The sequence below is a fragment of the Elaeis guineensis genome, chromosome 15, assembly GCF_000442705.2.
Source record: "Elaeis guineensis isolate ETL-2024a chromosome 15, EG11, whole genome shotgun sequence".
NCBI classification, from domain to species: domain Eukaryota; kingdom Viridiplantae; phylum Streptophyta; class Magnoliopsida; order Arecales; family Arecaceae; genus Elaeis; species Elaeis guineensis.
The window spans coordinates 54,155,762-54,227,850 of NC_026007.2; the positions used below are offsets into that span (position 1 = coordinate 54,155,762).

The following is a 72,089-nucleotide window of genomic DNA, read 5'->3' on the forward strand; positions in this document are numbered from 1 at the left end:
GCCAAAGGTTGAAATTCAAAGAAATAAGTATAGAGCTAAGCTTGAAGTAGTCAAAGAGAGCTGTCACAACTTATGGAGCCAGAAGAAATTTCTTCAAATGCTTGAACAAAGAACCTAGTAGAAGGGGTGAGAGATAAATAGGATGATTTTCAGCCAATGCTACTACAAGCCTAAAATGCGCTTTTACTATTTTAATAGACTTGCAACAAAATAAAAATTTACAAATCCAGACAAGATTAGAAAGCCACCGACTCTTAATGTGTAAGAGGACCACTTCGGCTACTATGGAACTCAATATAAGATGACTAGCTGACCATTTTATTTACATATAAGCCAAAGTTGTCAACCAAAATAAAGACATCATATGTGGCTGAGAAATTTTCACCTATTGAACGAAGATCTAATAGGAACCCTAGATCAAGGAGGGTCAGAGTTGACATCCCATGATTGAAATGAAAAATATTAGTAGAAGAGGGCTGGAAGCATGGTACAGCCAGTAATAAAGATTGATTTTCTATCATTTGGAAAGTAAAAAATTTTATAAGGTTCGCAAATCCATGTCGTTCCCAATAGGCACCTTTATAAGAAGAGACATCAGGGGCTTAGCAATCCCAAGATGAGGAGAAAGTAGGCCAGGATCTATGAGAATTAGTACCTTATCAAATAATGGTATTGAAGTTGGACTGCTGATAGAGAAAAGCTTCTTTATGATGGATTGGAAAGATGGAAGAAAAAGATGAAGGGGCAGTAGAGTCGAAGATGGGACTCAAGATGGTGAAGCAAGAGGATTCAGTTATAAGTATCTTGGGATTAAAAGAAGTAAGAATATTGAAGGTCTCAAGTTCTCTTTTACACTTTCATAGTGCTTGGCCAAAAGAAGGGATGAAGACACCATGAGAGAAGCTTGAAACAAGGGCACGAGGGTTAAAGTGAAGATGAACAAAGAGGAGACTTATTGAAATATGGCAATCCTTGGAAACATCCATTCAACAGAAACAACCAAAGAAAAATTGACGCATATAAAGAGCGTTTAATATTTTGAAAATGAAGAATTTACATTTATGACTAAGATTTGAAAGGTTGTTTACTAATTAAATGAGGCCGAGAGAGATGGAGACCAGTGGATGAAATCCAGCACAAGAAAAGATATATGGAGGACATGGAAGAAAGATAGATAGTGCTAGAAACTGTTCTTAAAAGAGATACGGTTACTAAAAAATAGATAAGTGGGGTGTAACTGTATCTTAAACTTATTTAAGATGGATATAACTGTATTAGAGGGCATCAGAAGATTAATGAAAGACTTCAATTTATCTATGTGGTTTCAGCTAATCTTTATCTTATATTTTGAATTGTATTTTCATATTTTGTAGAGGTAGAAGGTAATTCTGTAATCCAGAAGTCCTTGAATTTTTCAGGCAAATCCGAATCTAGTCTTTTTTTGAATCCCTAGCCTTGCGCCATCGGCATACCGTGCATTTCTCTCTGCATTATCAATTTATTGTTCTTCCTAGGTTTCAGCTATGAAACATAGAAAATAGTTATACGGCACGAGAAAATAAAATTCATGGGTTGTAGCATGAAGCACCAATCTCCTAATGACACAAGATAGTGGAACATTTTTTAAGCCTTAGGGTCGGATCCTATAATTTTTTTTTCTTTTTCTTTTAATTGATCCCCAAAGCTCGACTTGCTTTGACACAAGAAAACTGATAATAAATCTACAAAAATACAATATGAAATCAATCCAAGCTGATCTGATTGAAGGCAGCCGATCCGACTGGGAATCAATGTTTGGGAGCCTTGAACATAAAGTCTCATAAATCCGGCCTTGGGCTGATGATGGCTAGGCCTTATCTACCCCGGCCCGTTTGCAATCCGTATCCTAGCTGATGCACTTCTAACCGGGCCGCGCTCTTGTTCTTGCCCATCTTCCCTGCGGCATTCCCTCCATTCCGGCCATAGCTCCTCTCCGCCGCTGCCCGGGCCTTGTGGCTCTCTCCTCGTGCCGCCGTGGCTCCCACGGAGAAACCCTAACCACCGTGGCCGGCAGCCGGAAACCTATCTCCTCCACCCGAATACAATGGAGACGGACCCATCTGCGCCACCGCTCCCGGCGGACGGCGAACCCAGCGCCAGTCTCGTGAAGACAGTCTCCTCCATCCTCCTCTCCTCGCAGGTGCCCTCCGCCCCTCCCCTGGACCAATCCCTCGCCTCCTTCCTCCCCCGCCTCTCCCCACCCTTTATCGCTCCCATCATATCCGCCGCCGCTGCCGCCCCCTCCTTCTCCAGCCCTGCCCTTCTCCTCTCCTTCTACAACCTCTGCCGCCGCCGCTTCCCGGCCCTCTCAAGCAACCCCGCAGCCGCCCTTCCCTCCCTCCTCGCCCTCCTTCGTCCCCTCCTCAGCTTCCGTAAGTTCGCCGACGCCCAGTCCCTCCTCCTCTCCTTCATCCCCCTCGACCGCCCTCGTCTCCTCCACCACCACCTCCTCCGCCCCAACCACCCCCCGTCGAAGGCCCTCCTCGACACTGCAGTTTCCTCCTACGCCCGCCTCCGCCAGCCCCACCTCGCCGAGCAGCTCTTCCAGTCCATGAAGCGCCGCCGCCTCCGCCCCTCCCTCGGCACCGCGAATATCCTTCTTGACGCCCTCATCCGCTCCCCCTCACCCGCCTCCGTCCCCCTCGCCGTCTTCCACGACCTTGTCGACCTCGGCGTCGCCCCCAACACCACCACCTTCAACATCCTCGTCCACGGCTTCTGCTCCCGAGCCCAGTTCGTCGACGCCCTCGCCCTCCTCTCCACCATGGAAGGCTTCGGCTGTTCCCCCGACACCATCACCTACAACACCATCCTCGACGGCTACTGCAAGAAGGGCATGCTCAAGGAGGCCCGTGACCTGCTTGCTGAAATGAAGGCGAGGGGACTGTCCCCCGACCGCTCCACCTACAACACCCTCATCGCAGCCTACTGCCGCCTCGGCTGGCTGAAGGAGGCAACCAAGGCGATCGAGATCATGACGGCGTCCAACTTCCTTCCCGACCTCTGGACCTACAACATGCTTGTTGCTGGGCTCTGCCGGGAGGGCCGGATGGACGAGGCATTCCGGTTGAAGGACGAGATGGAGAAACTCCGAGTGCTGCCCGATATCGTCACCTATAACACGCTTATCAATGGGTGCTTTGAGTGGCGGACTGGCTCGGAGGCGTCCCAGGTATTGGAAGAGATGCGGGACAAGGGCGTCAAGCCGAGCTTGGTCACACACAATACTATGGTCAAAGGGTTGTGCAAGGAAGGGAAGATGGATGAGGCTGTTGATTCTCTGAGGAAGATGGAGGAGGAGGGCTTGTCGCCAGACCTCATAACCTACAATACTTTGATCAGTGCATACTGTAGAGCAGGGAATGTGGCCAAAGCCTTCGACTTGATGGATGAGATGGTGGGAAGAGGTTTCAAGATGGACAATTTTACTCTCAACACTGTCATTCATAACCTCTGTAAGGAGAAGAGGTTTGATGAAGCATGCAAACTGCTCTGTAGCCCCCCAAAGCGTGGTATTGTGCCTGATGAGGTCAGCTATGGCACAGTCATTGCTGCATACTTCAAGGATGAGAACCCGAATGACGCAATGAAGCTTTGGGATGAGATGAATGAGAGAAAGATAATGCCAAATGTAGCAACCTACAATTCGGTGATTGGTGGTCTCTGCAGGTTGGGCAAGATTGAGGAGGCAATTAAGAAATTGAACGAGCTTTTGGAGAGAGGGCTGGTGCCAGATGAGACTACCTACAATACTATTATTCATGGGTACTGTAGAGAAGGGGAATTGGAGAAGGCATTCCAGTTTCATAATAAGATGGTGGAGAATTCATTCAAACCAAATGTTATTACCTGTAATATTCTTATGAATGGGCTCTGTAATGCTGGTAAGGTAGAAAAGGCTCTAAAACTCTTCGAATCATGGGTGTCGAAAGGGAAGAAGGTCGACATTATCACGTACAACACTCTGATAAAGGGGCTGTGCAAAGAAGGGAAGATTGATGCTGCATTAGAGCTTTTTGCTGACATGGAAGAGAAGGGTTTGCGTCCTGATGCTCATAGCTACAATGTTGTTCTATGTGCACTTACCGAAGTGGGAAGATCAGAAGAAGCACAAGGGCTGCTGTCTAAGATGGTTGAAACTGGGAAATTGCCAGAACAATTCACATTCCCTTTGTCTGAAGAAGCCTTTTCTGAAGCTGGAATAGATAGGAAACCAGAGAGGATGCATGATGGAAAGACAGCTGAAGATATGAAAGACAGTTCAGCAACTTATTCGGAATGCATTAGTGATCTGTGCAACCGTGGCCAATTCAAAGAGGCTAAGCTTGTTTTGGAAGAAATGATGCAGAGAGGTATAACTGTTAAGAGTTCTACATATGTTACTTTGATGGATGGATTTATCAAGAGGCAAAAGAGAATGACAAAAGGAGCAGGATAAAATACCTGCGTCAAGGCTCCATGCTTGTGTAATGCCAGTCAGTGCAATGAACAGCATCTGAAGAATAAGAACATTAACTCGGTAAAACTGTTGCCAGAAGCTCAAAGTGGTTGGACGAATTTGATTTGGCCAACATGTTGAGGTTAGAGATTCGAATGCGGTAGCTGTTTGAGTCAATCTTTCTTTGTTCTTCTGCAAATTTTCTGATAATTTTCCATTCTTCTCCAGGTGAGATCATGTGACACAGTTACACTTTTTTTTTTTTTTTGGTAATAATTTCTTGGTACTAATATTGCAAAAGAGAGTTCTAATAAACCTTAATGAACGCATATTGACATGTGTCAATCAAAAACAAATTGCTTAATTGAGGTCTATATTTTATGAAGACAAACTGTTTCTGTAATGTCACTTATGTTGGTGAGAGGTCCTTTCCTTCTAGCGTATAGGTTCGGACAATTGAACGTTATAAACATGCCAAGCATGTTAAATTACTATTAGGTGCATACATGAAACTGAACCCATTTAAATTTTATTGACTAGAAGATGGCAAAATCCATGGAACCACTGAGAAGTACTTGAACATTTCTGTATGACCTCTATATTATTTGCAATAGGTTTCTAATTTATAGTCCAAAAACTTTATTTTCTCTTTGAATCTAGGAAAGCTTTTTGATGTCTGTATGTTGCATTGCTCTTGCGGTAGTATCCCAATGTTTGCTTATCCAACCTAGTCTGTAAATTTATTCTATGATCGAAGGTATTAATCAGATACATCTATATATCAGTGAAAATTTTTCTACTTGGTATGTCCTAGATCGCAATGCACACATATAACTTTTTCGGCAATTCCATTTGGTATGTCCTAGATCGCAATGCACACATATAACTTTTTCGGCAATTCCATTTAATATGCATAGGATGCTATGACTTTGAATATAACCTAATTATTGGGAAGGAGAATGGTTTCAGTTTGTTTCCTCAAATTGAGGAAATCTTAAGAGGAGTTAATAGTAAATGGCAAAACTAAGAAGCTCCTGGGGAAGTTGTTGTCCCTCTCCATATAAGCAAAACTTTTATATGGATGTAAGGAGAACAAGGGACGGTGAGACTGAGAGTTTAGGGAGGGCAGAGAGATTGTAGTATGCAGTGCTTTCTTTTTCCTCCTCCTTTTATTTTTTGGTTCTCTCTCTCTCTCTCTCTCTCTCTCTCTCTCTCTTTTGGGGGGGGGTGGTGGGTGGAGGTCAAATTCTTGGGATGCACAGTCATGAGGCATGAGGAGGCGATTCTTTTGTGTTTTAGCCACAAAAGATACATTGAATGGAAGCAGTTGGTACTTGCCATGTCTACAAAATTTCATGGGTGTATCTAACATTGTACTTGACTTCTCAATACCTAAAAAATCTGAGCCTTTATTGATATGGCCCATGAGATCTATTCCAATTCACCATGCATGTTTGATTAATGGACTTAATCTCTCATGGGATTACAAGCAAAAGCATTTCATGATAGGTATGGTGGGCAGTCATGCAAGTGGTTTAATTTGGTTCTGTCAACATGACTTGATGTTTTTGGAAATTATTTTATGTTTATGAATTTGTCAGGTGCCATACCAATTTTTAAACAGGTTTATTTTATGTTGGCTCCAATTAAACGTCTTAAACTATTCATGGTTATCCATGTTGATTGGATCTTACAAGATAGAAATGGAAACTAATGGATTATTGTAATCAGTTCTTGCTGGGACTGAAAACCAACGTGATTTCATGGTTGCTAAAAAGAATTGGGTTTAATTTGTCCTACTTGCTGCAGATCCACTAGCACCTTTATGAGGGAAACAAGGAGCAAGAGAGTTTTAAGAAATAATCCTTATTATAATTTAAGTTGACGTTAGGGCTTGGTGATTTGATGAGGGTTGCTCTGCATATATCTTTTCAATCCATTGGCTAGTGCCGTTTGACGATTGGATTAGTTGTTATACAGATAACACAACATTCAACAATCTACTCATGTGCTTTTGACTTTAGCTTAATTAAGTATTACTCTGACAATATATTCTTTTTCTCAGACTAGATGAAGGTTCAAATTGGTTGACAACTTGACATAGAGCTGGATGATATGATGAGGTTTGTTCCTTGTATGCCTTTTTGATCTATCCGGTCGCCAGTACTATTTGACCATTGGGTTGTTATGTGGGTAACACAACATTCGACAATTCATTCCTATGTTTTTGTCTTTTTATCCTTAATAAACCATTATTTAGGCATTATACTTTTTTTGTCAAACTAGATCAAGGTTCAAATAAGGAATGGATTATCAATCAATACAATAAAATAAAATCTACATAATAAAGTTAATTGTTGATTTGAACTATGCGGTACTTTATATAGTTAGAAAAAAAATCATCATTTTCACTTCAGATTGTGACATCGATAGAAGCATCATATCTAATTTTGTAAGATGATTGAAAAGAAACACCTGCAGTGAAATTTTGGCACTGTCTTCAACCTTTTGGAACATTCCCCATTCTCACTATACATACTTGCCCTCCTTAAATAAAGACCCTACTTCTATCTTTGATAATTATACTGATTATTTTGTTCTGAGTTACTCATGTCAAATAACAGAGTTGTTGGTAGACGTCAAAGATTCAATGATAATTGTTTTGGTTTCTTAAATGATAAATGGAAAAAGTCATGTTGCATAATGAGATCATTCAATAAATGTGGGAGTACTGATATATGTGGATGATTATTGAAGTCCTCAATTTTCCTGAGCTCTTGCTTCTGCCACCACAGCTACACCCCAGCTAAACCTTGAGAATTGCTTATACAACCCCTTGGATGTCATGTTGTTACTCAAAACAACACTACGTTAACTAGTGTATGTGCTGGACTCTCTTAGGTTACAAATAAAAACGAAAATTTTTACGTAGTTAGGGCTTCACAACCGACAGTTTGCTATCTCTATACTGGTACCATGCACCTATTCACTAGTCACTATTAGTGACAAATTACTCTCATAGAGTTGAATTCAATAATTCTCAAGGTACTTTTATAAATTTATTTTAGTTTCTGTGTTGATTTCTATTCTAGAATGTTTCAGTACTATATGTTTTCGCTGATAGCTCTTGCTTCATTTCCAGGTCGGATAAATCTCAGAAGTCTTATGCTATTATGAGATGCATATTCGATGTATAGTTCAACATTCCAGCCATCAATGATGTTGTTGTACCACAAGACTGAAGAGTCAGGATTGAGATCCTTGTGTAATCATATTTATTTGAGGCATTGATTGAATAGCCAAAAGTTTTGCTTATCCAATCATTATAGCTTAGAAGATTATTTCTGGATGCACCAGTAGCTTGGTGGAAGGCTTTGACAAGATGCATCAAAGGTCTTGGATGATAAGAAATGGTAACAGTCCTCTCCAGTCTTGCACACCATCTAGAATAATTGAAGATCAGCAACATGGTTTATCATATGGCAACTTGCTCAACCTCTTGGCAACAAATTCTTAAATCTTAAAAAAGTGTATACGTTAGCATCCTTGATTTGAAACTTGTAACCAACTTTTAGATTTTTCTTCTTCTTCTTTTTTTTTGACATATCTCTGTTCTTGTAGTTCTTTTCTGCTTGTTTCCATATTATTGCTATTGCTTGTTACAATCCGCCTAGATGAGATGGCAACATTAGCTTGGGAAAATTTAAAAGCTTATGACTGATATCTAAAACAGGCTTTATGTTGTATCGAGAAAATATGACTTGGCAAATCCAATTTGTCCATACAAAGTTGTTTTTCTCAATCAGTTGATAATTTTGCCTTAGGCAGATTGTTACTTTTCTTGATTCTGTTCATTGTAAGATAATTTTGACCTGTACGTTGTGTGTCATGTGAAATCGAAAGCTGAAGGATCAAATAACATGGTGGTACCTAACATGGCCAACCTAAACTATCACACTGTTTGCATTTGCAATGGTGGAACCTTGATTGCAAGGTTTATGAGATCTTTATGACAATATCTCTAACGAATTGATAAAATAATTTCTGCACGTAAAAAAAAAAACAAAGTGGTCAAAGGTTCAATTTTTGAGATGCATTTGATGGTGCTGCTTGTATGCCGGAATCCACCTTGCCGCAGCTCAAATAGTTTGATAAAACTGTGCTTTAAGAAAGAGGGCTGAATGCATCTGAACCAGCAAAAACTTCATTATGGGAGAATTTTATGAAATAAATCTTGGAAAAACTCCATTATGGGAGAATTTTATGAAATAAATCTTGGATAAAAGCTTTAGGTTGTGTTGGGTGCACCGTGTCAGGTAATCTTAGAAGGTAATGTGGATTGCTTTAAGATAAATTATTATTATTAAATTATCAGTAATGTTGATTATTATGTTTGGTACATACAGGTAATATTACAGTAAAATTATTGAAGATCTTGATTGATCTGTTTGGTATGACAATCAGATTATTGGTAATGTGAAATCAAATTTTTAAAATATTTTTGAATTAAATTATCATATGTTTGATACAAATAAAGATCGCAATGGTCTCGCTCAATCCAACAGTAAATATACATGAAAGTAAACCTCACATCTTGAACACGATCAAAGCTCTGGCTTGGTGCTCCCATTTGGAGATCAGCTCCATAATCGGCCATTACCCTCCAGCCAAATTCGACCGCAGGCAGCTTTGCATTCGCCATAGGTAATAAGGAGCACCTCCATGGCTCAGCCCATGGGGCCTTCGGACGAGATCTTAGATGCAGGCAGAGATGGAGGGAGAAAGATGTTATAGGGATCTCAAACTCGGATGGAGGGGCCAAGGAGGCATAGGGTGCCAGCGACAGAGAGTTGGAGGGAAGCGGAGAGGCAGCGGCACGTGAGAGGATCTCAGGCTCTTGCTTGAGGATCTTCTTCTTAGAGGCCTTGGAGTTCACGAGGAGTCTGTGCTGCTCTTCATCGTCATCGCTGTCCTCATTATCTCCACAGCCGTAGGAGAATGGAAGGAGCCCATTGGGATGGGGGGGGCATCTCAGACCTGGGCAGAGGGGCCCAGGAGGCAGGGTGCCGATGATGGAGCGCTAGAGGTAGACCAAAGAGGCAGCGATGTGGCCTAGGAGGACCTTGGGCTTATGCTCAAGGACATTCTCCTTGGAGGTCTTGGAGTTCGCGAGGAGCCCATGCTCCTCTTCATTATTGTCGCTGTCGTCACCATCTCCGCGGTCGTGGAAGGAATGGGAGGAGCTGATTAGGATAGAGGGAGTGTTCCAAACCTAGACGGAGGGGCTAAGGACGTGTGGGGTGCCGGCGATGGAAAGTCAGAGGAGAGCGGAGAAACAGCGGCACGGCATGGGAGGACTTCGGGCTCTTGCTCGAGTACCATCTCGTTGGAGGTTTTGGAGTTCGTAGCCCGTGCTCCTCTTTGTCATCATCGTCGTTGTCACCATCTCCGCAGTCGTGGGATGAATAAGAAGAGCCCATTGGGATGGGAGGAGGATCCCAAACTTGAATGGAGAGGTCAAAGAGATGCGGGGTACAAATGATGGAGAGCTAGGAAAAGAGCGAAGAGGCAGTGATGCGGCATGGAGGATCTCAGACTCTTGCTCGAGGATCCTCTTCTTAGAGATCTTGGAGTTCGTAAGGAGCTCGCGCTCCTTTTCATCGTCATTGTCGCCATCTCTACGTCGTGGGAGGAATAGGAGGAGCCTATGGGGAAGGGGGGAGGGGGAGGCGAAGGTGGAGCTAGCCTCCATCGATGGTGCTATCGCAGTAGGAGAGGTGGGTTTTGTTAGATTTTTTTTTAAGGATAATTTTATCTAAAATTTTTTTTACGATATTACCAAAGAAGTGATAATTTGAATAGCCATCTCTCTCCAAGGCTATCTAGATTGTCTCTTGGGAGGCAATGTGGATTGCCATTTAAAAAACATACTAAGTATAGTAATCTGGTGGGCCTACTTTAAATTACTGACAACTACCAAATGCAACCTCATATATATATATTGCCAAAGAAGTGATAATCTGAATAGCCATCTCTCTCCAAGACTATCTAGATTGTCTCTTGGGAGGCAATGTGGATTACCATTTAAAAAACATACTAAATATAGTAATCTGGTGGGCCTACTTTAAATTACTGACAACTACAAAATGCAACCTCATATATATATATATATATATATATATATATATATATATATATATATATATATATATATATATATATATAGTTGCATCTTTTTGGAATTGGACACCGGAGTTTCCACATTGATAATTAAGTCGTGGGATGTGATATATTATCTTTAAATTATAAAAATATAAAAAATTATATAATTTAGAGATTTCTAATCTATACTTCAAGTAGTCAAAAATTAGACTATTTAAACAATATGAAACAATAGATATTTTTTGACCACTTGATGTGTAGGCTAGGATCTTCAAATCATATGATTTTTGGTATGTGATTAGTTTAAAGATAATAGATTATATATAATGACTTGAATTATCAAACGTGTGGCTCTCATTGTCCAATTCAAAAAAGACACGACTCTTAGGGAGGTAACATGTCTAATCTGGATAAGCTTGCTATATCCATGCTTGAATCTGAACTACATTCATTAGGACCCCAATCCAGTTCCCAGTTCTATTTTGAAAATTAGATCCTGCTGATTGGTATAAGGTATGATCTCAAGGTTAACAAATATCCTATTGCCCATTTTTGGACCTATTCCTATTACATCTTCTCCAAGGTTATAGTCCAACTGAATTTGTGTTTTCAAAATACTTTAACGTGCTTCATAGTCTATAATCATGAATACATCTATTGGATCCACTTCAGTTCAATAATAAGTATAAGCTTGGGTTTTTGACTATTCAACATAGCCACTGAATTTATCAGATTATGTGTTGGCCCATATGTGAACATGCCACTAGACCAACACAAGCGTGTAAGTTCCCCTTCAAAATAACCACATGAGAGGGTTCTCATGAGAATAGATGGGTTTCTAGACAAAAAATATATTAAACCAAAACAAATTAAACCTATGAATAATATTGCAAATCTGATAGTCATCAACAAGGTTAGCTATACTGGTACCGTGAACCAAACTGATTAGGTACCAGGTTGGTATGATATGGTCTTGTACCATACAGGCACAATACATAGCACTGATATTGATAAGGTATCGATATTACCGGAGAAAGAAATCTGGAGGCTTCCAAGGGGCAATTTCGAGGGTTTTTGAGAATCTTGTTGAGAAATCATTGAGTTAGGGCTGGTTCTCATCTTTGATCTGATTGGATTAGAATTTAGGAGGCGATAGCGGTGCAATTCAATAATATTCATCTTTAGAGATCATTACTGCATCTTTAAAACTTGATTTTATCATTGAAGATGAATCTAGAACTTTGGAAGGTGAATGTCTTGCTAGCTTTATAAGAATAGGGGATCTGGGTTTATCTATGTTTTAGAGGAATTTGACGGAGTGTCAGTATGCAGCTTCTCATAGTAATTAATTTAAAAAGAGGGAAGTTGACAAAAAGGGTTGATTCTTTAGAAGAAAGTTGCTTCTCTAATATCACTACTTTGAAATCTTACGCGAGTCTTCAACATTGAGTTTGTCTCCTCGATGAGGTTCTTTAATTCTGAATCCATTATTGTGTGAGATCCTCCTACTTTGATAACAAATAACATGGCAGGGGGGACCGCAGGGGCCCTAGATTCTTCAGGAGAAGAAACAAAGATATGGCAGAACGATGGAGAACAGAAGAGGGATTTAAGAGAAGAGGAGCAATTACAATTCCAGCATAATGAAATCAATAACCCATAATTTTTAAAATGCCAAAGTCATGTTTACGACATTTTTTTTAAAGTAAAAAAGTCATGTTTACAATTTTTAAAAGCTATGTAAATAGAATTTCAATAATAATCACCATAGATAATCTTAATTTGGACCCTGTATCTAATTAAGGGACTCCATTATGACTAAAATTTTATATATTAGATGACAATTGTCGGTAACTGGATCTTTCAATTAATTGTTGACTTAGAATACACTAGAATTTGGCCAATTCCATCAAAATCAATTCTAGATCTTGAAGAGACATTTATAGCAAGTTTAGGATCGCTAAATTTCGATATTTATGTAAAAAGTTAATGCCTGTAAACATATTTGATCCATGCTTAGTGACAAGCTTTTTGACTACTCAAACTGATAAATAAACAAATCTGTATTACATGAACTTAGCTCGCAACATGTCCCTTAATCCCCTTCTCTCTCCCAAATATTATAGGACCACCTCCATGTATGGTCCAAATGAGCCTCTCTCTCCGCATTGTTTTTGTGAAATCCCCTGCTGCTTTCTTAGCAATACTGTATTATTATAGCATATTCTCTTACTCAAAACCGTTACGGCTACAAACAAAAACCATGGACTACTGCTGCAATGTTATCAAGGAAATTAAATTGGTTATATTTTTAAATAAGCTTTCTTCTTCTTATTATTATATTGCGACATTATATCACCCATAACCAGGTTTTACAGCAGATACATGCTTGCAGAAGCAAAATAGTAGCATTATGAATTCTATATTGTAGTAATATTTCTCTGTATTTAAAAATAATACCTTGGATATATCTTGAGAACACTAATATTGGAGAATAATATTTTCTGATAATATCCTCATAAGCAGTGATAGTGTTCTCACCCCTAAAGGCATAATGGTTCTGTTCAAAACAGCCATCTCGAGTCATGACCACAAGTATACGGCCATTAAGGTCAAAGCATATATAAATGGGCCGCCTTCTGCAGACTCGTTTATCCCTTGCACTCATTGTAGCAAAATGTTATTGTAAAAAGAAAAAAGAAATCATGATGACAAAGAACAATTATCTAACCTGATCTACACCAGATTAGACTAAATCAAGCCAGCACATCATGATGGTCATGATGTTTCTGTTTTTTTGCGTTATCAATCATCACACGCAAGATACTCATGACACTTCACCAACAACGTAAGGATCATGGGGACAAGAAGCAAAAATCATTGCCTCTTCATTCCAACACAAACATCCAATGCTTCCACACCCTTGCATGCTAGCACACATGATAGTACATACCAATTCCGATACAGCATATTCTGAAGAAATTGAACTGGGGAAACTCTATACACTAAGACACAGGGCAGGGCCTACAAACACAAAATCTATGAAGTTTGCGAGCTGCAAACTAATCTGGCGAGCTAATGGGGAATGCAATTACATCTGAACAAATGCACATACTGGTACAAGGCAACAGCAGGCCCACAGTAGCTGTTTCTTGTGCCTTATTGAAGTGTGGAATTCCAATGCCAAAGAATACACTTATGCAGTTGTTTCCATGGTCATAACTGCAGAAGCCAAAAACAGCTTTGAATGGGTCCACGAGTTGTGGACACAAAACAATCACACTTATTCCTGCAGGAAGCCATTGTCGTTGAGGTATGATATTATTTGCTCAGCCATGGCTGCTGGAGGAGGACACTCCCCAACTTTTGGTTCTATTACGATCTGAAAAAGAAGATACTATAATTTCAATGCTACCTACATCAGTGGACATGCTATGATGGTGCAACAAAGGCAAATATAAACATTCTACTGAATAAGAATGTGCTGGGACCCCCCACATGCTTGTACATTAAATCCTATTATATCATATGATTGTGTATTTATCCTATAATATGTAATTTGATAAACAGACCCAACTTTAGCTGGTTCAATTCTCTCATTTGTGTTCCTTTACCAGCAAGAAATGAACTCAGAGGGGTGCATTAGGTGTATCTATCGAGGTGTGGACAGAGGAGATGAGTCAGTTGTCAATGCCAAGAAAATTGGATTATGGTAGTAGAGGAAAACCAAAAGGAAAACTGATTGTTCTGGATATGCAGTGAAAAAAGAGGGATATGAAGATGGACAAATATTTTCAGAAGATGAAAGAGAAGAATGATGGGGCCAGTGTAGAGAACAAAAAGAAAAGGCAAACACATACAAATGATATAGAAATTGAATGAAATATATATAATGACTACAGAAAATTCTCCTGTAGGTCATAAAAATTCATCATGACTCACCTCAGAATCCAAGGGTGGCTCATATGGATCATCTATCCCAGTAAAACCTGCAGTTTCACAAAATAAACTTTAAACATCACCATATACAGGGCAAATAGGCTGTATTTTTGGGGCCATGTTTGCCATGTCTCTATGAGAAAATGAAAGAGAATATACACGTTGTCAGGCATCACCTACAAGACCTCATATCAATAAACTAATCAATTTATGGTGCATACCTTTGATCTTTCCTGCACGTGCAAGTTTGTACAGGCCTTTTGGATCCCTTGCTTCACAAACTTCTAGAGGAATATTCATGAATACCTGAATAACTTATTCTTGTCCATAAACCATTCATGATGGCAGGAATCAAATATTGGGGAGGTCAAAAAAATATTTCAATAGGAGTATTTACCTCAATAAATGTAGAATCTGGCAGTAGAGCACGGCAAGCATCACGATCTCTTCTGTAAGGAGATATCAAACTAGCTATGCATATAATACCAGCATCTGCAAAGAGCTTTGCTACTTCCCCTATAAAAAGATTGCGAGGGAACTTAGAAATGATTGGTACAAAATAATATTTCTGTATCAACCTCTCAAAATTTAACCGTGCACTGCTCACATAGAAAGCATGCTGAATATTTGAGAAACACAATTATAAAAAAAAATCCTAGAAGTAGATCATATACACTGGTTAGTAACCGGACGAAAACTTAAATTTGCGATACACTTATTGACTTTGACTAAAAACTGTGTTTGTTAAGAGCAAGAAATAACATAAAAAATTTCCAAAAACACTTACCAATTCTGCGTATATTTTCTTCACGGTCTACTTCTGTGAAACTAAGATCTCGGTTTAGCCCGTGTCTAACATTGTCACCATCAAGGACATATGCCAGGTGTCCTCTGCTGTACAACTCTCGACTCAGCGCACATGCCAGCGTGCTTTTGCCTGAAGTACAAATGCATGACTAAATACAAGAGAAATTGGAAAAAAAAAAATTATTTTGCTGCTAAGACAATTTAATTACATACATATATTTACTACCGCAAAAGACAAGCAGAACAGGCCTAAGATAACTGACGATTGTGCAGACTGGCTACAATGACACCCATTCATGTACACCCAATCAAGAAAAATTGAAACAACAAGGAATCACCATTCCATGTCCTTCGGGACACAATCCAGTAAGTAACATCTAACGTACAAGCTGATTATTATTTTTCAAGAAAATAATAATGGGTTCCTAAAAAACTAATAATAATTGATTTAGAACTTTTGTATACAACTACATCCAAGTGCAAAATATCACAGACATTTGAAAAATGGTTTGTGGTGCTCTGAAACTCCTGTCGTTACAGAATCAATGGCCTCTTCAATGCCACCTATGGTTCCCTTTTTGCCTCCTCTTGCAGCTGAATCAAAAGTCTTAAGATATATTTCCTACACATGTACAGAATCATGTGGATAGGATATCAAGGAATTTAAGCACCTCTGATATAGTGTATATCTGACCAGAAGTAGAGCCACATGAAGAAAGACACAAAGGTCAAGAAGCAATCATGTTTCATAAATTAACAAAAATATACTAGTCTACACTACTTGTGTCATAATCAGTGGTGGAAAAGCACATTTCTCTGATTTCCATATCTCTTATTGTATAGGTCCTTCAAATTTCTAATCTCAGTTGAATGAGAATTCATAAAATGGATCCCAGTTACTTGGAGAAGGCTTGATGGTTAAAATGGTTATCTTTTAGCCAGGTACAACCAATTGAATTTCGAAACATTTGATACAAAAAAGATCAGCATGGTAGTAATTGAAGTTTCCTAGGGTACAGTGATGTTGCCAGTGTAAGTAAAAGCATGCAGATAATATTTTTCTAGATCAAGGGTTGTGCAAGATCTTCATTTTCAATGCTATGTGCTTGAAGGGCATGTTATGCATGAACTTTGTTGGGAAGCAAGGTCCAAAATTTAGTCACAGCTAAATTAGGGATAATATGGATCCTACTAGTGAATGCAAAATGTGAAATGCTCAAAGCAGTTTTCTGGTAATGTCGTGCCCTAGTAGATAAGGTTTCACAATCTCCCCCTTTAGAAATGAGCAACGGCAATTCTATTTTGTTACAGTTTTCCATTTTCATCCTGATTTGCTTTCTTTGATGCTCACACTCATTGATAATATATTGAAGGTTTAAGATATGTACTCATAATACCATGTTAGATAATAAAGGTCCATTTTTGCCAAGTACAAAATGTCTGAACAAAAATGGGTATGAAACAGAACTTCTAAATGTTTAATATTAAGGTTTCCCTGCTACGTAAAATGTGTCTGAAATAGGAATGAACATATTATATACATTTATTTATACATGCTTTTGAACAAATAAGAATCAACTTTACACAGCATGTCAGAACCCCGTTAAGAGAAAGAATAGAATTAGTTGTCCTTTTGTTCAATAAATAAACAAATCTAAACAATCTTTTCTCATAAAAACACATAATAACTGTTGACCATCTTTTCTAAGGATAATTATGTCTACAACTGGTTATCTCATTTAGGGAAATGCTACTTGAAGTTAGTAGAAAAAGGACTTCCTTTGAAAAAAGAAAGAGAAAAATTTAGTAGTAGAAGGCTTTACTCCAGACCATGAATCAGCCTTTGGAGAGGGTTTGTTGGAAGTATTTTCTGATTGCCACACTTCAGAACAAGTTTAGAAAAAACCTTTATCTTCAAGGTCAACTATGAACAAATATTAACATAATGTTAGCCATTTTTACTTGTATATTAGCACATGTTGATTAGAATGATAAAATTCACTAAATGCATGGCAGATACATGTAAGAGTGACTGGTGCTTGTTAGATCAAACTTTCTAACATTACCAAGATTTCCTCTACTTAATAGTGCCATTTTTTGTGGTGAAGATGTTAACATGGTCTGAAAATATCTATATTGATGTTCACTAAAAACTGGATTATTTATGGGGGTTCATGGAGTGTGAAACTAAAATATTCTTTAGTTTTTAAGATATGGCTTATCTTGACAGTTTTTACCAAGTCTAAAATTAGAATAAGCATTCTAAATTCTTTTTTTTTTTTTTGATGGAATTCAAGTGTTTGAATTCACAAAAATTATGTGTCTTTTTGTGCTTTGAATGTGCTGCTACTCAACATAACACAGAGCAACATTATTTTGTCTCATGCATGAAAAGCGCGTGCACGATATGAAGTACTCCAAACTTTATTCTTAATTTTTAAAAAAATGGCCTTGAAGTAAATCAAGTCAAAACATCATCAGCATCACTATCCTCATGTTTGATGCAGTTAGCTGTTCTTTCTGATGGGTTTGTACTGCTAGGCACAAATCACAGGTAACTAGGATATAGTTCAATTTAAAATTACCTGCCATCATGAAAGTAGCAAGTATGGCAACTTTCCACTTTATGTATGATGACTTTTTTTTTTTAATACTAAGTTTCTAGTTTATCTGTGATGACATTTTTTTTAACTTCTAAAGGTGAATAATGTCGTCAATTGTTATATTAACTCAGCATCAGGTCAAAATGACAAAAACAGATATGAACCCGTTAGAAGAGAAGAGATTATCTTTGCATAAACATGAAAATAGATGGTAAAAATGTAGTAAATAGTTTGCACGTTTGAAGGCAATAAGATCTGCACAAACTGAAACTCAATAAAACTAAGCGAACAACTTATAAGAAATCAACATGCCTGAAAAGCTAACAGCTAATAGTAATTTAAAAACACTATGACAAATATATAGTGTTAGAGAGAGAGCCATCAATCTAAGCCATCAACTTCACAAGAACAAGAATTGGATCTAAGTTCAATTTTCAAACAAGCACACCAAACTCAGGTATAGCCTTAGTCAAATAAAGCTAGGTAGCCAAATCAGATCTCAAAAAGAGTAAGCGTCCAAACAACTGATCTAAAACATTTGAATAATTACATGTAATTTAATGAAAATAAAAACTATTAATTAAGAAAAAAGAAAAAAAAAACTACATGTAAAACATCAAGATCTAAGGTGCATCATATCCAGAGACAGTATGCATAGAAACAAGAAGACTGCAATAGTGAAATTTTAACTAGAGCTCATTAAAGAAGCAAGAGGTAACTAAGAAAGTTTCATTAACAAACCTGAACCACTGAGACCTGTGATCCATATGACACATCCCTTCTGCTTGAGCAACTTCTGCCTTCCGAGCTTCCCAACTGGACATTTATGCCATACAATGTTTGTCGAATTCCCAACAGTTGACATGACAAGGTTCTTTTTCCCTAGATCCATCAAGAACAAGAACCAGGCAAGAGATATGCCGCAGAGGCTAACTCAGAAGAGATTTGAAGTTCAATGTGAATTTCAAACTGGTCAACATTGACCAAGAAAAGTGGTCAAGATTCTAAAAAGATTAGAAGAACATGTAATTTTTTTCTTCCATTCATCATTAACCATACATTATTTACTACAAACTTCATGAGGGCAATGAGCATTATTTCTTTAATTCTCTTCACATTTAGCTTCCCTTCTTTCCCTTCTACCTAGCAAATAATGTCATCAAGTGTAAGGTATACAAAGAGAGGCATCTTTGGAACTCATATCACTACCATTTTCTGTGTGAAGGTCCCACGAGCCCATAAAAATGGTCCCAAACCTATAACAGCCAAAGGGGAGTCACCGATTGAAAAAGGAAAAGATCCATCCGCTCGTACGGCAAGATAATGGACCTGTTGGTCACAACCACCAAACCTCCAAACAACGAATCTTTCATCATTCCTATCCCAATTTAAACATAAAATTCGACGTTAAACCAATTGCAGCACTAGTCAAAATCGCAAACAGGATGAGGAAGACTGGAAGTTGACCCAAATTTGAGATTTCCTTGGAAGATTTCAAGAACCGGTCCTTCAACAATCCCAGCCACATTTAGATGAAAAGTTCGAAGCAGAATGGAATGGAGATCTTCTTGAAAAAAAAATTCGCAGACTATTAGCAATTCTTGGAAGGGAAAGTAATCGAGATACCTGAAGCGGAGCCATTGGAGACTTCGACGGAGGTCATCTGGACGGTCTCGGTCGTCTCTTTGCCCGGAGACACGGTGAGGATCGGGGGGAGGGGGCGCGGCCGGGTGGCCACCAGCCCAATGCTCCGCCGCCACCGGCCGACGGGGTCCGAGGTAGCAGAGAGCCCCACCCTGGGCGTCGGCCGGAGGGTGGCTGGAATGGCGCGCGAGACCATCTCTTCACGGCTTGCCGGCGGGCGCGGGGAGGGGAACGGGGCGCGTTCGCTGCGGTGCGCGGCGGCTATAAATGGGAATGAGACAGAGCATCGAGATTTCTGCAACCGAATTCTGTGGATTTCCTTCCGATTTTTTATGAGTATCCCATCTCGGTTTGGATTGCATTTTTTATAAAAAAAATTAAAAAAAGTAATCCATTAATGGTTTGAAGAAAGAAAGGGCGAGGGTGGCACGTCTTCGGAGAACAGCAGGAAATAAATTCAGATTTATAGATAGAAGAAAAATGTTTTTTTTTTTTTTGATACAATGAATGGTTGTTGTCTCGCAAAATGACAGAGTGAGAGAGATGAAGCAGTGGTGGAGCGGTGGTTGTAACGTGCGGCTATGGATTTACACCTAAGGAAACCGTACGTAGAAAAAATTATGAAAAAGGGCCGTGATATCTTAGGAGATTCGGGTGTGAGTCATGTGACAAGCGGAAAACATTTATTTATTTTTTAAATCAATTATTAAATATTGTGATGCCTCGAATACGGCACTAAAATCACAGGGTGACAGCTGTAGGTCCCGATGTTGGGGAGTCGGCATGGCATCATTTTCATTCTGTTTAATTATCAAAAATAAAAATAAAAAATTATTTTATATTATTTTTTAAATTTTAAAATATAAATATATTTATTATGATTAATTATTTTTAAATTAAAAAATAATGATAATGATTAAGATAATGATGATAATGATGATTGTATCAACGATGATCATAATAGTAAAGAAAAGAGAATTTTAGAATACTAATATGAAAAATAGTGATAGTCAGAATACATTGATGATTTATCAACCATAATAACAATAATATCAACAGAGATGAAAATAAAAATAATGAAGATGATGATAATAATGATGAAAATGAAGTTAATAGTAGCAGTAAAAGATGTTTTTTTTTTTTATTTTTTAAAATAATAAAAATAAAAATATCTTATTTTTTTAGAAATAAAATATAATTTTGAAAATAAAAAATAGAACGAGAATATCAAGCATATGTTATCACTATTTTTATGATTTTATTTTTAAAAATAAAAATAAAAGATAAAAAATTTTATTATTTTATGTATTTATAATTTTGTATAAAAGAGTAGAGAAGAACAAAACTATGCTAAATATTATGTGATAACCTATTACTTGTCATAAAGATTAAAAATTAGGGGTGGCAAAATATGATCTAACCTACTAATTCGACTCGTGTTCAACCTGAAATAAATAGTTTGGATTTTGGCTAAACAGGTTCAAATCATAAATAAATTGATCCATTTAACTATTTATTATTTGGATTGGGTTCAAATTTAAGGAGTTTGTTATGTTTAATTTGTTTAATATTCGGACAGAATCGGATCGGATCATATAGTATATAATTCATATGGATCCATTTAAATGGGCTAAGTGATGGGTCAATCCTATCGCGAATTGACGATTAATATATCTCACTTGTCTCACTCGAGATTGATATCCATCCCCCGTGCTTGATGTCTATCCTTTATGATTGGAATTCCTCTTCCTTTCCCTTTCCTTCCTCTTCTCTTGCTTTTTTGGCACCACCATCCTCGGACAATGCCGATGCTTGTGAAGATGGAGTCTATAAGGAAGATGTTGCAGATGTTGTTATTGCACCTAGATCGGAGGGCGAAGAAGTAGTTGCTGCAACTATTGGCTATAGCAAGGGAGCATTAGGTTGAGCAGTATCAGATGGTGGTGTAGAGTCGTGGCCATCCCCATTCATTGCTTGTGGCAATGTTGCCTCATATCTCTCTCTTCTTCAGGTCAGTGGCTCTTCTCCCCCTCCCTCAATGACCGTTTCTTTCTCTTATAGGATTCTTGTTTTCTCTAGGGCTTCAACAATGACAAAGGGCTTTTACCTTAGAGAAGAAGTGATTCATGGAGCCGTTATTGAGATCTGGCAAGGGCTTTGATGATGAAGATGAGGATGAGGAGGAGTGCGGCAGAAAGGAGGTCACCCCCTTGAATAAAGGTTGCTGTCGAGATTTGGTCTCACCATCTCCATCATCCTCATTCTCAGCCTCATCCTCTTAGGCTCTCCATCATTTTTGATTTTGGCTTCACCCTCTCCATTGCCATCGATCTCGGCTTCACCATCTCCATCATTGTCAATCTCCACCTCATCCTCTCTATCATCGATCTTGACCTCATCCATTTTGTTGCACTCAATTTCGATTCTGTTGACTTTGGAGGCACCCTCTGAATCAGTATGTCTCTCTCTCAATCTCAATCTCTATCTCTTTCAATCCTCTCCCTCCTTGTTCTTTCTAGTCCTAGCATAAAACCCTCTGGCGCCATTACCAATGGTCCATCCTCCTCAAGCTCTAAGTTTAATAAACAAGTTAGCAGATTAGATTGAATAACTTATTAAATAGTATAGTTCAGATTTTAATTCCTGATTAATGGTGAAAAAAAGGACCCCTAATAGTATATTTGCCATGGGCATTTCGTTTTTGGAAGAACACATTTGTATAGGTTGTCATTAAGCTAGTAATCAAAATTAAGCTCATGCAACACTTTGTCTCTCCATCTTTTCCAAATTTATTTCCTATTCAATCCTAGCTAGTTGTTTTAATTGTATTATGACTTACCTATGTGATAGAGGGAGTTGTACAAGTTGTCTATAGATCATTGGACTCCTTAACACTTTTAATTGCACTACTTTGTATACTAGCTATACACATTAACCTCCTTGATCAATGCTGCTCGTTATACAAATGCTACATAATTATGCTTGTTCTAGTGGTGTATCCTCTAAAAATTAGTTTTGCACATTAACCTTCAAGGACTACGTACATAATTTTATGGGAAGACTTGGGAATGCTTGTAAAATGGTTGCACACTTCCACATTGCACTTGGGTAGTCACAGAAACAAGGCCAGCCAAAGAATTGGAATGGGAGATTAGCAAGTATATATAATCTATTGGGTAAATTAATATGATTTATTTCATATTTTTCATATGTTAGTTATGCATATTAACCTTCATGGATGATCTATATGAATCAATAGAGCAATTTGGTTAGTTTCTACTTTCAACCTTCATACATATTTTTAGAACATTTTTTCCTACTATCATAATTGAAAACCTGCACAGAAGCACAAAACTAACTAAAGCAAGACAAATTGTACGAAATTACAATCTAAGAATTATGAATAGTTTTTGTGAAAGCATTCATTGTTGGCATGTAATGTGCACAATACATGGTACTAATTTATGCAACACAATACGCATAATCGTGCACTTCCTATTGTGATCATATGTCTAAATTTATTTCTCCAACCATACAACTACTATAGAAAGTGATTTTTATATAAATATGTGTGGACTACTATAGAATTGCGCAGATTTTCCATTCAAGTTAATGAACATAGCTAATTTAGTTTGCTGCACAATCAAAACAAGTCTAATATGTAGCTTCTATGTGAAGATGCAGGTTAGGTCAGACCATGAAGGTTAACGTGCACAACTGATGTAGAAAGGTACACAATAAATATTATTAATATATTTTTAGAACTTTTGTTTTGATTACATAGCTAAATTTATTTTCTAATTGCACTTTTTTGTGTAAATGAATGTAAATCCTATTATGATGTATGCATTAACTTTTATAGATAATATATGCAACGGATGGAAGGAGGCGCATGAAAGTTGTACAGCTACACCTATTTGTCCAACTATACAATTATACCAAGAGTTATACAAATTTGAATATTTTTATTGTGCACCTTGATACTATTTATCATATATTTTGTAAACATTACAGATGTCCTATAGAGTTCAATGAATATTGTGTGTATTTATAAAGAATATAATGTAACTTTGGACGGACAATTTGGAAGTGCAAAGAAAATTTTTTGTAGCTTTTTTTTGTTAATGTTGCTGGCGTGAATGACATGCAACTGCATATCTTTGCTACCCGTCGTCTAGCTAGTTATAAAAACCACTAGAGATATAAAATGTAGGTGATTGTGTTATACACCATTTATTTTGCTTCTGCAAACATTCATTATGGCTTACATTTGATATGTTATTTTTGTTCAATTATTTATGATTTTTTTTTGATAGGACTTCCTTGAGTGGAATAATAAAGTATAAGATACAAGAGGTTGCAAGATCCGAACGAAATGAAGCAAGCCAAAATTTTTACTTCCTCTCAAAATAAATCTCTTTATCTTTTTTTTTTTTTTTTTGAGGCAATAAGGAGGAAGTGAGCCCCTTCCCCATTTTATTGAAATGAAGTAATTAATATATTTAATATTATAGTGGTGCTGAAGGCCAGTGCTTTCACCACCTCGAACCCTCCCACTCTCACTCCCGACTATTTTATCCTTTACAATTTTCTGTTGTGAGAAGTTATGCAGCCAACCTTAGTGCCTTGGTTTTAACGGTTTGCATGGTCCCATCCCATTAACGCCCATGACCATCTCCTCAAGATGGTGGCACTATCCAAAATAAGTCCCTTTGTCAAGGAGGGAACCTAGTAAAGCCGTTGTTTTAAATTTCCATTTATCACTAAAGAGACTAGTGAGTAAAAAAAGGAGGTTTCAAGAAAAAGCAGAATTTTTCTGTTAACTTGTTCCTATTTAACTCAAGCTTACTATGGTAAGGAATTTTCTTAATTACCCACATTTTTTAAAAGGAAGTATATGATGAAATATTTGCAATATCACCTATCAAAGTTCCATATGGCTCAAAACTAAATTAGTTCAAATTCTAACTTTGCAAGTAACTACCGTAATCTATGTACCATTGAGGTTAGTAGTAGCTGTAACCATAGACTAAGTAAACGAATAACCAATAACATCAAGATCATCTATTTTGTTGGATAACATGCATGAGTACATTTTGTTAATTAGCAATTATTCCCAAATAGCTTATAATTAATAGGAAATAAATCAACCAGAAAATTTTAGCTTTGATGCATGTAACAAGGGCAAGATGGCAATTGGGTTAATAAAATAAATAATTGGCTTAGTAAAAAGGATTTAGACTTGTAAAACTCTTAAGATTTTTAACTCTAATACCATGTTAATTAACCAAATGATGCCAAAAATCAAGTAAATCAAGTAAAATTAAATATTGATGGATCAAGTAAAAGCAAATATAAAGCAATGAGTTTTGGAAGAAAATTTATTTAAGATATTTTCAAAGAAACCACTGGAGAGAAGAAGATGGTAGCAAATTCACTCATCTGACCAAATGAAGGATAGCTCTAAGGGGCTGGATAGTTTTTTTTTTAACCTAAGGATCTTGGGTGTTAAGAGCTTATAATTAATAACTAATAATCAAAAAAAATTTAATTTTAACAAGTACCAGACTTTTGGATGAATGGAGATATCTACCCCATAACTATAAAGAAATAGAAGCTAAAACTTTCTCAAACAAAACTCATGACACCCCTCATAAAAAAAATACATGCATACATTGTGCATGCAGAGGAGAAAACATCCTTTCATTTATTTTAACTTATATAGGATCCTAACAATCTATCAAATACTCTCTTATATGTCTTCCAACATTGCTTGTCTGATGTTTTCATTAAACAAAGGCAAAGGATGTTTGAGTAGAAAAAACCTAAGCATGTGTCTTTTTTTGGTAAAAGAAATATCTTCTTGGTTAGAAAAAAGAATCATAAATATAAATTGCAAGTGAAATTCCCATGGAGAAGGATGCTTGAGCAAGAAACTATGAAGAAACGAGAATGACAAAACCCTCATCCCTTATTGCATCTCTCCTTTTCTCCTTCTACGTGCACTTTTCCCCCTATGCTCCATTCTTGTCTTTGGTGCCGTCACCAATCACTCACTACAAGAGTCAATGCAGTTCCTCTTGGCAGTTGAGATACCTTGGCATATTCTATCATTTTCTTGGAAGTTAGGCCACCCTCTGAGGTCATCCTCCAATTCGTACTTATCTTGATGCACTTCCGCAGGTCAGCCATAACCTACCTTCCTCTCTGTCTCTTTATTCCAAATTTGAAAGGGATTGCTTCGCCAAAGCCCCTTATCCAACGGTAGATAGATGATGGACCAAAGTTGTGCCTCAGAAATGGAGCCATTTTAGAGTAGTAGAAGATGGATTCGATACGGAAAACTGTGGATACTGATGTGATCGTGATGTTATCGTTAGGACACCGTGATTATCAATCAAATTTCAACTTCAATAAAAATTAAAAATACATAAAAAATAACGAGTCAGATCGAATCCACAGAGAAGGCAAGATTTTGATTTGAAATTTTTGATTTTACAAAAAAAATAAAATTTTGAAGAAAAGTAATTTAAGTCGGAAAATAGAAATTAAAAATACGAAAAATAAATCTGGTACTAAGATCTACTATTTAAATCCTATCTTCTACTTGCAATAAAAATAAATAACAAGAATTTAAAGTGCATAAAATAAATTGGTACTAAGATCTACTAATTAGATCCTAGCATCTAATTGCAATAAAAATAAAAGACAGGAATTTAAAGTGTAAGAAAATAAATTTTATATTAATTGAAATTAAAATTGAAGTATAAAGAATTAAAAAAAAATAATAAAATAAATAAAAATAAAACTGTAACAAAAATCTGAAGTTGATCAGTCCAGTCTCATCGGAAAGATGGTTGATAACCTCTCCTTCTTCCGTCGTACTCCGTAGAGCGAACTGACTTTTCTCCTTCTTCTCCTTGGGTCCCTAAAGCTCTAATATTTTTTTCTCTATTTTTTTTAACTCTCCACTCAATTTTTCTGCTCTCTAAACTTATTCCCAGACCTCTTATTTATAAGTGAATTTTTCATATTTTTTTGATTACAAAAGGAGTCCTAAAATTCTTAGAAAATATATTAAACACTTAGAAAATTTTCTGGCCGTCGGATGGAGCTTCGACCGCCCAAATCTGCCAAAAAAATAGAGTTGTATTCCTTACCATCGGATCAATTGTCAGCTGTCCGATTGTGCTCCAGATTGAATTCTGACCATCGGATCGCGCTGTTTATCTCTTATTCACAGTCGGGAGCATCCTCAACTGTCCGATTTCACGATGGATTGCATCTGGGCTGTCGGATCACGCTCAAGAATTCTATTCAAAGTTGAGAATGATGATGACCATTGGATCTCATGATGGATGAATTTTCGACCGTCGGATCGCACCCAGGAGTCCTTTCAACTGACAACAAGTGTGGACCGTCAGATCTGGATCGGGTTGAATCTCAACTGTTGGATCGCAAAAAATTATTTTTGCCCGCTGTGAGCCGCACCTGTAGACCGCGAAACTTCTTCTGTGGACCACGCCTGGCTCTGTGGACCGAGCGGCCGGTCCACCGTGCACCGAAGGTAATATTTTTTATTTTTTAGAATATTTTGGCTCGATTTTTTGCTCTAATTTTTGCCTGAAAAATTAAAAAAATATGCATTAAACTTTTCAAATTTTTTTTATCATTTTGGTACTTAAATTACTCAATTAAATTAATATCTATTTTTAATAAATATGCTCTAATTTCATATTTTTTTTAAAATTATTTATTTTTATAAGAAAATTTAATTTATAAATGAAATTAGATTTTTAAGAAGATGTTAGCACCATAAATTATCAAAAATATCTACAATAAATATAAAAATATACTGCTTATCATACCCTCCAATTTAAAGTTTGCTCGTCCTCGAGTAAAGAAAGAATTTAGAATTAACTACCATTTAACTTAAAGTTTCGAATTTTACCAAATAATTTTTAAAAGACCATTGATGTTCCGTAGAATGTGAGTGAGGTATATCATTGGGATATTAATACTAATCAATGTGAGAATTAAGCTAAGAACACTCAATATTTTCTGAACTTTTTCTAAATTATCTCTACCTTTATCTCAAATCATTCACCTTCATATGGACAAGTATATTGTTATTTTCGTTCTTCATTTATTGAACCTTTTTTTCTCTCTCTTTTTTTTTTATATTGTACCGCTATTGAATGTCTTAACCCCTTAAGCTTTCTGTTTGACCCATGTAGTGAGTTTTCAGTCTGTGACTCTCGAACCAAACGGCTTTAGGGCACTAGGTATAAAATATTCCTTAGACCTACTTGCTCGATTCAAACAAGCTACGAGTTAAAACTAGCTTTACAAAAAAGTTTTTTTATCCTTCATACTTTTTAATATATAACTCAATGCTTGCTTAGGCAAAGAGGTCCGGTTACTCAGCATGAAGTATTTGAAATTTTTTTTTTAAATTTTCATATGAAGAAATATATAGTTACCCTACACAAGTCTATAAGAAGTAAACTCTTCTTCGATGCTGATAGAAAAATTTAGAAATATTCAAAGAAAATTATTTAAGTTCTAAACTTAACTCTTTATTAGATTTTCTTAATACATAATTCCTCAATATCTCACAAACTCTCTAGTTTGTGTATCAATTTTCTTTTAAAAATGCTTGATTTTACTTGATTCTTTAAGTGTAATCAGATATTTAAATGCTAAATACTAACTTACTTGAGGATTTAAAAATATTTAAAAATTTTTATTCTCTCCTCCAACTTAATCGACATTGTCCTCAATGAAGAAGAAAAAATGAAGAATGTATATAAAAAGAAAGAAAAAAGAGAAATGTCACATAATCTAAAAGTCTTTTCAAAATTAGTTCTCCCTCCAACTTAGCCAAAATTATCTTCAGATCCCTACAAAAGACACAAAGTAAGACTCGATTAATAAAATATAAAAAATTAATAAAAAGTAAAAGTTGAAACTGAGTTACCTCCCAGAAAATGCTATGTTTACTGTTTTCAGCTAAACCATGCTGATTCTTTCACCTACCCTGTGTCAAATATTGGATTAATAAATTTCAATGGTTTTAGATTGTCAATCTCGAAAAGATGGCCTATAATAAATTTTAATATTTTGTGGTCAATTTTCAGAATGTATTGCATATCCCTATTCTTAATCATAGTAAGATAATTCATAAACCCATTCAAAAATTCTTGTTTGTTGAGAATTCCTATTTATTCTTCTAAAATGCTCATGAATTAAATTTTTAGGTTAGGAGTTGAGTTTGAAGTAATGGGTGCTGAAAGGGTGTCAATTGATTCTAAACATGTGTACTCAAGTATAATCAAAGATGACTTCAATTCTGGAGGAGGTGATGATTCTAGAGTGGAAGAATCGGCTTTTAGGGCTGAAGGGAATGAGACTTTTGGTGAATATATCTCAGGTAACTCATTCGCTCTCTTTTTTTTTGTCCTTTTCACTCAGATTAATAACAATTTCAGGCTCAAGTTTTTCTATTGGGTTAGCCTCAGTACTAACCTCCTCTTTTAAATTTATCTTTTGACTAGCATCAGTACTAGCCTCACCCACCTGGACTTGATATAGGTCCTTAAGAATCCTATCACTTTTAAGCTCAGAGATTACTTTATCATTTTTAAATTGAGGATTCTTAGGTGGGACAATGGATTGTTGACTAGGTCCAGATGGTTGGTGAGTGGTTGGATTGTTTTCAAAATTTGATATTTGTTGGCTCGATAATTGATCTAGTTCTCTCCTTATAGAAGATTCAGCTAATTAACTTATTTATACTTCTAGCCTGACGAGAGATTGCTGTTGGGTCATAATCATTTATTGGAGTTGGTTGAATCTATCGTCGGTTAGATTGGTCTGTTGAGAAAGTGGGTATGATGGCTGATTGTAATAGGATGGTTGAGTAGGCTGACCTCTATTATAAACATAGTTTTGGTATTGGAGCCTATTCTGAAAGTTCTGCATGAAAAAAATTTTGGTCTGAGCCTGAGTCTGTTGGGATCTCCAAGAAAAATTGGGATGGTTCCTCTGATCTTGATTATATGTATTTAACAATGGATCATTGACAGGATTGGAGTAACCTTGAGCAGCTTGAACTTGTTCTTGGATGAAGGGTGGAAACTGTGCAGCCATAGGACATTCACTAATATGATGGACTAGGCTAGCACAGATAGAATAAATTTTTTGATAATTGAGAGGTATGTATTGCGTAGGAGATTGTAGATCTAGAGCTAGATATTTATCTATAAAAAGGTTGACTTTACTAATTTTTGGACTAACAGGTTCAAATCGGTCTCAGAACTAGAGTCAGAATATTTGATCTCATAGAATGATGGAAACATCGATGGGTTATAGGTGAAAGAAATAAAATATTCCTTGATCTGCTTAGATAGTTCTCAAAATTTTTAGCCATTAATTTTTTAGGTGTAACATGGATCAGTCGTTCAATTTCAGGATTAGGTTCAACTAGGTCAAGATAAAAAATTATACCATGCATGTATCAGTGCAAACCCTAATATGTGTGGTTCAATTTTTTTTTTTAATTTTATTTTTTAAGAAGAGAGAGAAAAAAAAGAGCAGAGAAAGAAAGAGAGAAGTTCTAAAGGTGAGATCCTTAAGAAAGTCTTAGACCTAACGACGAAAGGTGAGAAGAATTAGCTGTGGTTGAATGTTAATTGTAATCAAGTTAGCAAATAATTAAACCTAGATACCTGCGGGTTTCTTAGACTTATCAATTTGATGTAGAGTGGCTTAGTCTAAATACAAATTGGGTTTGTTCTCACTCTTTCAAATAGCCAGGTAAGAGGTGGGGTCGTGGGGGTCTCCCCATTATTTGCCTTAGACACCAATTGATTGGTTAGGTAAGCTAATAGAACCAATTAAATAACCACGAGTCCACTTAGACTGAGCCTTTGTAACCTCTTGCTTTAGACATCAGTTTCAGAGATGAGTCCAAACTTACTTTGCACTTGACTTCACCACAATACTCAAACTAAACTGAATTGATCCTAGGGGCCAATGTCTACTAAATTAGGCTAGGGTTAATGCGGGATACTGGTTGGTTGTTTTTGGGCAAAAGATGATGAAATTTTCACCTTATCTTGTTATAGGTGCTGCCCTTAAATTGATTTGAGATGAATATGCACAACCAATTTCAAACAAGAGAGTTCTATGCAACTAAATTAGATGCATGAAATTAATCAAATTTGAAAGCTTACCTTGTCTCCAGCAATCATCAAAAGTAAATCTAAGATGATGAATGCTTCTAAATAATTAAATTTTTACTCATGTCATACAATTTTCATTAGGTTTATGTGGATGAATTTTAGGTTAATTTGAAAAAAAAATAATTAATACTAAAAAATAGTTAGGATTAGGGTTAGGATTGATCTCACCAAGCAAAAGTGAAACCTTTCTATCTCTTTTTTTAATAAAAAGATAAAAAAATAAAAAAATTAGTAAGCTATATTCATAAAAAAATCAAAGAAATCAAACATTAAAATTGATGCCTTCTCTGGCAACGGTGCCAAAAATTGATGTGATCGCGATGTTGTCATTAGGATATCATAATTATCAATCAAATTTTGACTTCAATAAAAATTAAAAATATATAGAAAGTAGTGAGTCAGGTCGAATCCACAGAGAAGGTAGAATTTTGATTTGAAATCTTTGATTTTGCAAAAAGAAAATAAGATTTTGAAGAAAAGTAATTTAAGTCGAAAAACAGAAATTAAAAGTGTGAAAAATAAATTCAATACTAAGATCTACTATTTAGATCCTATTTTTTACTTACAATAAAAATAAATAATAAAAATTTAAAGTACATAAAATAAATTGGTACTAAGATCTACTAATTAGATCCTAGCATCTAATTACAATAAAAATAAAAGATAAAAATTTAAAGTGTAAGAAAATAAATTTTGCATTAATTGAAATTAAAATTGAAGTACAAGAAATTTAAAAAGAATAATAAAAAAAAAATTGTAATAAGAATCTAAAGTTGATCAATCCAGCTTCATCAAAAAGATGGTTGATGATCTCGCCTTCTTCCATCGTACTCCGTAGAGCGAACCGATTTTTCTCCTTCTTCTCCTTGGGTCTCAAAAGTTCTAATATTTTTTTTCTATTTTTTCCTAACTCTCCACTCAATTTTTTTGCTCTCCAAACTTATTCTCAGACTCCCTATTTATAGGTGAATTTTTCATATTTTTTTGATCATAAAAGGAGTCCTAAAACCCTTAGAAAATGTATTAAACACTTAGGAATTTTTCTGGCTGTCGAATGGACCTTGGACCATCCAGATCTATCCAAAAAATAGAGTTGTATTTCTTATCAAAGTCGGATCAATTGTCAGCCGTCCGATCGTGCTTCAGATTGAATTCTGGCCATCGGATCACGCTGTTTATCTCTTATTCTCAGTCGGGAGCATCCTCAACCGTCCAATTTCACGATGGATCGCATCTAGGCCGTCAGATCGCGCCCAGGAATCCTATTCAAAGTCAAGAATGATGATGACCGTTGGATCTCATGATGGATGAATTTTCGACCGTCGAATCGTGCCCAGGAGTCCTTCTTTCAACCGACAACGAGTGTGGACTGTCAGATTTGGATCGGGTTGAATCTCAATCGTTGGATCGTAAAAAATTATTTCTGCCCACTGTGAGCCACGTCTGTAGACCGCGAAACTTCTCCTATGGACCGCGTCCTGGCTCTGTGGATCGAGCAGTCGGTCCATCGTGCATCGAAGGTAATATTTTTTATTTTTTAGGATATTTTGGCTCAATTTTTTGCTTCAATTTTTGCCTGAAAAATTAAAAAAAATATGCATTAAATTTTTCAAAATTTTTTTATCATTTTGATGCTTAAATTACTCAATTAAATTAACATCTATTTTTTATAAATATGCTCTAATGTTATATTTTTTTAAAAATTATTTATTTTTGTAAGAAATTTTAATTTATTCATGAAATTAGATTTTTAAGATGTTAGCATCATAAATTATCAAAAATACCTACAATAAATACAAAAATATATCGCTTATCACACCCCTTAATTTGAACTTTGCTCGTCCTCGAGTAAAGAAAGAATTTAAAATTAAGTACCATTTTAACTTAAAGTTTCGAATTATACCAAACAATTTTCAAAAGACCATTGATGTTCAGTAGAGCGTGAGTGAGGTATGTCATTAGGGTATTAATACTAATCAATATGAGAGTTAAGCTAAGAATCTTAAATTTTTTCTGAACTTTTTCTAAATTATCCCTACCTTTATTTTCAAATCATTTACCTTCATATGGACAAGTATATTGTTAGTTCCGTTCTTCATTTATTGAACTTTTTTTTTTCTCTCTCTGTTTTTTTTAATATTATACTGCTATTGAATGTCTTAACCCTTTAAGCTTTCTGTTTGACCCATGTAGCGAATTTTCAGCCAGTGACTCCTGAACCAGACAGCTTTAGGGCACTAGGTATAAAATATCCCTCGGACCTACTTGCTCAAATCAAACATGCTACAAGTTAAAACTAGCTTTACAACAAAACTTCTTTATCCTTCATATCTTTTGACACGAAACTCAATGCTTGCTTAGGCAAAGAGGCATGGTTACTCAGTATGAAGTACTTGAAAACTCTTTTTTTTATTTTCATATGAAAAAATATATAGTTACCCTACATAAGTCTATAAGAAGTAAACTCTTCTTCGATACTGGTAGAAAAATTTAGAAATGCTTAAAAAAAATTGTTTAAGTTCTAACTTAACTCTTTATTGGATTTTCTTAATATTTGATCCCTCAATATCTCACAAACTCTCTAGTCTGTGCATCAATTTTCTTTTAAAAATGTTTGGTTTTACTTGATTCTTTAAGTGTAATCAGATGCTTAAATGCTAAATACTAATTTACTTGAGGACTTAAAAATATTTAAAAAAAATTATTCTCTCTCCCAACTTAATCGATATTGTCCTCAATGGAGTAGAAAAAATAAAGGGTGCATACAAAAAAAAAAGAGAGATGTCACATGATCTAGAAGTCTTTTCAAAATTAGTTCTCTCTCTAACTTAGCCAAAATTATCTTCAGATCCCTACAAAAGATACAAAGTAAGACTCGATTAACAAAATACAAAAAAATAATAAAAAGCAAAAGTTGAAACTGGGTTGCCTTTCAGAAAGTACTAAGTTTACTATCTTCAATCAGACCATGTTGATTCTTTCATCTATCCTATGTCAAATATTGGATTGACAAATTTCAAAAGTTTTAGATTGCCAATCTCAGGAAGATGGTCTATAATAAATTTTAATATTTTGTGACCAATCTTCAGAATGTATTGCACATCCCTGTTCTTAATCGTAGTAAGATAATTCACAAACCCATTCAAAAATCTTTGTTTATTGAGAATTTCTCCTATTTATTCTTCTAAAATGCTCATGAATTGAATTTTTGGGTTAGGAGTTGAGTTTGAAGTAACAGGTGCTGAAAGGGTGTCAGTTGATTCTAAACATATGTACTCAGGTGTAATCAAAGATGACTTCAGTTTTGGAGGAGGTGATGATTCTAGAGTGGAAGAACCGGCTTCTAGGGCTGAAGGGAATGAGACTTTTGGTGAATATATCTCAGGTAACTCATCCGCTCTCTTTTTTTCTTTGTCCTTTTCACTCAAATCAATAACAATTTTGAGCTCAAGTTTTTCTATTGGGTTAGCCTCAGTACCAACCTCCTCTTTTAAATTCACCTTCTGACTAGCATCAGTACTTGCCTCACTCACCTGGACTTGATATGGATCCTTAAGAAGCTTATCATTTTTAAGCCCAGAGATTACTTTGTCATTTTCAAATTGGAGATTCTTAGGTAGGACAATAGATTGTTGACTAGGTCCAGATGGTTGGTGGGTGGTTGGGTTGTTTTCAAAATTCGATATTTGTTGGCTCGATAATTGACCTAGTTCTCTCCTCATAGAAGATTTAGCTAATTGACTTATTTGTACTTCTAGCCTGACGAGAGATTGCTGTTGGGTCATAATCATTTGTTGGAGTTAGTTGAATCTATCGTCGGCTAGATTGGTCTATTGAGAAGGTGGGTATGATGGCTGATTGTAATAGGATGGTTGAATAGACTGACTAGGCTTACCTCTATTATAGACATAGTTTTAGTATTGGAGCCTATTCTGAAAGTTCTGCATAGAAAAAATTTGGGTCTAAGGCTGAGTCTGTTGGGATCTTTAAGAAAGTTTGGGGTGGTTCCTTCGATCTTGGTTATATGTATTTAAGAATGGATCATTGAAAGGATTGGAGTAACCTTGAGCAGCTTGAACTTGTTCTTGGATGAAAGGTGAAAACTGTGCAGTCATAGGATGTTCACTACCATGATGGGTTGGGCTAGCACAGATAGAACAAATCTTCTGATAATTAGGAGGTGTGTATTACGTAGGAGAATGTAGATCTAGGGCTAGGCATTTATCTATAAAAAGGTCGACTTTATCTAATTTTTGGGCTAACAGGTTCAAATCGGCCTCAGGACTAGAGTCAGAATATTTGATCTCATAGAATGATGAAAACATCGATAGGTTATAGGTAGAAGAAATAAAATATTCTTGGATCTGCCTAGGTAGTTCTCAGAATTTTTAGCCATTTAATTTTTTAGGTGTAACATGGATCAGTCGTTCAATTTCAGGATTAGGTTCAACTAGATCAAGATAAAAAATTATACCGTGCATATATCAGTGCAAACCCTAATGTGTGTGGTTCAGATTTTTTTTTTTAATTTTATTTTTTAAGAAGAGGGAGAAAGGAAAAGAGAAGTGAAAGAAATAGAGAAGTTCTAAAGGTGAGATCCTTAAGAAAGCTCTAGATCTAACGATGAAAGGTGAGAAGAATTAGTTGTGGTTTGATCACTGTCGTAGGCGGTCAAGAATAAAAACCAACTCAAACTATATAGATAGGGTGAGTAGGGATTGTTTTCACGGGGATCTAGGGTGATTATCTTTTTCTTTTAAGAAGAAATAAAAAGAGAATTGATTGTAGAAGGATTAACAAGAAATAGAATAGCAAAAAAAATCAAAAGTGTAAATTAAATTATGAAAGAAAATAATTCAGAGAAATAATTCAGAAATTCTGAATCCACCATGCAAAGAGATTTATTTTTTTCTTTTTTTCTATATTACAATATTGAATTCTTGTAATTATGGTATTAGTATAGTTTATCTTTAAGGGATACGAACTATATCAGTAGATCACAACTCGTCCTGTTGGAGTATAAACTATCTAAATTCAATTACAAGATCTAAGATTCAATCTAACATACAACGATCTATCTCTTCAAAGCACGTACCGTATCCAGAGATCACGGCACGTCAATAGAGGGTATAGGCCGTGTAGGCTGGATCAATACCTCAAAAAAAATAAAAAGATATGAAATAAAAGCATAATTTTATTACATAAAAATTAAATACAAAAAGAAGAAAATAAAAATCTATTTACAGGCTTCATCATATTCCTAGATTGAAGGGATTTAGCCACGCATCAAGCTCTCTAGCTCCATAATCTCCTAATATTTGATCCCTAAAGCTCTTTGAATTTTTTCTCTATTTTTTTCTTGCTTTTTCTCTGCTTTTTTTCTCTTTTTAAGCTTATTCCCGGACCCCTATTTATAGGTAATTTTTTTATATTTTTTTGATCACAAAAAGAGTCCTAAAACCTTTAGGAAATGTATTAATCTTCTAAAAATTTTTCTGACCATCGGATCAAGCTTGGACCGCCCAGATCAGCTCAAAAATCAGAGTTATAATCATTATCAGGGTCGGATCAAATGTCAGCCGTCCGATCTGGGTTCTGATGAAGTTCTGGCCATCAGATCGCACAAAAGAGTTCTTAACACAGTCGGAAGTAATAACAGCCGTTGGATCGCGTGATGGATTGCTTCTGGGCCGTCGGATCATGCAAAAGAGTCCTATTCAAAGTCGGTAACGAGTCTGAACCATCGAATCTGGGTCGGATTAAATCTCAGTCATTGGATCGCACCCAGGATCTTTCTCTCGCTGTGAGCCGCGCCTGTGGACCGCGTAACTAATCCTGTGGACCACGCCCTAGCTTTGTGGACCGACCGACCGGTTCACCGTGCACCGGAGATAATATTTTTTATTTTTTTAGGGTATTTTAGCTCCATTTTTGCTCTGATTTTTACCTGAAAAATTAGAAAAAATATACATTAAATTTTTCAAAAATTTCTCTTCATTTTGATGCTTAAATTGCTCAATTAAATTAACATCTATTTTTTATAAATATATCTAATTTTATATTTTTTTTAAAAATCACTTATTTTTTAAAAAAATTCAATAAATTCATGAAATTAGAGTTTTTAAAAAGATGTTAGCACTATAAATTATCAAAAATATCCTCAATAAATATAAAAATATATCACTTATCACACTCTCCAACTTGAACTTTGCTCGTCCTCGAGTAAAGAAAGAATTTAGATTTAAGTACCATTTAACTTAAAATCTCAAATTTCATCAAATAATTTTAAAAAGGCCACTGATGTTCCGTAGAGTGTAAATGAGGTATGTCATTGGGGTATTAATACTAGTCAATATAAGAGTTAAACTAAGAACACTAAATTTTTTCTGAACTTTTCTAAATTATCGCTACCTTTATCTCCAAATTATTAACCTTCATATGGACAAGTATATTATTACTTCTGTCCTTCATTTATTGATTGATTTTTTTTTTCTTTTTAACATTGTACTGCTATTGAGTGTCTTAACCCTTTAAGCTTTCTGTTTGACCCACGTAGCGAGTTTTCAGTCAATGACTCTCAAACCAGATGGCTTTAGGGCACTAGGTATAAAATATTCCTTGAACCTACTTGCTCGAATCAAACAGGCTACGAGTTAAAACTAGCTTTACAACAAAACTTCTTTGCCCTTCATACCTTTCGATGCGAAACTCAATGCTTGCTTAAGCAAAGAGGCCCGGTTACTCAGCATGAAGTACTTGAAAACTTCTTTCTTTCTTTTTTTTTAATATATGAAGAAACGTATAGTTACCCTACACAAGTCTATAAGAAGTAAACTCTTCTTTGATGCTGGTAGAAAAATTTAGAAATGCTCAAAGAAAACTATTTAAGTTCTAAACTTAACTCTTTATTGAGTTTTCTTAATACTTGATCCCTCGATATCTCACAACTCTCTAGTCTGTACATCAATTTTCTTTTAAAATATGCTTGGTTTAACTCAATTTTTAAATGTAATCTGGTGCTCAAATGCTAAATACTAACTTACTTGAGGACTTTTGAATATATATATATATATATATATATATTTAAATATTTTAAAAATATTTTTTTCCAACTTAATCAACATTATCCTCAATGGAGTAGAAAAAATGAAAGGTGCATAAAAAAAGAAAGAAAAAGAAGGGATGTCACCAGATTCAGAAGCTTTTTTCAAAATTGGTGCTTCTCCTATTTTAGCCAATATTGCCTTCAAATCCATACAAAGCAAGCCTTGATTAACTTGAACATAATGTAAAAGAAAGTAAAAGCAAAAACTGAAAACTAGGTTGCCTCCCAGAAAGTACTAAGTTTTAAGTCTTCAGTCAAACTGAACCTGAGATACATAATCAATTAGAATAAATAGGCTCATGGAGAACCATGGCCTCCTCCTCAATTTTAGTAGGCAATTCCAAGAATGGTTTCAATCGTTGTCCATTTACTTTAAAAGTAGCACCATTGCTTGGATTTTTATTTCTATAGCTCCATAAGAAAAAATCTCTTTTACAATATAGGGCCCTGTCCATCTAGATCTAAGTTTTTCAGAAAATAAATATAGCACAGAGTTATACAAAAGAACTTTTTGACTAGATGAGAATGATTTTCTAAGGATTGCTCGATCATGAAACACCTTAGTTCGTTCTTTGTATATCTTAGCATTGTCGTATGCCTCCTTCCTGATTTTCTCAAGTTCATCAATTTATAACTTCCTATGTTGTCCAGCCTTATCTAGATCCATGTTTAGCTTTTTGATGGCCCACATAGCTCTATGTTCAAGCTCTACCGACAAGTGACATGCTTTACCAAACACAAGCCTGTAAGGAGACATTCCTAAGTTGGTTTTGAAGGCAGTGCGATATGCCCAAAGAGCATCTACTAGCTTCAATGACCAATCTTTTCTATTGGTGCTTACAGTCTTCTCTAGGATTTGTTTGATTTGATGATTAGAAACTTCAACTTGTCCACTGATCTGGGGGTGATAGGGTGTGGCCAATTTATGGGTGATGTTGTATTTCTTCATCAGGGTTGGAAAGGTTCGATTACAAAAATATATTTCCTGATCACTTATAATGGCTCTAGAAATTCCAAAATGAGAGAGAATATTTTTTTTTTAAAATTTGATAACAATTTTGCTATCATTCGATCTACATGGCATAGCTTCTATCCATTTGGACACATAATCAACAGCTACTAAGATATATTCATTTTCGAAAGAATTTGAAAGTGGTCCCATAAAATCGATTCTCCATACATCAAAAATCTCAATAACTAAGATCGGATTTAATGGCATCATATCTCTTTTTGTGATCCATCCTACTTGTTGACATCTAGTGCAACTTTTACAGTACTCATGTGCATCTTTAAACAAATTGGGCCAGTAAAATCCACATTGAAGAATTTTTGTAGCAGTTTTCTTGGCTCCAAAGTGGCCACCACAGACTTGGTCATAACAAAAAGATAAGATACTGTTGATCTCATGGTCCGGGACATATCTTCTAATAATTTGATCAGGATATTATTTAAACAGATATGGATCATTCCAAATAAAATACTTTACTTGGGCAAAGAATTTGTATTTGTCCTGAGTGTTCCAATAAGAAAGAATCCTACCAGTGGCCAAGTAATTGACAATATCAGCGTACCATGGTTCTTTGATCACGGACATGAGTTGTTCATCAGGAAAAGATTCTTCTATTGATGGTTCGTTAGAGGGTGCATCAGTCAATCGGGACAGGTGATCAGCCACTATATTTTTGTTCCTTTCTTATCCCTGATTTCTAGATCAAATTCTTGAAGAAGTAAAATCCATCGGATCAAACATGCTTTTGCATCTTTCTTTGTCAAAAGATGTCTAATGGCTGAGTGATCAGTGTATATAATGACATGTGACCCAACCAAATAAGATCTAAACTTTTCTAGAGCAAAGACAATAGCCAAAAACTCTTTTTCAGTGGTTGAATAGTTAAGCTGTGCATCATTAAGGGTTCTACTAGCATAATAAATAACTCATGGTAGTTTATCAATTCTTTATCCTAAAATAGCTCCGATGGCATGATCAGATGCATCACACATGAGTTCAAAAGGTTGAGTCCAATCAGGTGGATGAATGATGGATGCAGATGTCAGTGCCTTTTTAAGATGCTCAAAAGACTCGAGGCACTCAGAAGTGAAATTAAATTTGATGTCTTTAGCAAGAAGATTGGTCAGTGGTCGAGCTATTTTACTAAAATTTTTGATAAACCTCCTATAGAAGCCAGCATGTCCTAAGAATGAGCGAATTTTTTTAACTGATTTGGGTGGTGACAGATTTGCAATCAAATCTACTTTGGCTTTATCTACTTCAATTCCCTTCTTTGAGATAACATGGCCAAGTACTACGCCTTCTTTGACCATAAATTGATATTTTTTCCAATTAAGCACTAAGTATTTCTCCTTACACCTTTTTAAGACTAATCTTAAGTGATGTAGACACTCAGAGAAGGTAGAGCCAAAGATGAAAAAATCGTCCATGAATATTTCTAGAAATCTTTCAATCATATCAGAAAAGATGCTAACCATGCACCTTTGAAAAGTAGATGGAGCATTACATAAACCAAAAGACATACGTCTATAGGCAAAAGTTCCAAATGGACAGGTAAATATGGTCTTCTCTTGATCCTCTGGTGCTATAGGAATCTGATTATAGCCAGAATATCCATCAAGAAAATAATAGAACTCATGTCCAGCTAACCTTTCCAATATTTGATCAATGAATGGTAGGGGAAAATGGTCCTTTCTTGTGGCCGCATTTAATTTTCTGTAATCAGTACAAACTCTCCATCCAGTTTGGACTCTAGTCGGCACTAACTCATTTGCTTCATTTTGGATCACTGTTATTCCAGACTTTTTAGGCACTACTTGAATTGGGCTAACCCATGAACTATCTGAAATAGGATAGATAATTCCATTGTCTAGTGACTTAAGAATTTCTTTCTTCACTACCTCCTTCATAGCTGGGTTAAGTCTTCTTTGGGGGTCTCTGATTGGCTTGGCTTCCTCCTCTAAATAAATTTGATGTTGGATAATTGAAGGACTGATCCCTTTGATGTCAGCCATGGTCCAGCCTATGGCTTCCTTATTTTCTTTGAGGACAGCTAAAAGTTTCTCTTCTTGAGTTTGATCTAGGTCTGATGCGATAATTACGGGTAGGATTGCTGATGGACCTAGATATGTGTATTTGAGATGCTGAGGGAGTGTTTTGAGTTCTAGTTTAGGTGCTTCCTCAATCAATGGCTTGTGTATTGGTTCATCCATCCTCACAAGTGGTTCGACAGGTGGTTGCCATTGTGGATAAACTCTCTGATTACTAGATGGAGATATTTCATAAGCTATTTCAATTTCTTGATCTGACCAGAGATTACAATCAAAATCTTCTTCTCCTAGGTCAATGGTCTCATAGATCTCATCCTAAATCAGATTTACATCAATGAATTGGTCCTTTTTTTTTTAGATTGAAAATATTAAGATCAATGGTCATATTTCCAAATGAGAGTTTCATGAGTCCATTGCGACAATTGATTAGGGCGCTGGTGGTCGCTAAGAATGATCTTCCTAAGATTATTGGAATGTGACCTTTTAGATTAATCACTGGCTCAGTCTCGAGGATCACAAAATCCACAGGGTAAATAAAATTACTTACCTTGATTAACACATCTTCCACAACTCCTTTGGGGACCCTCACTGATTGATCTGCCAATTGCAATGTAATTTCTGTAGGCTTTAATTCTCCTATCCCTAATTTTTCATAGACCGAATACGGTAGGATATTCACACTAGCCCCTAAGTCTAATAAGGCCCTGTCAATGATGGTTTCTCCAATAACACAAGAGATTGTAGGAGACCCTGGATCTTTATACTTGATAGGCATGTGGCTTGATAGATATGAGCTTACACTAGCCGCCAAGAAGGCTTTCTTGAGAATGTTGGTGGTCTTCTTCTTTGTGCATAGGTCTTTGAGAAATTTGACATATGTGGGAACTTGTTGGATCTTATCTAATAGAGGAATATTCACTTTAACTTGTTTAAACATCTTTAAGATTTGATCCATATGGGCTGAGTATTTGTTGGTCCTAAGTCTATTTGAAAAAGGAGCTACAGAATTGGTGGGTGATGTCTCGAATTGCTTAATCCCTGATGTGGATTCTTCCAATGGCTTGGGTAGTTTGTTAATCTCTATTGACTCCTTAGACTTATCTGGATCCTCCAACTCGGTCCGATCGATTACTTGCTCATGAGGTGGTTTAGACAATAGTTCATTTTGATCTTCAGGTGTACCGACATGGTTGTCTACTTATTTTTCAGATCTTAAAGTATGAATTGCATTTAATTGGTTGATCTGGGCTCCTTGTTGTGGTCCTTGATTGTTCTGGGTCCTAGGATTAGCCTCGGATTGACTCGGTAGTTTACCTTTTTCTCTTTCACTTACAACCATGGCTAATTGACCTAATTGTATCTCTAAATGGGTAATAGCCTGGGTGTTGAAAGTTAGAAGCTAGCCTGTGGTCTGCATGAAGTTGTTTAGTATAGTGTTGGTGCTAGCAGATGATTTTGCTAGGATTTCCAAACTCTTTTCTAGTGAGTTAAGCTTTTGATCATAGCTGAAACCTGATGGGGTATTTGATGATTGAGTGGGTCTAGGGTTGGGTTGAGTGAATGCAGGTCTAATTGAGTTTGACCCTTGTGACCAAGAAAAATTGGGATGGTTCCTCCATCCTGGATTGTATGTTGGTGCGTAGGGGTCATTTGTGGGTCTTTGATAGGCTGCGTTCACCTGTGCTACTTTGTTCTCGATTGGACCCATCAAGAAAGGACATCCTTCCATCATGTGGTCTATGGCATTACACTCATTGCAAGTTGTTGTGGCAACTTGGTTCACTTGGGTATATTCTTTGAGTTCTAGAGCCTCTATCTTATGGATCAAAGATGCGAATTTAGCCTCTTCAGCTAGGGAAGGTTGAACTTGTTATACACCCCCTCTGGAAGGTGTGTGTCTGTCGGATTCTCTAGTAATCTCTCATTGTAGGCTCTTTTCTGCTAGGTCCTCTAGAAATTGCTAGGCTTCTATGGGTTCTTTATTCATGAATTGATCCTGACACATTGATTCTAACATGGCTCTTGAGTTTGGATCTAGTCCTTCATAAATGATTTGACACAGCCCCCAAGTTTCTATTCCATGATGTGGGCATTGACTCAAAAGATTCTTAAAACGATCAAAGCACTTCCAAAAAGACTCACCTGGTAATTGATAAAATTGATTAATTTCATTCTTAAATTTGGCAGTCTTATGGTGTGAAAAAAAAATTTTTAGGAACACTCTAACAAAACCCTCCCATGATGCGATGGTTTGATTAGGAAGACTGTATAACCACTTTTTGGCACTATTCTTGAGGGCAAAGTTGATCAACCTAAGTTTTATAGCATCCTCAGTGAGTTGTTGAAGCCGCATCATGGCACATACTTCCTCAAATTCTCTCATAAAAATATATGCATCCTCGATTCCGATAAATTTGGAAAGCATGTTTATGATCTGAGGTTTAATTTCAAAATTGGCATCAGTTTGTGGCAGTCGAATACATGAGGGTTAGGCTATCCTAACTGGATAGCAAAGATCTTTCAAAATCCTAGGTTCATGTTCGGGTTCACCCATGGTGGGCTTAAGGTCTACTGAACTCGATGTAAAGTTTGGATCTATTCTCACTAATCGACCAGATAACCTTATCCACAAAGAAATTTAAAAATTTTAAGTTATTTTTGCAATTTTTTTATTATTTTTTTATTATTATTTTTTTTATTTTTTTAAAAAAGAAAAAAATTCTAAAGATGGGGGCCTAAGAAATCCTAAATCTAGAGACGATAGAGGAGCATTTTAATTAGGATTAATATTTGTAGGTTAGTAGTCACATTACTCAATCAATCTTAGCTAAGGATAACCCTAGATTTAGACAGCTCCTAACTTGTTAAGGTTGCCTTTGAGCATTCCAGGTAAAAGATTAGCCACTCAACTGGCCAGGTAAGTGTAAGGTCGGTGGGGGTCCCCCCGTTGCTTTCCTTAGACACCAACTGAGTTGGCCAGGTAAGCGAACAGAATCAATTAAATAACCACTTTCCTTCAAGATGTAGTCCTTGAACCACTTTTCTAGACACCAATCAAATTGACTAACCCTAACCCGATCTTACTCTTAGGATCCCTTGTCCTATTGAGCTCGAAAGTTCTTAGGGGCCAACGTCTAATTGATTTTAAATTAAGGTTTAGGTCAATGCAATATACAGGATGGTCGTTTGTGGGCCAAGGAAGGGTGATAAAATCCTCACCTTATCTTGTTTAGGATTTGTGCCCTTAAGATGTTTTATGGATTTATATAATGCAAGAAGAAAAGATGACTAGATTTGATAGTTAGTTAAGAGTAAATTGATTTGTTTTATTTTTTAGATTTTGTGATTAAGTATCTAATTCCTTGAGTAGATTATGTGGTGTCAATGTAATTTTTTTTTTTTAAATAATCGTGCCTAGATCCCCGGCAACGGTGTCAAAATTTGATCGCTGTCGTAGGTGGTCAAGAATAAAAACCAACTCAAACTATATAGATAGGGTGAGTAGGGATCGTTTCCATGGGGATCTAGGGCGATTATCTTTTTCTTTTAAGAAGAAATAAAAAGAGAATTGATTGTAGAAGGATTAACAAGAAAGAGAATAGCAAAAAAAAATCAAAAGTGTAAATTAAATTATGAAAGAAAATAATTCAGAGAAATAATCCAGGAATTTTGAATCCACCATGCAAAGAGATTTATTTTTTTTCTATATTATAATATTTAATTCTTATAATTATGGTATTAGTATAGTTTATCTCTAAGGGATACGAACTGTATCAGTAAATCACAACTCGTTCTGTTGGAGTATAAACTATCTAAATTCAATTACAAGATCTAAGATTCAATCTAACATACCACGATCTATCTCTTCAAAGCACGTACCGTATCCAGAGATCACGGCACGTCAATAGAGGGTATAGGCCGTGTAGGCTGGATCAATACCTCAAAAAAAATAAAAAGATATGAAATAAAAGTATAATTTTATTACATAAAAATTAAATATAAAAATAAAAAAATAAAAACCCATTTACAGACTTCATCATATTCCTGGATTGAAGGGATTTAGCCATGCATCAAGCTCTCTAGCTCCATAATCTCCTAATATTTGATCTCTAAAGCTCTTTAAATTTTTTCTCTATTTTTTCTTTGTTTTTTCTTTGCTTTTTTTCTCCTTTTAAGCTTATTCCTGGACTCCCTATTTATAGATAATTTTTTCATATTTTTCTGATCATAAAAGGAGTCCTAAAACCCTTAGGAAACGTATTAATCTTCTAGGAATTTTTCTAGCCGTCGGATCAAGCTTGGACCGCCCAGATCAACTCAAAAATTAGAGTTATAATCATTATCAGGGTCGGATCAAATGTCAGCCATCCAATCTGGGTTTTGATGAAGTTCTGGCCATCGGATCGTGCAAAAGAGTCCTTAACACAGTCGGGAGCGATAATAGCCGTTGAATCGCATGATGGATTGCTTTTGGACCGTCGGATCGCGCAAAAGAGTCCTATTCAAAGTCGGCAACGAGTCTGAACTGTTGGATCTGGGTCGGATTAAATCTCAACCATTGGATCGCACCCAGGATCTTTCTCTCGCTGTGAGCCGCGCCTGTGGATCGCGTAACTATTCTTGTGGACCGTGCCCCAGCTCTGTGGACCGACCGATCGATCCACCGTGCACCGGAGGTAATATTTTTTATTTTTTTAGGAGATTTTAGCTCCATTTTTACTCTGATTTTTACTTGAAAAATTAAAAAAAATATACATTAAATTTTTCTAAAATTTCTCTTTATTTTGGTGCTTAAATTACTCAATTAAATTAACATCTATTTTTTTATAAATATATCTAATTTTATTTTTTTTTCAAAATCACTTATTTTTTTAAAAAATTCAATAAATTCATGAAATTAGGATTTTTAAGAAGATGTTAGCACCATAAATTATCAAAAATACCTTCAATAAATATAAAAATATACCACTTATCATGGTTGAATGTTAATTGTAATCAAGTTAGCAAACAATTAAACCTAGATACCTACGGATTTCTTAGACTTATCAGTTTGATGTAGAGTGACTTAGCCTAAATACAAATTAAGTTTGTTCTCACTCCTTCAAATAGCCAGGTAAGAGGTGGGGTCATGGGGGTCCCCCCGTTGCTTGCCTTAGACACCAATTAGATTGGTTAGATAAGCTAACGGAACTAATTAGATAACCATGAGTCCACTTAGTCTGAGCCTTTGTAACCTCTTGCCTTAGACACCAGTTTCAGGGATGAGTCCAAACTTACTTTGCACTTGACTTCACTACAATACTCAAACTAAACTCAATTGATCCTAGGGGCCAATATCTACTAAATTTTAATTAGGCTAGGGTTAATGCGAAATGCTGGTTGGTTATTTTTGGGCTAAAGAAGGGTGATAAAATCTCCACCTTATCTTGTTATAGGTGTTGCCCTTAAATTGATTTGAGATGAATATGTACAACCAATTTCAAATAAGAGGGTTCTATGCAACTAAATTAGATACATGAAATTAATCAAATTTGAAAGCTTACCTTGTCTCCAGCGATCACCAAAAGTAAATCTAAGATGATGAATGCTTCTAAACAATTAAATTTCTATTCTTGTCATGTAATTTTTATTAGGTTTATGTGGATGAATTTTAGGTTAATTTGAAAAAAAAATAATTAATACTAAAAAATAGTTAGGATTAGGGTTAGGATTGATCTCACCAACCAAAAGTGGAAGCATTCTATCTCTCTTTTTTTCTGTAAAAAGATAAAAAAAATAAAAAAAATTAGTAAGCTATATTCACAAGAAAATCAAAGAAATCAAACATTAAAATTGATGCCTTCTCCGGTAATAGTGCCAAAAATTGATGTGATCGTGATGTTATCATTAGGACATCATAATTATCAATCAAATTTTGACTTCAATAAAAATTAAAAACACATAGAAAGTAGTGAGTCTGATCGAATCTACAGAGAAGGCAGAATTTTGATTTGAAATCTTTGATTTTATAAAAAGAAAATAAAAATTTGAAGAAAAATAATTTAAGTCGGAAAATAAAAATTAGAAGTGTGAAAAATAAATCTGGTACTAAGATCTACTATTTAGATCCTATCTTCTACTTACAATAAAAATAAATAATAAAAATTTAAAGTGTATAAAATAAATTAGTACTAAGATCCACTAATTAGATTCTAGCATCTAATTATAATAAAAGTAAAAGATAAAAATTTAAAGTGCAAGAAAATAAATTTTGCATTAATTGAAATTAAAATTGAAGTGCAAAAAATTTAAAAAAAATAATAAAATAAAATAAAAATAAAATTATAATAAAAATCTGAAGTTGATCAGTCCAGTCTTGTCAGAAAGATGGTTGATGACTTCTTCTTCTTTCGTCGTACTCCGTAGAGCGAACCGACTTTTCTCTTTCTTCTCTTTGGATCCCTAAAGCTTTAATATTTTTTTTTTATTTTTTTCTAACTCTCTACTCAATTTTTCTACTGTCCAGACTTATTTTCAGACCTCCTATTTATAAGTAAATTTTTCATATTTTTTTTATCACAAAAGGAGTCCTAAAACCTTTAGAAAACATATTAAACACTTAAGAATTTTTCTAGCCATCGGATGGAGCTTGGACCGCCTAGATCTGCCCAAAAAATAGAATTGTATTCCTTATCAAAGTCGGATCAATTGTCAGCCATCCGATCATGCTCCAGATTGAATTCTGGCCGTCGGATCACGCTGTTTATCTCTTATTCTCAGTCGGGAGCATCCTCAACCGTTTGATTTCACGATGGATCGCATCTGGGCCATCGGATCGCGCCCAGGAATCCTATTCAAAGTCGAGAATGATGATGACTGTTGGATCTCATGATGGATGAATTTTTGATCATCGGATCGTGCACAGGAGTCCTTTCAACCGGCAACGAGTGTGGATCGTCAGATCTAGATCGGGTTGAATCTCAATCGTTGGATCGCAAAAAATTATTTCTGCCCACTATGAGCCACACCTGTAGATCGTGAAACTTCTCCTGTGGACCGCACCCTGACTGTGGACCGAGCAGCCGGTCCATCGTGCACCGAAGGTAATATTTTTTATTTTTTCGGATATTTTGGCTCAATTTTTTACTCCGATTTTCTCTTGAAAAATTAAAAAAAAATATGTATTAAATTTTTTAGAATTTTTTTATCATTTTGGTGCTTAAATTACTCAATTAAATTAACATCTATTTTTTATAAATATGTTCTAATTTTATTTTTTTTAATTATTTATTTTTATAAAAAAAATTAATTTATTCATGAAATTAGATTTTTAAGAAGATGTTAGCACCATAAATTATCAAAAATATCTATAATAAATATAAAAATATACTGCTTATTAGATACTAACTATGCTCGGGGAGAGTATGTCACGTTTTCCTTGAAAGGAAGTCAGAAATAGACCTTTATCTAAGTATTCAGAGGCACATGTACACTGTACAAGGACTTCAAAAAACTTATAAAAAGTCGAACTAATTGGAGATCCTTCGTGCTAAGTAAGGTTCCTCACCACATGCATTCAGTAGAAGGTAAGGTCCACCACACCCCATCTCAAAACCTTCCTCCTCCCTCAATCTCATCCCTTCAGCCTTTTAAAGTAGGTCTTTGCTTTCATTGTGGTGAGCCTAGACATCTTAAGCATGAGTGTCGAAATCTTCTAAAAATATTTTAGATATCCTTGTTTCAACTACTCTTATAGAAATTGTAGACATATTCAGCATTCTTTGCCCAAACAACCCTCTAACGAGCAATCCTTACTCCTACAAACTAATTCTTAGGCTATCAGCCCCTCCTCTCCCTTTCAACTCCATCCTAGAATCTATCTTCCTCCCACAAATATGCATGGTCATGCAATGGTTGCTCCCTCCAATCAGAATCCTACTGCTCGCCACAAAGCTTTTCTTGCATTTACCATTGGCATGGTAGATATCTCTACATCCCTAAATAGGGCAGCATATGTTAAAGCTTATGGTAGGTCCATCAAGACAGACGATGTAGTCATTATCTTGGCTCATAAGGATAAATTCATAAGCTCCTGGATGATCAGAAAGTTATCCAAGAAGAGCACATTCTTTATTTCATACCCTTCGAATGAGGTCATCCAAAGCTAATGGCAATGGGACATATAAGAGAAGATGGATTCACCCTCCTAGTGAATCACTAGGATCAGAAGGATGACATTTCTTGCATATTGAAATATAAAGTTAGTGCAAGTTTATTTAACCTCTTGCTCATTTGTTGGAGTATAGATATCGTTGCAAACATTGCCTCTGGATTTGGTATATCGCTGTGACCGAGTAAAACAAGCCTCCACTGAGAAGACCTCATAAGCTTTAGTTTGATCTTTCTATATGGGGATCTAGCCACCATCTTAGAATCCATTGATAATACTGTGAGACTATACATCTATAATGTCAGCTTGTATTTTATTTCTCAACTCCCCATATGCAATCTTTTCAATCTCTTTTGTTTCATAGGGATGCATAAGGAAATATGGGGGACAATAAATGAGAATTTTGGATTAGCTCGACGAATCCAAATCTATCCTTGAGTACCTAGTGGCATCATCTCCACTCTGATAGTAGCTTGTCGGAAAGGTGCAACCCTATAAATAGTGGCAGCTCTCAATATCATCATGTTCTGAGTTACCTTCTTGGCTTCTTCAGAAACAACTTAGGTTTTTTAACCCTAAAACAAACCCCTACATTTTATTGAGCCATCCTATTTACGAGTCTAGCTTTGTTCTTAGGATCACCCAATATCATTATTCCTAGTGGCTTATTGAAGCTTAACCTCCTTTATCAGCTGTTAGGCCCTATTCATTCAAATTCAAACTCAAATAAAATATTTTGTAATGGCCATGAAGAAGTCTTTATCTCTTCATCTTGGCAATAGGCTCCTACCATCCCTTTAGGCCTTCTTGACTGGATATCTCCCACAAACACCCTTCTGAATCTATCAACTAGGCAAGTCCCTATCTTTGGTGTACAAATGACTATACTAGTGACTGATGTATTCTACACTATGAAAATATCCCTTATCATATCTCGCTGTACTTTGATCTTTGTTCCAAAACTTGCAAGTGCCAAAAGAAGTATCTGTATTCATAACAACAAAATTAAAGCTCTTGGGCTAGAAGAGTTTAGCTTTAGCATCAATTTGCTTGTCATTGGTAATCTTATTAAGCTAGAAAATGATGCAGACTGATCCTAACCAAGGATGATGTCACCTTAACTTATGCAATGAAGAAGCTGGAGCTTTAATACTGCATGCTCAAAGCCTCCCTTGCTTGAGCATCCACATTATATCCCTAATACATCAAGCTACATTTTGGGTTATATGGATAATGCTCTGTACCTCTTGCAATGCTTGGTTAATTTTGACCTATGATGAAGCGTATATTGGCAACTGCCAAAGTTAGTGTCACATTGCTGTATCTCTAGGTTTCTTTGAATGAAAACCATCCTTTAGTGTTCACTCTTCCCAGCAATCTTTATTCTAATATATGCTCTTGCTTAAACTCTTAGCAATTGTCGCTTTAGTTTTATATCTCTAGCTTAACTAATGAATGTTTTGGTTTGAAATATAAGAGTACATGATTAATTTCCAACCGTTGTCTAATTAGAAGGATTGTTGAAGACTTGAAGTATTGGATAGCTTGTTTTCAAGAAATAAAAATAAGCTAACTAAGCCCTAAACTTCTTCGATTAGCTTGCAGTAATTCTCTAGATGGATGTGATACCTTGGATATATCTAGCTTCTCTGGTAGGCTATTAACTGGCTAAAACTAGTCCAACGTATAAGGAAAGCCTCATCATTTGAGAAAATTCTCATTAATATACAGTTCTCCTTCAAAGATAATAAAACAAAGTGGATCATTACTTACATTTATAGCCCTCCTAATTGGAAGATAGGGTTCTTTGATCCTTGGTCTACAGTCGATGACTTCAACATGTAAGATTCTCAAGAGAATGTGAGACAGCTTTTTAAATAGGCTAAGAATTAAACTAGGCTTTTGGTCCATTGATGGCTTGGTGTCTAAAATGGCCCAAATAGGTAGGAAAGAAACCAACAAAAAAAAATTTTCCATAGCACACGTGAGATGGGAGGAAGGATTGGACTCCTTCCATGAATTCATCTTCATCCCGAGGCCGTCGGATTGGAGGACTCCTCCCTCCCTATGCTTTCTTCTCTAGGCCATGATTAGCCTATGAAAGGGACCCCATCTCCTCTCTAGCACCCACCTTTGAAAAATACCTTGATATTAGAGTTATGATTTGTATGCTTCCATAGAGGGTTTCTTCAAGATTTTCCCATTGATTCAGCCAAATGACCTCACCAGAGTGGAGGTAACAGCCTTAGCCTTTTTTTCTTCTATTTTTCTTCTTCCTTTTGCTCCTCTATTGAGTTGGCCGGCACCATTGGATGATACCGTGTTTGGGAGGCCGACAGCCAAAGCCACCAAGGTTGCTACTCGGGGGTCACCGCCATGGGAGGTGGCTGGCCTCAAAACATATTCCCTTCCCTTATTTCAATGAAGAAGAAAGAAAATGAGAAAAAGAGAAAGAAAAAAAGAGAAAAAGATAAAGGAAAGAAATGAAAAGGAAAAAGAAATGAAAAAAAAAAGAGAGAGAAAGTCTCTCTCTTCCCTCTCTCCTCTCTCTACCTTCTCTCTACAATTTTTTCTCTCTAAAAATCTCTCTATGGTTTCTCTCTCTTCATGGATTTATCTCTAGAAATCTTGTGGACCAGTGGAGAGTCCAGATACGATCCTAGGAGGGGTTCTGAATTTATGATGTTTAGGTATTTTTTCATAATTTCTCTGCATATAATTTTTATGCTTGATCCTGATTATGTAGAGGTGCGACTGTTTACATAAGGTATCAAGCGAAATATTTTGATTCTGAGTTTGTAGATTGAGAAGTTCATAAATTTCTGTGTTTGGATTGCTTAACGATAGAGATAAGAATCTTCTTACATGATCACCTGTATACATAATTTTTTTCTATATTATGCATGATGATATTTCTAGTTTTACGTCAAATATATGATTTCTTATTATATTTGTATCATATGTTGACCATTTTGATTATTGAAAACATGATATCTAATGTTTGAAAATTGAATAAGAAGTGTAATATAAATTATTGAAAGAATTGCTGAATGTGCAAGAGGATTTAGACTAGCGATGATGTGGATTGTCAGTCACGAGCCGAATTACGACACCTTGAATTGTCAGTCATGGATCAAATCATGATATCCTGGTTTACCACCACGAGTCGAAGGGCGGATATTATGGTTTGTCATTATGGGCCGAAGCACAGTTATTATGGATTACCATTACAGGCTGAAGCACGGCTAGTATAGATTATCATCACAGACCGAAATATGATTTATAATTTGTCAATCACAAACTGAAGTATGACCATGATTAGTCCAAACTAAAAGATGATGATTGAGTTGAAAAAAATATTAATGAAACATAATTGATGAGTCATATGAACATACACGTGATATTTATGATAAAATTATGATAACATATGATTTATGATTTATATGTTCATATAACTATTGAGTTATATTGCATGCCTGACATGAGATGTTATGATTTATGATTCCTCTTAGATATTACTTATTTATTATTTTTGAATTGTATTATTATATTGGTATATATGTGATGGGATTCTTATTGGGCTATAAAGCTCATCACCCCTCTTCTTCTTCTTTTCTTTTTTTAAAGTTATAGGATATATACAATTACCTCTAGTCCCGATTTGAAAGGGTCGATTATATAAAGCATCATCAATATCAGTTGGAGGATCAAGTTTTGTAAATTGTATAAGGTTGATATTTGTTAATATAAACTATTTATTATGAATTGAATTCGATAGTATTCATGGGATGTTGAAATTATAAGTAATTTTACAGACTTTACATATTCTTTAGGGCTTATCCTAAGGAGTTTGCAGCCATCACGTGCTCGACCGAGGTGTCGGATTTGGAGCATGATAGAAAATGTGTGGGTGCAAAAGGTATAGTACTCTAGCAGTATGGGAGTTCAATAGCTTCTTCACTTGCACTGATTGAATTGGATTTACCTAGTAAAAGATTTACTTGATCAAATTTTAGGGAGCATGTGAGCATTGCCAAGTTGGATAGATATTTTATTTCTTTGGAATGGCATGGGTGATTCTCCTTCTCGTTCCTATCCCTATTGATAAGGATTTTCGATCATGTCTCTTTGCTTGTCTCATTAAAGGCATGATAGAGACTAGGAAGAGCAACCTGAAAGCCCTTTCGATTTGAAAATATTTCATATCCTTTTTTGGGATTTGATAAGTTGGTCCAATAAAGATGGAATGAAGCACCAACCTCAAATGATGGAGCAACCAAAACGATTTTGAAGCTTCAGTTTCTTAGATCAAAATATAGATAATGGAGAGGAAAAATATGGATAATATTTTGAAATATAAGAAGGAGGTATGCTCCAAAATAGACATGCTAGATGCTTTGAAAAAATAATGAAGTCTTTCTACTCAAGAATAGGATGAGAGAACTAATTTCAAAACTCTCCTAAAGTCCTTATTACTAAAAATGAAAATTTTATAGAAGCAGCCATTTAAAAACTAATGGCTTTAAGAAAGTTATCAGAATACATGATTTTTCTATATTAGTGCAAGCAATAGGTGGGGGAAGAATCAAATTCTAAAGATTTAGGATAGGGAGAAGTTCATTACCAATCATGACAAAATTGAAAAGGACTTCTTCTCTTATTACTCATCACTCCTGGATTCAAGTGTTGGTACCTTTGTAGATGCAAACTGGGATCACCTATACGTGGATGAAACTCTGCATTTAAGCATGCTGAATCATCCATTCACTAAAGAAAAGATAAGAAATACAATCTTCAGTTTAGCGATGGATTTTTAGTATCATTTTACTAGAAGCACTAGGACTTCATCAAACTTGATCTCATCCAAATCTTTGATAACTTTTACAACTCTTCAATGAACTTATACAGATTTAATTACACTTTCATTTCTCCATTATCGAAGAAGTCAAAAAATGTAACCATCAATGATTACTAACCTACTAACCTTGAAAAGGGAATTGTCAAGATTATCTTTCAAGTGCTATCCCTTTGACTTAGACAGATTATAGGATTCTTGGTGTTTGAGAGTCAAAATACCTTTGTCAAAGGTAGGTTAATTTTTGAAAGTTTTATAATAGCATCCAAGATCTTAGCCTTCAATAAGAGAACCAAGACACCTTGATTGCTTAGCAAAATTGACTTTGAGAAGGCATTTAACAGCATATCCTGAATCTTCTTCTTAACCTCCTTGAGAAAAGGGGATTTGGCCAATGTTGGGTCACTTAGATATCTTCTCTTCTTCATACTTGAAGCTTAGCCCTCATTATTAATAGCTATCCTGGAAAATAGTTTCACAACTGAAGGTGGTTGAAGCAAGGTATCCTCTATCCCCGTTGCTCTTTATTCTTCTAATTGATAATCTTAGTTGGATCTTGAAACTTGCTACACTTGAAGGCCATATCTTTGGTATGGGATCTATCAAAATCATTAGCAAACTTCAATGTTATTAGTTTGCTAATGACACATTGATTTTTTACGGTACTAGCAGTTATCACAAATACATTCAAGTTTATTCTTTACACTTTTGAGTTGCTTATGGGCTTAAAGAATTATTTCTAGAAGATGCAAATCATATGTTTAAATCTCGGTGAGGAGCATACGCAGGGTTTCTCTGCCTTACTAGGGTGTGAAATTTGTTGAAAAATATGTCCTAAAGTCAATCATCTAGGTTGTAGATGATTATGCTCCATACATGTATATGAATTATAAAATAATAAATATTATCTAGCAGATTCATCATAAAGAATATATCTTTCAAAATAGAACTCATATGTTATGATGAAGTCCTTAGAACTACTACTACCAAAATGATAAAGGAGAATTTATCATGTGGTTCTTAAATCCTGCTCGTGATCAAATGATATAATTATTACAAGGATGATAATTGTATCGAGTGTAGGTTGTTATATGCCATCTTAGTTGGTTGTCCTCTTAACCAAAACATATGGTGATACGGATATGGCATACGAATAATATGTAGGAGTACATTTCACTGAATGTGATCACTTTTGAAGTACTCTACTGTCAAGAGCTGCTCTGATGGAATATGGGTATATGTGTCTCTCTGATCTGAGACTGCTTTGGTGACTTGCAAGTAACTCACTGTGCTTTGGTGCCAGACTATCTGAATTTTTAATTTGATGATGAAAGATTTCATGATACAGTCAAGTACTTGTGAAGTCTGAGTGCGAGTCAAGATGGGATTGACCGCTTCAAGTAAAATTAGAGATGATGCATCATTGTATTTCAATTCAGCAAAACTTTGATCAAAGTAATCCTAGTGAGGAGTCACAGGATTTTTAAGGTTGAGATACAATATGGACTTCTCTTCCTGGATTGATAGTTTAACCCTTAGTCATCCTTGAGCATAAAGTGTCAAAGAGATGAATTATACGGTAACTATATCCACATGGGTTCTAAAGTATTACTGGGCATACATTCGGCCTATCCAGATGTCAGATCCTATTGCTAGATGGTTACATCGATTAGTACAGAAATTATTCTTATACTACCAGCTTAGGTTCGAATCTATGGGATCGCACACATAGAAGTATGTGTCTGATCAAATGACTGATCGACGATTATGAATCGTTGAAAGATTTAATTATCAATTTGATTGATGATTAATCCTATGCAAAGATTGTAATAAATTATTTACTAATGATTGATAAATTAAAAAAATAATTAATTAATAATATAATTATTAATTGACTCAATTTGATTGAACAATGGAGATTAGATTAGATCTAATTGAATTGGATTCAATTAGATTGATTTTGGATTGATTGGATGCATCTCTATTGAATAATAGAGCTTGTTCCAATTGATTTCAGAGATGCATAAATATGATTCAATTATTTTTATATAGGCTTGGATTGGATCTAACTCTATTGGATAATAGACTTGATTAGATCAAGCCTTATTATCAAATAACTTCTCTGATCTCCATCAAGAATCAATTCTTGGATCAATGATATTTTAATCTAACTAATTCTAAAATCGATTGGGGCCTAATATATTTCATAATTGGGCTAGGACCTAATTAGTTAGTTTGTTATAACTAATTTCTAAGTTAGTTAGGATTGGATCTAAGAATTAATTAGAATTTGACCAAGATCTTGAATCCTATTTGGAATAGGACTAAACCCAAACCAACCCATGTGATATTTATTCCCCATGCCAGATCTTTTCATCGTAAGAAATCCTTCCACACCCCAAAAATGATGCTGCGCCCCTCTCCTCTCTTCCTCCCATGAGAAAGAAAGAGGCGTCCCCTCTTGTGGTCGCCTAAAAGAAAAAAAAAAAGAGAAGAGGCGTCCAAGAGTTGGATGCCCCAACATCCACATGTCTACCCCCTCCTCTCCTCCCCATCTTGATGTGATTTTGTAAAGCTTTGCTTGCTAATTTTTGGACATCAAAAAGGGCTTCTCTTACTTATTTTACAGCAGAAAATTGGAGAAAAAAAGTTCTTCTCAATGAGAGTAGTAGAAGGAAGAAGAAGGGTCTTCTTTCTTATGCGCAGCCTTGAAGAAGAAGGAGTTCTTCTTCCAAATTTTTTTTCTATTTTTTTTAAATAAAAATTAAATTTAATTTGATTTTTAATGTTAAAATTTAGAAAAAAAATATCAAAAAATTTGGTTGGGCATTTGGGACTTTCTAGAGTTCTAGATCAAGGAAGAAGATGGGTCTTCTTTCTTATGCGCAGCCTTGAAGAAGGAGTTCTTCTTTCAGATTTTTTTTAAATTTTTTTTCAAGATAAAAATTAGATTAGATCTGATTTTTAACATGAAGATTTAAAGAAAAAATATCAAAAAAATTTGGTTGGACATTTGGGGCTTCCTGGAGTTCTAGATCAAGAAAAAGGGAGAAGAAGAGAGAAGAATGGTTCTTCTCTTGGATCTCTTCTTTGGATTCTTTTAAGGCTCAAGATCTCTTATGATTTTTAGTATAAAAAATCAGATTAGATTTGATTTTTATCATGAAAAATTAGAGAAAAAAAGTTCTTCTTAAGGGTGTGAAAGGAAGAGAGAAATGTTCTCTTTTATGCATGAAAAATTAAGAAAAAAGGGTTCTTCTCTTGATCTCTATTGTAGAGATCAGATGCATGGATCTAGAAAGAAAAGAAGAGGGTCTCCTTATTCTTCATCTACATCATGTTCCTTTTAGATCAGTCAAAGGATGGTGTCTTCGTGAGCTAGAACTCTCGAGGAGATCGATCAGTACAAGGACTTCGTGTGGATACCCATAGAGGTCGAATGCGTGTGCGGCTGTCAAGTATCATGAAGAACCATCTACCATAAATTTTAGATACGATGATTTACTACCCACGCTCAGATATGAAGTTTTGAATTCAATTAATATTTAGATATGATCTAAATATAAATTAAATATGTTCCATACTTGCTGAATTTTAGATTTCAAATGTGTATACATGCATATTAGTTTATGTCATAGATCCTGTATTGTGATTTAGATTTGATCTATGTATGCATTGTATATTAAATTATTTAATCTATGTATGTTCTGCTATAAAATTTTTGAAAATGCATGCACATCACCCACCACGCTTTCCTTCAAATGGTATCAGAGCCAGGTTCATTATGACATAAACATATATACATGTAAAATTGAAATCTAGATTTAGCAATGCATGAGATGTGTTATGATCTGATTTTAGATATGATCTAATATAAAATCAAATCTAATATAATTTAGATTAGATCTAAATTTTTGCATGTATAATATGGGAATTACATTAGATGTTTTGAGTAGCAAAGTACTCGGATTGGGTAATCACCAGACCGTCAGGTCATAAGAGCAAGTAGGGTTACATGACCCTCTCTTTCTATTCAATGGGGTGCTCTTCATGGTGTGTAGGGGTACCACTATGAGGTCCCATAAAAAAGAAAGCGAAAGGAGAAAACTTACTTTTCTGTAAAATCCTAGATGTTGAAACCCTAGAATTTGTTGTATATGATACAAACTATGAATTATATGAAAAGTAAAATATCTAACCTATATAATTAAAATTATTTTAATCATGAAAATAAAATTTGGAATCATAAAATATTTAGATATGATCTAAAGTTTGTTATGATTGATTTTATTTCAGTTTATGCGAGAATTTTTAGATCTGAAACTATGTGATATCTATTGGCATACCAACTGAGCCGACTAGTTTTGAACTGAGTCGATCCAGTCTCCTATTTTAATCGGTTCAGTGTTGACTGACTCAATCTACTTGTCTCAAGCCAAATAGTAATGGTTACTATTCATGATCAGTTAGTCAAGCAAGTATCAAATTTAGTCAACTCATTGAAGTGAGCCAACTCAATTCAGGGGTGAGCCGATCTAATTTTCAGATCAAAAAAATTTTGCACAAAATTAATGTAAAATTATTATATAAAATTAAAATTATTTCAATTAATAATCTTAATCCATGTTAATGCTATACTTAATTAAGAATTAATAAATATATTTTAGATCTAGAATTATGATTAAAGATCTAATGATATTGTATAAAATATAGGGCATGGATTAGCTCAAATCAGGTCTATTCAATTGGATTAGACCTAAGGTTAGAATCAAAGACTTAATGGACTAGAAAGAGTAGTTGATCCAATCTAACCAATAGTTGATTTAGATTAGATCAAGGATACTTCAAATTAAAAAAAATAACAGTTATAATTTGATCGAGTCCATATCTTTGATAAACCAAATGGACCTTGATTGAAGCTTAAAAGTTGAGCCCGAGTCATTAGACTGATTAGATCGTTAGGTGACTCAAGTTGACTCATATTGTTAAGGTTAATCAGTATGACTGATTTAGATGCCTTAGATCGACTTGTCTCTAATTCTTCTCATGACTTGATAAAGTTAGTGGGAGGATCTATGACAAACCGGTTGGATCCACTAGTCACTAGTCCTTTTCATGACTTGATAAAGTCAGTGGGAGGATTTATGACTTGTAGGTCGACTTATATTTTATAAAATAAATTAATCAAATTTTTTAAATTATTAGGTCCATAAAATGAGCTAGTTATGGGAATAATTAGATCATAATCTTCCATTAAGGTGCGTAATAATGAGTCCAATATTTCAAATAGACATTGGAGGCACCACACATCTGGTGTCTATTACGTATTGAAATTATCATCCATTATATGACCATCTTATTATACCTTTAGATCAATGCTCAGGTTAATCGAGCCACACTCGGGTCTGGACATCTATTTTGTTAGATGCACTTGATGTTGTCATGTTAATGGTTGGATCTAATTAGAATTTTTAGTGGATGCGCCACACACCTGCTGAAGGGATGCCTGGGGCAAAATCTGATTGCTAAAAATTATTTAGAGAAAAATTGGTTATGAACCTATCCATGGATGTACTAGGGTTGGCCGAGCTACACTCGGGCCTGAATGCAGTCTGTGTGGATTCTAACACCTGCTAAAAAATTAAAGTAATTTCTCAAATTGGAGGTACAGACTATCAATTCATATAAAATAGTGAGAGAACCTATAGACTAAGTCTTTAGGCTTAAAATAATTCATATACTGATAGGTCAATTGTTCTTTTTTCAGAAATAGCTAAAAAATTATCGCTCTCTTCACTGTTAGACAGTAAAAATATTATCAGACCTAATTTTGATAGCCAGTATCAGAAGTTATGTATAATTTTTGGGCAAATTGATCAAAAAGTCTCAGGCTAACCCAAACAGGCTTAAAAGAGAAATCAGCAAATTGTTGCTGGTCAAGATAGTTATATGATAACTCCTTAAAATTTTTTTATTGATAATCCTATTATCAGGGTATAGGATATTGACAATATAAGTCATGTTTGCAAATAGTTATAAAAGACTTCAGGATAGTAGAAGATTTGAAAATAATAAGAGAGTCCTGAATGCAAGACATGGAAGTCTGTTCCGATCTTAATATTAGGAATCATCGAGCTTGTTCTCAATCCTGAAGATGTCATTTTAAATGATTGTCACTATTGTCCAATCTTATTGATGGTGTTAATAAGTATGATTGTTGTAATATCATTGTGAATGATACTACAATAATGATTGGATAATTGAAAATAATATAAACTCAGTACCATAGCCTGTTACTACAGTATATATGTCTGACTAGCACCCTAGACTAGATAATGTCACTAAAGCCTACTTTTGGCATAGTTGACTTAGTCACCTTTTATTGAAAAGGATGAATGAGCCAGTGATGTTCTGAGTTTAGTATATATTGATGCATTTACACTCATGAATATTAGTGCCAAAAGAGGGTTTTTACTACTTCATTAAATCTCTGACGACGTATCTTGACATGGGTGCATCTTGCTTATGAAGCACAAATTCGAGTCGATTGAAATATTCAAACGATTCTGTAATGAAGTAGAAAAATGAACTGCAAAGAGTATTAGAATTTATCGATTTGACTGATGAAGTGAATACCTTTACAGTAAGTTTTGACATATCTTGAAGAAAAATAGATTCTCTCCTAATGGACCTCTCTTAAGATATCACTCTTTTTAAAAGGATGTCTGAAAGGAGGAATTGAACCTTATCGGACATGGTTCGATCCATTATGGAGTTTGCTGATTTGTCTGAGGTTATATTTTAGAGACTACTTGATATGTGCTCGAGAACATTCTGAGCAAATCAGTCACCAAAACTCCATATAGGATATGGACTTGGATAATTCGATACTCTCTTATTTTGACGTTTGGGGTGTTGAGCTTATGTGAAATATTCACAAACTGATTAGCTTGGATCTTGATATGATAAATATTATTTTAGAGATATTTCTTCTACCTTCCGGATGGACATGAGATGTTCATGAATCTTAAGGCATTCTTTTTGAAAAAGAAGTTCTTTGGTGAAGGAATTGATGCCATTAAGAGCAAACTTGGTGAAGCTTGATAGATAGATGAACTAACTCTAACACAAACCAACAGAACTAGAGTTGATTAGATCAAATTCGGAGCTCGATGTAAAGGCATCCTTGAATAGATATAGTAAAGTACCATATCAGTCGAACAGATACTTCGATTTTTAGGTTCGAGATGGAGATTTGATCTTCCATACGGATGCAATACAAAGATCTAACATTGAGAAGTGGCTTGGAGCCATTAAATTTAAAATGAAGTCTGTGAAGATCAATGATGTATGGACATTCGTTGATTCACCTGAACGGATAAGATCCATAAGGTGGAGAGAATTTTAGATGGATAAGAGGCACAGACGGAAAGATGGAGACCTATTAATTCTGTTTGATTGTCAAAAAATTTCATCAAAGTTATAGTGTTGATTATGATGAGAAGTTTTCCTTGTGGCAATCCTCAAGTCCATTCGGATTGAATCAAACTTCTCAAAGTTGGAATATATATTTTGAATGTATAGTTTTGTTGAGAATGAAGCAGAATCCTGTATGTACAAATGGGCTATTAATTCTGTAAAAGTATTCTTTGTGTTGTTTGGATGAAATTCTCTTAATTGAAAATGACATCCTCATATTACAGGAAATAAAAGCTTGGTTGTCATATCCATTCTCCATAAAGATTTGGAAAGTTATTAGAACCATCCTTAAATATTTATGAAGTACTGAGGACCAATGATTCATTTATGGATAATCTGACTTAAAACTTATGAAATATTGATTTCAATTTCTAGTCGGATTGAAATGATAAAGTTGTGGCATGTTATATTTTTATCCTATAAAGAGGAGTGACATGCTGGAAAGGTTCCATGCAGTATTCAGTAGTCAGTTTTATTTACGATACGGAGTTTTTTGCGGTATCTGATACTGGTAAAGAAGTTGTTTGGTTATGAAAGTTCATTAGCGAGCATGGAGTGACATCTTCCATTGATGGTCCAGTCTTTCTATATTCACAGTACTACTGGAGCCATAGCTCAAGCTAAAGAATTGATGTTCCATCTGTGAACCAAACACTTTCTGTATTACAATCACCTTGATCAATAAGATCGAAACAAAGTCGACCTTAGAAAAATCGACTGAAAGGAGAACTTGACCGACTCATTGACTAAAGCAATCGGATCTAATGAGTTCGATGATCTCAAATGGAAGATGGGTATTTGATACCGATCTTGTTGGCTTTAATTCAAGTGGGAGTTGTTGGAAAATGTATCCTAAAGTCAATTATCTAGGTAGTAGATGATTATACTCCATACATATATATGAATTATAAAATGATAAATATTATCTAACAGATTCATCATAAAGAATATATCTTTCAAAATAAAACTCATATGTTATGATGAAGTCCTTAGAACTACTACTACCAAAATGATAAAGGAAAATTTATTGTGTGGTTCTTAAATCCTGCTCGCGATCAAATGATACAATTATTACAAAGACGATAATTGTATCAAGTGTAGGTTATTGTATGCCATCTTAGTTGGTTGTCTTCTTAACCAAAATGTGTGGTGATATGGATATGGCATATGGATGATATGTAGGAGTACATTTTACTGAGCGTGATCACTTCTGGAGCACTCTACTGTCAAGGACTGCTCTGATGGGATATAGATATATGTGTCCCTCTGATTTGAGACTGCCTTGGTGACTTGCAAACAACTCACTATGCTTTGATGCCAAACTATCCAAATTTCTAATTTGATGAAGGAAAGTTTTGGGATACAGTCAATTACTTGTGAAGTCTGAGTACGAGTCAAGATGGGATTGACCGCTCCAAGTAAAATTGGAGATGATGCATCATTGTATTTCAATTTAGCAAAATTTTGATCAAAATAATCATAGTGAGGAGTCATAAAATTTTTAAGGTTGAGACATAATGTGGACCACTCTTTCTGGATTGACAGTTTAACCCTCAATCATCCTTGAGCATCAAGTGTCAAAGGGATGAATTATACGATAACTATATCCACATGGGTTTTAAAGTGTTGCTGGACATACATTCGGCCTATCCAGACATCGAGTCCCATTGCTAGATGGTTACATTGATTAGTACATAAATTATTCTTATACTACCGGTTTAGGTTCGAACTTATGGGGTCACACACATAGAAATACCTGTCTGATCAAATAGCTGATCGACGATTATGAATCATTGAAGGATTTAATTATCAATTTCATTGATGATTAATTCTATGCAAAAGTTGTAATAAATTATTTACTAATGGTTGATAAATTAGAAGAATAATTAATTAATAATATAATTATTAATTGGTTCAATTTGATTGAGCAATGAGGATTAGATTAGATTTAATTGAATTAGATTCAATTAGATTGGTTTGGAATTGATTGGATGTATCCCTATTGAATAATAGGGCTTGTTCCAATTGATCTCAGGGATGTATGAATATGATTCAATTATTTTTATATAGGCTTAGATTGGATCTAATCCTATTGGATAATAGGCTTGATTGGATCAAGTCTTATTATCAAATAGCTTCTCTGATCTCCATCAAGAATTAATCCTTGGATCAATAAGGTTTTAATCTAAGTAATTTCAAAATCGATTGGGGCCTAATATGTTTCATAATTGGGATAGAACCCAATTAGTTGGTTTGTTATAACTAATTTTTAAGTTAGTTAGAATTGGATCTAAGAATTAGTTAGAATTTGATCAAGATCTTAAATCCTATTTGGAATAGGATTAAACCCAAACCCACCCATGTGATATTTATTCCCCACGCCACATCTTTTCATCGTAAGAAATCCTTCCATGCCCCAAAAAAGATGCCGCACCCCTCTCCTCTCTTCCTCCCATGAGAAAGAAAGAGGCGTCCCCTCTTGTGGTCGCCCAAAAGAAAAAAAAAAAAAAAAGAGAGAAGTGGCATCCAATAGTTGGACGCCCCAACATCCATATGCCTATCCCCTCCTCTCCTCCCCATCTTGATGTGATTTTGTAAACCTTTACTTGCTGATTTTTGGACATCAAAGAGGATTTCTCTTGCTGGTTTTACAGCAAAAAATTGGAGAAAAAAAGTTCTTCCCAATGAGAGTAGAAGAAGGAAGAAGAATGGTCTTCTTTCTTATGCGCAGCCTTGAAGAAGGAGTTCTTCTTCCAGATTTTTTTTATTTTTTTAAAATAAAAATTAGATTAGATCTGATTTTTAATGTTAGAATTTGAGAAAAAAATATTAGAAAAATCTAGTTGGGTGATTGGGGCTTTCTAGAGTTCTAGATCAAGGAAGAAGATGGATCTTCTTTCTTATGCGTAGTCTTGAAGAAGAAGGAGTTCTTCTTTCAGATTTTTTTTCTCTTTTTCTTAAAGATAAAAATTAGATTAGATATGATTTTTAATATAAAAATTTAAAGAAAAAATATCAAAAAAAATCTGGTTGGATGTTTGGGGCTTCCTGGAGTTCTAGATCAAGGAGAAAAAAGGAGAAGAAGAGAGAAGAACGGTTCTTCTCTTGGGTTTCTCCTTTGGATTCTTTTAGGGTTCAAGATCTCCTATGATTTTCAACATGAAAAATCAGATTAGATCTTATTTTTATCATAAAAAATCAGAGAAGAAAAGTTCTTCTTAAGGGTGTGAAAGGAAGAGAGAAATGTTCTCTCTTATGCATGAAAAATTGAGAAGAAAATTTTCTTCTCTTGATCTCTATTGTAGAGATCAGATGCATGGATCTACGAAGAAAAGGAGAGGATCTCTTTATTCTTCATCTTCATCATGTTCCTTTTAGATTAGCCAAAGGATGGTGTCTTCATGAGCTAGCACTTCCGAGGAGATCGATCAGCATAAGGGCTTCGTGTGGATATCTGTAGAGGCCGGACATATGTGCAGCTGCCATGTATCATGAAGAACTATCTACCACAGATTTTCGATGCGGTGATTTGCTACCCACGCTTAGGTACGAAGTTTTGAATTCAATTAATATTTAGATATGATCTAAATATAAATTAGATATGTTCTATACTTGCTGAATTTTAGATTTCAGATGTGTATACATGCATATTACTTTATATCATAAATTCTGTATGGTGATTTAGATTTGATCTATACATGCATTGTAGATTAAATTGTTTAATCTATATATGTTCCGCTACAAAGTTTTTAAAAATACATGCACGTCACCCATCACGCTTCCCTTCAAGGTTACTCATCTTAGAATACACCTTCATCATCCGGTCCTCAATCAAAAAGAGTGGAATTTTTTGCTAGAAAAATTGAGTAAAAAACTAGGAGAATGGAAGAGAAAGGCCATCTCATTTGCTGGATGACTCACATTGGTGAATGAACCCTTAAAGCTATTCTGATCTATTGGATTTCTATCTTCAAAATTTTAGTAGTACTTACTCATAAAATCAATAAAGTTTATAGAAATTTTTTCTGGGGGGTTCAAGCTCAATGTAGCAAAGTGAAACACCTTGCCTATTGGTCTAATGTTTGTCGTCCAAAAAAGCTAGGAGGACTAGGAATATCTTATCTCAATATTCTAAACTAATCGCTCATTATGTGGTGGGGGAAGTTCTACGCGGAGCAACAGAAGCCATGGTGGTAGCTAATTCAAAGGACGTACGTATTATTCTCAAAATCCATCAACCGAGTCTTCTTATGGTTGCTTTTCTCTTTTGGAAAGGTGTTTCAAAGGTTTTTAGTTTATTCCATCAAATCTCCTTTCTTGTAGTTGGAAATGGACAGCAAACCTCATTTTTTTGGAGAGGGGAGATGTTTGGATTAATGGTGCACTACTTTGTGTGTGGTTTCCCATTCTATTTATAGTGGCTAATAATCATCACTTGAATATAGGGAGTTCTTGGTGAGAAACAACCAAGCTGAAAACTATAGGTATACAATGAATCATGCGGTCCATATTGAGTTGCAAGAACTATCTTCAATGCTTGATATAATAAATATATCTTACAGCATAGGCAATAGAACTAGGAAATGGTTCACATCTACGGCTTTTTTGAGAAGGTAATGTTACTTCTTTCTGATGCATGGTAGAGCAATTTCTTATTTTACTAGAATAGTCTGGAAGTTACTAATCCAAAGCTCCCATCCTGCTCATGTAGCGACCCACCCAGTGTTTATCTCCTAGGAGCCCCCTCCTCTGTTCTATCTGAAGGTCAACTTAGATGGTAGTGTTAGAGGTAGGCATGGTGGGGCTGGTTTTATGATTCATGGGTCGGACTCCAGATTTGTGGCTGTTGGGAGGAATCACCTAATGAAGCCTTCGGTCCTTGAGGTGGAGCTTCGTACGGTCTGGGTGGGGATTATTTTTGCCAGACGGATATTGGGGGTGACTCAGATTATTGTAGAAGGAGACTCAGCTATGGTGGTGACTTGACTCCAGAGATGCACTCGTAGAGGAGCCACTTATCCCCTTTTGTATAATGTTTTGAAGGTGCTGAGAGGGTGCACTGCTCTATGATTAGGCATATCTTCCATGAGGCGAATATTGTGACTGACTGGATGGCAATTTATATAGCTGAGCACATTGGAGAAACTATCTAGATTGAGTTGGAGGTTATCCCTAAGTGACTATTTCGGGATATTTTATTTTTTGATTCTTTGGATTGTATTCATATAAGACTTGTTTGAATGAACTAATTTACTAAAACGAAAAAAAAACAAAGAACGTTAAACTTTTCGGTTGGTTATGTTGCCGTAACAAAATACTTACTACTAATAATTTGATGAAAAAGATCATGAGGATGATCAACATATATCCACTTTGCTACGCTCATGGTGAAATCATCTATGTATAATGCTATTTATCAAATAGTTATGATTGAAATCATCTAAGGAATTGTCCATGGGCCTCATAATCCGAAAAACCGGGGGAAGAAAAGAAAAGGATTCTACATGAACTTACTTGACAAGAAACAAATATACAGAATATGGACCCAAATGCAAGAAATTAAGCTTTTTTGCCAAAAGAAGTAGCAGTAGTAGTAATAGTAGCTTAAGCCAGCAAGTTATACATGGTGCTTCTTGATTCAAAGATTAATCTACCTTCGGAACACAAACCTTATAGGGCCAAAACTAGTTGGGCTGGGTTTTATTGCAGTCTTCTAATAATAAATTATAGTCAGAAAGTATAAGGCTTGCTTGGAACATTTGATTTCTAGTTTTTGATCTCCTCTTCTGCACCTAGTTGGTCTTGATGCTTCAGGTGCTATCTTTGTAGAGGCTATTTTTTTCCTTTGTCCCTAGTGGAGTCACAGTCTCCTTCAGTCTATCAAGAGAGAGAAGCCAATCTTTCTAATTTTTTGGATATCTTGTATGTAGTTTGGGCTGCAAAGCTTTAATGCTGTAGATGTAATCCTTTTTGGTCCGCCTAGCACGTGCTAGGCGCCTCTCTCTTCTGCCAATTTGGCCATTCTTTCAAACTAAACAAAAAAAACAGTCACTGAGTATAGTTATCCTGCTAATCCATAAATTAAAGGATAAAAACTTCATACATATATACAAAATCAGAAGCTAAACTACCGAGACGCCAGTCATATATATGCAACTATTCTACACATGAAAGGGGGCTTCAACCATAACCAAATAATCAGCCATCTCATTCTAGTTCCTAGAGATAGAGTGCACTCTAACTATATTGCAGCCACGTCATTCACACTACAAGATTTTTTAAAATCAAATAAATATATATACACATGCATAGACAAATAAATGTACATGAAGGTATATATACATGACAAATGTGTATTTGCTTGCACATAAAATTACACATATATGTTGAACTTGTTTCAAACTTTTCATATAAAATTATTTTTATTTTGAATGTATCCATATTCAAATTACTAATATTGTAGTTTCAAAGTAGAGGTTTTGATAACATTCTAAAATCTCTAAGGATCTATTTGATTGGGATATGTCAGATTATGGGATAATCTGATAATTTTTAAAAAATATTTATCTGAAAAAATAATTACTATGTTTGATTAATAAAAAAATTACTTCTAAAAATGATATTAAGAAAAGATTACTACATTTGATTGGAGGTAAATCTACGTAGGAATATAGCCAAATTTACAAATATACTTTTAAAAATAAATTTTTTTTTTAATATTAGAATAGAATTGTCATCTCCAATTAGTTTTTATATAATAACTATAATCACATAGTCCTTTATGTAATATCATCTCCATCTTAAGCTTTTTGTAAAAACTCTTTATTGAATGAATTTGGGAAGACATCAAAATAAATTTAATGATTGTATACGCAGTTTTATTGAAGGTATTTTTGTTAAGTATAAATTACCATAATTTTGAAATTTATCAAATATGAATCCTCCATGGTATTTATTTTACCTTCTCTTTTTGAAAAATAAATATGAGGCCCATCAATTTTTTTACCATCTTTCTTCCACTTTTCATACCAAACATGATAATCCGGCGTGAGAATCATTTTCTTATTACAGATTTTCCACAACCAAAATGGATCCTAAGTTACATAATATAAAACTGTATCCCGTAGCAAACTTTAATTTGTTGAATGCTGGGTGGCTAGACCACTATTTTTTTCAGATGACATTCCCTTCTCTCTTCAGTTTAAGTGGATGAATGAAGTGGGTAATTGTGTTAAGTATTGCTTTTTTGATAATTCCATGTCTTAACTTCCACTCAGCCAACAAAGATATCATACATATAACTTGGGCAATACCCTAATATTACACCTCTTCCTAACAAGAGGTTCCAGGTCCGCATTTTGGGTGGTGAATTTCCATGAACTTGGACTTGGATAATTTGCAGCATGCAAGTGGCTCTCTTCCTCTCTCTCTCTCTCATTAAAACAAAAAAAAAAAAAAAAAAAAAAAGGAATCGGTTTCATCGATCCTTATATCATCTCATTGTCTTTCAATCAACACTTCACTTTAGCTGACCTGCTAGTCTTTTTTCTGGCACCATGCGAGCCTTGCTACTAAATCACAGCAGAAGGATCTATGCTCTGTGTACTGATGCTCCGCATGGAAAACTACATTATGGTCGAAGTCAAACTTGACGGCATTCCGAATCTTCCATCGTTCAGTTTTATAAGTTAAGAACATGACCAAGCCAGCAACGTCCCGATATTTTTGTATCTACTTTGAATTGTAGGTGTTAATTTCTTCTTCTCGCTCGTGCCATGACTTCCTATTCTGATGACCTTAGTTAGCCACATGACGGGCTATGTGAACTTGCGAAGTTCACCAAGACTCTGATGCAAATGGGTCATTTAAGAACATGATTGCAACGTTTGTGACGGCAATCCTTAAGATCCAGGTGCTTTTCATGCTGGCCTTTGAAGGGTCATCGGTTTATTTTTTATTATTTTTTTTTTTGAGCCTGATTTCAACCCGAGTCGAACATGAGCTTATTTGATCAGCTTGATTAAGATTAAATAAATCTTAGGGTCCATTTGGTCGGAGTTTGCCAGATTACAAGATAATCTAATAATTTCTAAGAATCATTTATCTAAAAAATTAATTATTGAGAAAAATAAATTTTACTATATTCAGTTGATCAAAAAATTAATCTGAAAAATAACATTAAAAAATTTATTATATTTGATTGAAAATAATTCTATATAGAAATATTGTCAAAATTATAAATATATTCTTCGATATAAAATAAATTTTAATATCAGAATAGTATTGTCATTTTCAATTAATTTTTATATATTAACTATAATGACATAGCCTTTTGCATAATGTCATCTATATTTTTTTTTTTTGAATGAATTTGAGAAGCCATCAAAATAAATTCAATATTTACATTAAGAATATTTTTATTAAGTATAGATTACCATCACTCGAAAATTTATCAAAAATTAATCATCTCATAATATTTATTTTATCTTATCTCTTTGGAAAATAAAAATGAGATCCACTATTTTTTTTTGTCATCTATCTTTTTCATTTTTCGTACCAAACACAATAATCTGACGTAGGATTTATTCTTCCATACCTGATTAACTGCAACCAAATGGACCCTTAAGCTTAAAATAAATTTGAAATCTTGATTTCAAGCTATGTTTAATGTTTGGTTCATACCTAAGTTAACATCTAATTGATCCAAAGAATAAAAAATGCATCAATTGGAATCTTAATTCAATCATCAAGCCGACCTTGATCGAGCCGATCCTAAGCCGAGCTTGAACTGTTTGGTTTGATTGACAACCCCATTCATGTGTCGGTATTTACACTTATCCATGGGTCATTATGAGGTTCAAGGAATGTTATCAACCTGAATTCTTTATTTCGCTGTGCAAGTTTGGAACCCTCGTGTTTGGAAAAGAAAAATCTAACGTAATCCCTGAGGTGTCCTATGATCGGAAAGCTATGCTTGGTGATATGGATATGCTATGTAATAATACGGATTTTTCTTGATTGTCAAAATTTTAAAATAAGCTAAAAATTGGCATCAGCCGTCTAATTTCGTGGAAATAGCAAAGTTGGATACAGACAACACATCTTCTACAGATTCTATTTTCTTTTTGTTTTTTTTAACAACACTAGGATCGAAATCTTTACTCATTGCAAGGCTACAGATCTTTTCCTATAATTTATCCTTTAATAAAACAAACCATTAAATTGGCATTAGAAGAGGAAAAGTAGGTGATTGCCATATGACCTACATTGGATGATGATTTTAAGCATTAACTAGTTGCTAGGAAACCATACCACTAAATTATCTTCTTTGACCTTAATTTATGTGAATCCTACTTGATAAAATCATTACATATCCTTGTGTATCATATGTGTGGATGACTTTTGACTGTATGAACTTTATTGAAACTTAAACTTTGAGTAAACATATTTGCTACCTTTAGACTCATTTCCTTGATCCATGGCGTGTGAGATCCTTTCATCCTTCTGTAAAAGAAAAGAGGTGCCATTTGCCAGTGAGAATTACTTTTCCAAACATCCCAATTCATTATTAATATTTTATTTCAATCAGCCCATCGTGACTTCCGTAATGTCTAATCCTAACCTTATCAACCCATCAATGATGTGACTTCCTTAATTTTTTTTTTTTTTTTATGGTAGAAACTCTCTTGATGTTTGATCCCAATCTTATCAGCCAAAACAACTACCGTTGGACCTATTTGGTTGGTAAACTTCCGTGAACTGGATGTGACCTAAATGTCACCATCACCACCAAATTGATGGACCACAGCCTCCCTTTTGCCGCACACGCTTCTGCGTCAGCTTGCCATATGGAGTCACACGGCGATAGAGGAAAAGAGTTGAGAAGCTTCCGCGGGCAAAGGAATATGGAGATAAAGCAAGTTGAAATTGAAATTGCCGGAGTACATTTTTCTTGCAGTTGGTTGGGTTTAGCAAACCAGCAATGGGCAAGGGGAGAATATGTGCCTTGGCAATATAGATGGTTTGTTAAACAACCTCACGGAGCTTGTGTAGGAAACTGACTTCACATATAATAGTATTGTCTAAAGCCACAGTACCAAGTGTAAATCTTCTACAATTCTAGACGTAGAAAATTTCTGGAAACATGCAAGACATGTGAAAGATTTTGCTTAGTTGCACAACATAAAGGAGAGGTTTGGCCTTTCAAGATTTGCCATGTATATCACTTGCATACAATGGGGATAGAACTAACATCGTGCCGGTCGCAAATTACTATACTAGCTTATATTCAAGAAGGAGGGGGGGGGGGGGGGGGGGGGGGAATTATACCAGCTACATTCTAAAGTCTCTCTCTCTCTCATGCATGCACATCAAAACAGTGATAATCACCAAAATTTAAGGGAGTGAAATGATATGTAGAGGTATCCATGCTAACACGCCGATCGGCTAGCTATAGATCTGAACATAAAATCTTGTCCAAGTCAAATATGATAATCTCCTCTAAGCCATTGATAATAGCATTTCAGGACTTGATATATATGATTAAAGATTTTTATTGAAAAG

At 35.2% G+C, this 72,089-nt stretch overlaps 2 protein-coding genes across 3 annotated transcripts; one reads left to right on the plus strand and one right to left on the minus strand.

Moving 5' to 3' along the window:
* Positions 1-1,905: 1,905 nt before the first annotated feature.
* LOC105057943 (uncharacterized) lies at positions 1,906-8,396 on the plus strand. 2 transcript variants are annotated; one of them, XM_010940667.4, is made up of 3 exons: positions 1,906-4,705; positions 6,543-6,600; positions 7,620-8,396. In XM_010940667.4, the coding sequence occupies exon 1, from the start codon at positions 2,084-2,086 to the stop codon at positions 4,475-4,477; it is 2,394 nt and encodes a 797-aa protein (XP_010938969.1). In that variant the 5' UTR covers positions 1,906-2,083; the 3' UTR covers positions 4,478-4,705; positions 6,543-6,600; positions 7,620-8,396. The 2 variants fall into 2 exon arrangements, with proteins under 2 accessions (XP_010938969.1, XP_010938970.1); XM_010940668.4 differs by lacking the exon at positions 6,543-6,600.
* A 5,103-nt stretch (positions 8,397-13,499) lies between these two features.
* LOC105057941 (adenylyl-sulfate kinase 3) lies at positions 13,500-20,062 on the minus strand. Its single transcript, XM_010940665.4, has 7 exons — positions 19,615-20,062; positions 18,730-18,870; positions 15,366-15,515; positions 14,976-15,094; positions 14,800-14,884; positions 14,582-14,628; positions 13,500-14,021 (listed from the first exon to the last, which is right to left on the minus strand). The coding sequence occupies exons 1-7, from the start codon at positions 19,826-19,828 to the stop codon at positions 13,923-13,925; spliced, it is 855 nt and encodes a 284-aa protein (XP_010938967.1). The 5' UTR covers positions 19,829-20,062; the 3' UTR covers positions 13,500-13,922.
* Positions 20,063-72,089: the final 52,027 nt, after the last annotated feature.

Bases quoted from the DNA above. Each gene is read 5' to 3' on its own strand.
- LOC105057943 (XM_010940667.4), top strand. From the start codon at position 2,084: ATGGAGACGGACCCATCTGCGCCACCGCTCCCGGCGGACGGCGAACCC.
- LOC105057941 (XM_010940665.4), bottom strand. From the start codon at position 19,828: ATGGTCTCGCGCGCCATTCCAGCCACCCTCCGGCCGACGCCCAGGGTG. The intron at 15,516-18,729 runs GTTTGTTAATGA...TTTGTACTTCAG, and splicing joins CACAGGTCTCAGTGGTTCAG to GCAAAAGCACGCTGGCATGT. The intron at 14,022-14,581 runs GTGAGTCATGAT...CTTCTTTTTCAG, and splicing joins AGCCACCCTTGGATTCTGAG to ATCGTAATAGAACCAAAAGT.